Raw genomic sequence first — 59,753 nt, 5'->3', positions numbered from 1 at the left:
AAATAAATAAATAAATAAATAAATAAATAAATAAATAAAACTGCCACAGGAGATAATACCCAGGGAGTTGCTACAGTTGAACAACTACACCAGCTTAAAATAAATTCATTCATTCACCCAATAAACATTTGGTGTGTGTTAAAAGCCAGGGGCTGAGCTACTTTGCAGGCAACCGAAGATTAAAGAGAGTGTCAAGGGTGCCAAGACCGTGCAGTCATAGCAAAGTGAGATAAAACCCAGTAAAGGTGTGCAGGAGATGATTGAGTCAGAAGCTCCAGACTCAGAGTGTGCGGGTTCTAGACCCTCACCACTGATTAGTGTCCACGTGGCCTGGCGGGGTACGTGCTCGACCAAGCCTCGGGAGCCTTACCTGTAGAATGGAAGCATAATAACTCCTGCCTCATACTGGGGTTCTGAGTATCAACTAATCCTTCTAAAGTACTTACAACGATGCTCGGGGCGTTGTTTTTATTGTAAATTGTAAATATTGTAAATAGTCAATGTCAGTGCTTCTGCTACTGCCATGACTTCAGTAGTATAAAATATGGAAGGACATCCTACTTAACCAGAGAGAGGGACAGTGAGAGGTGATTTTTTAAAAATGTTTATTTATTTAATATATATAAAAAAACCTCATCACTTCACCACATTAGAACACAAAGTTTAAACTAAAATCAAATGAACATTTTGGTGCATATCATTCTACAATGTTTTATTTCCACATATAGAGATCGTACTATACATACTATTTTCCCACTGGTACTGTCCATAAATATGTATTTACATCATAACCACTAACAGTTCCATGTGTTCAATGTATAATTGCATACTAATGTATTCAGATACTCGTCTGAGTTATTTTCCTTTGTTCTATTAGAAACAACACTGAAATGAACATTTCCCTCTCTCTCTCCAGCATCCTTCTTCCTGAGTTGTCTGATAGTCAATTGTCTGATCATTTCTTTCTGATTTATTTCTAGAGGGTAGCAAATATACAACAACAACTAAACTTATTTTATTTTTCAATAGATAAAATATTTTCATTTTTGAATGTCAGAACAATATAAATAAACCATAATTAAGATATCTTCCTAACACTCTGAATCCATTCATCTTGTTTCCCATTTCCTTCCATTATAGGAAACCATTTTAATTAGGTTATTATGTAAATTTTTAGTGTTGTTATGCGAACATTAGCAAATTCTCCATATATATTCATATTTTTCCCATTTCTAAAACAAAAGCTAGCATAGTATACTCAATGTTCTGCATTTTTTTCCTTTGGAGATGATATCATTTTCATACATAAAAAACTTTTTCTTTCTTTTTCCTTCCTTCTCTCCAGCTTTCTTTTTAAAATAGTAGCACAGATTACATTTTGGGGAGATATCATTTAAACAAGTTTCTTATACATTGGCTCCCTGTTCTGATCCCCAGGATAGGTTTGGATAAATTTGACCCTGTCCTCTCCACCCCCACTATCCTCTCCTTACTGAGAAATGGAAGGATGGGAAGAGCAAGTCAGTGAGCAAACTGCCTGGACTGTTCCAAATCCATGCTGGACAGTGAGTGTCTACCATTTCCCCGTCTAGGTTCTTGGTTCCTGGGATTTCCTTCCAAACAGAAATATGCGATTAGACTATGAGAGACATTTACATCGACATGCTTTATGAGTTTACACTGACTCCGACCGAAAATAGTAGGGAAAACACAGGTGTATGATACCAGAAAGCTCTCCCAAGCACAGGATCAAGTTAATCCTGTATATACATAAACCATTTTCTTCTCCTCCGTGACTTCATTCTTTGTTTACAGCACAGAACCCTCCCAAAATCATCTCCTGACTTGCTTCCAAGAAATGGTAACTAGTTCAAGATCCCTAATTACTGTTTATTTCATTTGCATGTAGATTTTCTCATTATGGTACAATTACCATTAGATGATGAGCCCATTGTTAGGTCAACAAGAATTGGATAATAGACAATGAAACTTGAACTAATAGCTCTATTTCCTCTCCTTGGCTCCCACCTTCTAGCTGTTATCTCTCTCTCTCTCTCTCTCTCTCTCTCTCATTTCTGGATGACCTTCCGTTTTCTTGAAATTACTGAATGTATTGCTTCCATTTCTACCAGCTAAACCTGAGGCCTTTCTCCTCTTCTCAGCCATTCCGTTGGCTGAGCCTTCTCACTCAACAAAGTGTCAACAAAGCAGGTAGACATTGCAGATAGAGAGAATGCAATACGTTGTGTTTTGAAGAATCGCAATTTCTTTGAACCTCCAGGACCACAGAGTAGAGCATGGGGGATATCAGGAGATGTGATAGACCAGCTAGACCGGGACTATATTGTGACGAAAGTGGAGTAGTGGGCTCATTGGCTGAGGCTTTATTATCTCTGTGACGGAGAGCTCCTGAATGATCTTAAGGCAAGTCATCACATGGCTGTGGAGGTTGACAAGAGACTGGAGGGGGACGACCAGCTAGGCATTTACTGAAATGGTAGACTTCACAACTGATGAGCACCCAAACTAAAAGTAGGACCAACAATGGAAATGAAGGAAAAGTAAAATGGACATGTTGAATTAGGTGTGGCTGGGGAGGAAAATGTCAGGATCAACATTGAAACTTCCGGAGTGGGTGGAAATGGAGAAACTGTACTTGGTCTGAAGGTAGCTGAGATTAAGATGCCAGTTAGGAGGACCAGGTGGAGACATCCAGAAGCTATAAGCCTGAGCTCAGAGGACAGGTGAGGATTAGAAATATGCACCATTAGATAGGGGGGAGCTGTGACCTTGGGGTTCAACGAGACCACACAAGGAAAGAAAATAGAGTGAGAAGAGAGTGCCTAGGATAAAGTCCTGGGAACCATGAGGGAGAGAATGAAATCAGCCAATGAAAGACATGCGGAAGCAGAAACCACTGGGTAAGAGGAAAACCACTCACCACAAGGAGGCTGGTGTTGGGAAGGATGCATCTTTTAAGACAGTTTCAAAAGAAAGTTTTGCCAACAGCATCGAATGCCTCATAGAGGTCACATAAAATTATGTATATGTTTAGTAAATAAGTACTTTTTGTCTGACTTTTCTGTGTGTATGAATAACAAACCAAATAATTTGTTTCTGTAAAATAACCTAATGAACCTAATATTTTTTTTCAAATTCCTTGTAGACTTACTTCCTATCTTCACTCTTTGTTAGATAGCCAATATGTATTTGTAATCAATATGTAAATACCCTCCTTGCTCCACTCTGATCCAATTTATCACTATTTCCCTACAAAATTATTTATTGGCCACTTACCATGTGTTAACCCCGTCCTATGCCTGTGGATTCAGAGATAAACAGTCTCTGTCCAGGCTTACATAGTCTGTATTCTCGTCATCCATTCTTGCCACCTTACACTAAACAAGTAGAAGTCACGACGACACTGTGGGGGGATGCTGGACACAAGAGCTCTGCAGGTGGAGAGCAGAGCAAACAGTGGGAACCAACCTTTCTGGAGCGGTCGCTTCCCCGCTACTCCCCCTTGACACTCCCCAGACTCAATTACCCAGGCTAAGGAGTACTTCCCTTGAAAGCAGATTCACTCTGCCTTTCATGGAGAGAGAAATAATTCATTGTGACGTTCTGGTGCCTGGGCTCTCTACCCTGGGGCTGATCCCACCTCCCAGTCCATCCAGCCAGGGATGGACTTTGGCATTTCCCAGCACGTGAAGCAGGAAGTACTTCCAGGAGAGTAGGAGCTCAAAGGCTAAAATAACCAGATACCTATTTAGAAAGAAAAATAACAAGTGATTACAGATTTCCTTAGAAGCCTGTGTTAGAACAACAAAGAATTTAAAATAAGTCTCTAAAACATACACAAAAAAAGAGGGAAAAAATAACAGTGTAAAAAAAAACTATTTTAAAAAGAAAAACAAGTGCAAAAAAATTGTGAAGAGAAATACAATAGATGGGATAAATAACATACTAGATGGGATAAACATTAAGAGGATCCAGCTGAGGAAAGTAGCATATGGGAAGATCATATTGACGAATTCTCAACAAAGGAGAAGAAGAAAAAAGCAAAAGAAAATATAAAAATAAAGCCAGATGATATGAAAAAATATAATCGGATGCCTAGCTGGCTCCATTAGTGGAGGCAACTCATGATCTTACTGTTGTGAGTTCGAGCCCCACGCTGGGTGTAGAGATTACTTAAAAATTAAAAAAATAAAATAAAAGTCTGAAAAAAAAGAAAGCATATAATTACTAACATATGGGTACAAACTGTCATCAAAATAGAGAAAAATAGAAATAAGAAGGAGTAAAATTTGAAGAAATAATGGAGACAGAATCTTCAAATTAAAGAAGGTTGAAAGACCTAGAGTCAAAAAGCCCATTAAGCCCCAAAATAAGAAAAAAAAAAAACTTCACCTGGATCTATGTGAACTTTTACAATTTCACACTAAAAAGAAATTCTAAAGCCTGCAGAAAGAGTAAATATATATATTTTTAAAAAGGAAAAAAGATTAAGGATCTAGAATTTTTTAACAGCTAAATATAAGGGCTTGGTAAAAAGTTTCACAGATGTTTAAGGCCTCAGAATATTTACAACACAAAGACCCACCCTTGAAAACAGTTTTAAATAAAGTACAAATAAAAGGAAACAAGTCTAAAAAGTATGAAATATACAAAGATCTTCAAATATTTGGTAAAGTTTGTGTTTACCTTAAAATATCTGTATTAGTTTTCTCTTGTTACTGTAACAAATTAGCACAAATATAGTGGCTTAAAATAACTTAAATTTAGTATCTTACAGCTCTGTAGGTTAACAGTACACATGTTTCCCTGGGATGAAATCAAGGCGTGAGCAAGGCTGCATTTCTTTCTGGAGGCTCTAGAAGAGAATCCGTTTCCTTGCCTTTTCCAGATTCTAGAAGCTGCTACTGTATTCCTTGGCTTATAGACCATCTTCAAAGCCAGCAACCTTGTATCTCTCTAACCATCCTTCCGGATAGTCGTATTTTCCTCTCTCTGACTCCTTCTTCCACTTTTAAGGACATTTGTTAAGGATAGTTGATTAGATTGAACCAACCTGGACAATCCAGGATTATCTCCCCATCTCAAGGTCCTTAAACTTAATCACCTTTGCACAGTCCTTTGTGCCACGTAAGGGCAAAACACATTCACGGGTTTCAAGACTTAGGATGCGGACATCTTTGGGAGGCCATTATTCTGCCCACCATAATATCTATATGGTAGGGATGGCAAGAGAGAGAGCATCCGTAAATACCCCAAATTTGATATTCTAGATATTAAAGACATGTGAGAACATGCCAAAATGGCAAGATACATAATGAGAGGGTTAAAAGAAGCACAGAAAAAGGGGGTAGATATTATTTCACAATTGCAATTATAGAAACAGATCATTTTAATAATTAATAATTACAATAAATGTAAGTGAACAGAACTTGGCAGTTACAAGAAGTCATCATATTGCATAAAAACAAAACTGAAATCTAGAAACCTTGTTTAATCAACTATAACATGCCATCGAATCCATAAGGTATATTATATTTTGTAAATCTGAGTAAAAGAGAAGAAATGCTATCAATTAAATTAGGACAAAAGCTTCCCAATCACTTAGACTTTATTTTATGCTAATTTAAGGAGCTCTTTAGATTTCTTTAGACGTGTAATTTATCATACATAACTATTATGTGCATATAAAAAGTAAAATAGAAGCAAAATAAATTGATTAAAGTGCTTCTAAAATTTCATCACATTCACCAAACCCTCATGAATCACCTTTCCATTTGTCAGTATCCATACAATATTATGGTTTGTGCCATCAAGAGCGTTGGTGACTCAGTACTTCCTAAAATAATCCAAAAAAGAACTGAAAGCCATGGTTTTGGGCTCTTTGGACAGCTTCACAATTACATAGAGTAGTCTATTTTGTTCACCCTTATTTTGTGAATATTGCCAAACATGTCTGATTCACACTTTCTCCACTCCTTTCCACGACCATAGGGTTCTTAGGGGCTAAAAGAGAGTCCCACTATGCTCTCTTGGAATTTGATTCTGAGCCACTGACATCCAGTCTTCAAGTTTTGATAGGAGCACTTTTTTTTTTTTTAAAGTGAGCTCTAGGCCCAATGTGGGGCTTGAACTCACAACCCCAAGATCAAGAGTTCCACACTTCACCAGCTGAGCCAGCCAGGTGCCGAGATACAGGTACTTTTGATGCTTGTGCATGTTCAGACGGTGACAACTATGGTGCAAATACCACCTGTATGACAGAGATTGTTGATGTTCCATTGATTGTGAGGTGAATCCTGATTTCAAAGTAGTTTAAATGCCAGATTTTACATATATTTTAAACTCCATAAAACAATGCAAATGGCTTTTACAAGGACACAGGGCTCATGAATACAGAATGTTTCAAAGTGAAAGATGAAAAAAGAAGCTACAGACAAATATTAACCAAATGTAAGCTGGTACTCTGATGTAGACCTGCATTTTCCAATATGGTAGGCACTAGCCATATATAGCTCCTGAGTGCTTGAAATGTGGTTAGTCTGAATTGAGACGTTCCATCAGTGTTCTATACACACCAGATTTCAAAGACTTATCACGAAAAGTGAGAAATGTATGATATCTCACTGATAATTATTTCTATTATATGTTAAATTGATAACATTTTTAATATACTGGGTTAAATAAATGTATTATTAAAATTGATATCAACTGCCAAGCAATTTCCTGAGGGAATGGGAAAAAAATAAATTAAATAAAATTGATTTCACCTGGGTTTTTTTTTTACTTTTTTATTTATTTATTTTTATCTTTGTTTTTCTTTTTCCTTTTTTTCTTTCTGTCCTTTCAATGTGGCCAGTAGAAAATTTTACAGTACATGTATGTATTTCTCACATAAAACTTCCACCAGACAGTTTAAGAGCAAAAGCATTGTTAGGAAAAAAGTATGGTTACTATATAATGATGAAAGTTTCAATTAGCCAAGGTGTAGTATAAGTAAATATGTAAGTACATAATAAAATATCCTCAAATAAGATAAAACAAAATTTGATAGAATTACAGGTAGAAATTGATAAATCCAACTATGATATTGAAAGATTTCAACACACTTATCTCAACCACTGATAGATGTGGCTGTCAAAAATTCAACAGTGATTAAAAAGTCAGAAAAAAACACCATTAATGAGCCCAAATTTTATGAATGTATATATAAATCTATATCTAAGATTAGAGAATACCCCGCTTCCTCTAATTCACATGGTACATTTACAAAAATTTGTCCTGTACCAAGCCAATAAAGCAAACATCAACAAATTTCAAAGATCAAATATCATTTAAAAACAGGTTTTCTGTTTTGTTAAAAAATTTACCTTGAAAATGATAAAAAAAAAAAAAGTCCTCACATATATAAAATTTTAAAAAGCTACTCTTCGATAAACCTGGATTAAAGAGAAGAATCACACTGGAAATTTCAAAATAAGAACTAGAACATTGTAGGGGCCTCTTCGTGGCAGCCTGGAGTAACAGGTCCTGAATTTATCCTCTCACCTAAAACACCAAAAAATAATAAAACAAATAAAATATATGAAACAACAGTGTTTAAAACTCTGGCCATCAGGCAATTTAGGACAGTGATCCATGCGATATTGGAATCAAATGGGATGAACTCAGCGACTGCTCCAGTCTGCTGCCTTGAGAGTTTCTAGTCTGTGGTGCAGGGAGGGGAAACACAGGTGGAGACTGGGAGACTCGCTGAATCATAGAAGCAAAGCTGCAAGTTCCGGGAGTCAGAGCAACACAGCTGACATTTCCAGGACAGAAGCCTCGGCAGAGAGACATGCACAGAGAACCCTGGAAATCTGCAGACGGTCTCCCTCAAGGATTCAGGAGAGTATTGACAGCACATGCATGTGTGGAACCTATAAAAGGGCAGGACAAGAACCACTGTGATGCTTAACCTGATGTGTTAACTTGACGGGGCCACAGGGTGCCCAGTATTGGGTCAAACGTTATTCTGAGTGTGTCCATGAGGGTGTTGCTGGGTGAGAATCACATTTGAATCTGTAGACAGAATAAAGCAGATTGCCCTCTGCAGTGTGGGTGGGCCTCGCCTAATCAGTTGCTGAAGGCCTGAATAGAACAAAAGGCTGACCCTCCCCAAAGAGGAATTTCTTTCATTTGACTGCCTTCAAGCTGGGACATTGGTCTTCTCCTACCTTCAGACTCAAATTGAAATACTGGCTCTTCTTACGTCTTGAGCTTGCCAGATTTCAGACTGGAATTTACACCATTGGATCTCCTGGGTCTCCAGCTTGCTGACTACACATCTGGAGGTTCCTCAGCCTCCATAATCATGCTCCATTCCTTATATTAATAATATAATTACATAATATAAAAACATGATTAAATAATACAGTTATACTTCTTGACAATAATAATACATATCATAGAACATATATACGTCCTATTGGTTCTATTATTATTGTATTATTACTCCATATTATATAATTGTATTATTATTGTGTACAATAATACATATATACAGCCTATTAGTTCTGTCTCTCTGGAGAACCCTAACACAACCTCTCTAAAGGATCAAAGGATTAAAAAGTGCTCACCCAGGCCCTGCCAGACTAGAAAACCTCACAGTTTCTGTGACAACAGGAAGAGTACTCAGAAGGACCTTGCCACAGTAGTGGGAAATAATTAGCCCCAGACTAAACACTCTGGTCTGGCCGAACAAATCATAAAAGCAGCCCTGGAGAGGATCAAACTGTTTCCAAGGAACTTATCTGAAGCCTAGAGCAAAGCTCAGAAATATTTATAGAAATACAAAAGTATCGAGCCCCCAGCAATGTAAAATTCGTAATGTCTGACACAGTAAAAAATTACCAAGCATGCAAAGAAATAGGAAAATACAACCAATATTGAAGGAAAAAAGTGAACTGAAAACAAAGTAGGACAGACACAGATATTAGAGTTAGCAGACAGTGACATTTAAACAGTTATTTTTACTGTATTCCATATGTTCAAAAAGTTAAAACACTATACATTGAAGCTTATAGGATACAGAAATAATGATACTATCAGGGGAGACTGTTTTGTTTTGCTTTGCTTTTTAATTTTAGTATAATTAATGTACAGTATTATATTAGTTTCAGTTGTACATATGAGGGACATTTTATTTTTTACTTATTTTTTTAAAAGACTTTATTTATTTCTTTGAGAGAGAGAGCACAAGTGAGGGGAGAGGGAGAAGCAGACTCCCCGCTGAGTAGTGAGCTGAACTCCAACTCGGGGCTTGATCCCAGGACCCCAAGATCAAGACCTGAGCTGAAGTCAGATGTTTACCTGACTGAGCCAGCCAGGCGCCCCTGAGGGACATTTTAGATATTAATACTTGTATTAGAAAGACCAGGCACCAGAAGTTAATGAGTTAGGAAGAAAGAAGTAATATAAATAAGAACAGAAATCAAAGTATAAAACAAAGATTAATAAAGGGCCACCTGGCTGGCTCAGTTGGTAGAGTAGGTGACTCTTAATCTCGGTGTCATGAGTTTGGGCCACATTGGGTGTAGAGATTACAAAAAAAAAAAAAAAAAAGAAAGAGAGAAAGAAAAGAATGTTAAAGCCTAACTTCAGTTCTTCAAAAACAAGTGAAATAGATAAACATCTGACAAGATCGAACCAAAGGAAAAAAGAGAGAAATCACAAATAGTACTGTGAATTAGAACAATTTGTAGAAATATTGGAGATATAAAATATCATAACAGAACACTATTATCACCTATGCCAACAGATTGGAAAATTGGACGCAGTAAACAAAGTCCTTGAAAAATATAACTTAATAACCAAATCCTGACAGAGAATGCACCTCCAAGCTCACTTACTAGCAGGACTTCAGTGTTCCAGCCGTGGCCTGAGGGTTCCCATGCCATGGCAGCTGGGGTGGGGAATAAAGATCTATCTCATGAGTGGAAGACTATCAAAGAATCTGTGGACATACCTTTAAAATGGAAAAAGCTAAAAGTTACCACTGACGTGAAGTGAGCAACCTACATCATGTCCCTCTTGACATGATACAACGTGAAGCGCACAACTTCATTAGGAAGTATCCTTCCAAAAGTGTTTACCCTTAATTTAATCAAGCTTCTAGATCTAACTGCCAGGTACAGAAGAGACTTTATATAATACAGGGAATATTGGAACAAGGTAAATGACACCATGAAGAAACTATCAGATGTATCATGTGGACACTGTCTCAGGACAACTGGCTTACAAATAATATCATCAAAAACAAAATAAAACAATATGGAAAGTGCCCAGATGTCCATTGACAGATGAATGGATAAGAAGTTGTGGTATATACATACAATGGAATATTACTCAGCCATCAAAAGAATGAAATCTTGGGGCGCCTGGGTGGCACAGTGGTTAAGCGTCTGCCTTCGGCTCAGGGCGTGATCCCGGTGTTCCGGGATCGAGCCCCACATCAGGCTCCTCTTCTATGAGCCTGCTTCTTCCTCTCCCACTCCCCCTGCTTGTGTTCCCTCTCTCGCTGGCTGTCTCTCTCTGTCGAATAAATAAATAAAATCTTTAAAAAAAAAAAAAAAGAATGAAATCTTGCCATTTGCAATGACATGAATGGAACTAGAGGGTATTATGCTAAGTGAAATAAGTCAGACAGAGAAATACAAATACCATATGATTTCACTCGAATGTGGGAATTTGAGAAACAGATGAACATAGGAGAAGGGAAGGGAAAATAAAATCAGAGGAAAACAGAGAGGGAGGCAAACCATCAGAGACTCTTAATGATAGGGAACTGAGGGTTGCTGAGGGGTAGGGGGGTAGGGGGATGGAGGGGTGGAGTAACTGGGTGATGGGCATTAAGGAAGGTACTTGAAGTAACGAGTGCTAGATGTTGTATGCAACTGTTGAATCATTAAAGTCTACCTCCAAAACTAATAATACAATATATGTGAATTAAATTGAATTTAAATAATAAAAAAAAGTAAACCAAAGGCAGTGTTCAAACAGACTAAAGAGACATAAATACAATTCCCATGTCTTGATTGGATTTCAGGGTTTTTTTTTAAATCTTCAAAAGACATTTTGGGGGAAATTATAGATATTTAAAAGCATATAGAATATTAGAAAGTATTATGGAATTAGTGTTACTTTCTTTAGATGTCAGAGTAGTGTTTTGGTTATATAGGAAACGTCATTCTTAAGAGATGCATGGTGAAGCATTTGGGGTAAAGTCATGGTGTCTGTAATTTACTTGAGAATAAATAATTCAGTAAGAGGGGGAAGATAAGATAAAGCAGATTTGGCAAAATAATAATAATTGATGAATCTCAGAGAAGGGTATACAGGTTTTATTATTATTACTCTCAACTTCATTGTAGGTTTAAAAATTTTAAATAAAAAGTTGAGGGGAAGCACATATACACACTCTTTGACACCGTATAGATAAGACAAAACCAAATAAAAATACCAGCAAAGGGGGGCGCCTGGGTGGCACAGCGGTTGGGCGTCAGCCTTCGGCTCAGGGCGTGATCCCGGCGTTCTGGGTTCAAGCCCCACATCAGGCTCCTCTGCTGTGAGCCTGCTCCTTCCTCTCCCATTCCCCCTGCTTGTGTTCCCTCTCTCGCTGGCTGTCTCTATCTCTGTTAAATAAATAAATGAAATCTTTAAAAAAAAAAAAATACCAGCAAAGGAAATGATGATTAAGGATGGCAGTTACCTGGGGCTGGACAGAATAAGATGACCGTGCAAAGAGGATCACATGCGTGTAGAGGACTGTTAAGGTCCCGGTTTTAATGTTGGGTTATAGTCTCATGGATGCTTATTACATTATTACTATAAATTAATAATTATATGAATAAAGAGGATCATAAATGCACCAGTGATGAGACTGTGTCATGAACCAAGCATTACATTATTCCACTTCTGTGTTCATAAGTCACCACCAGCCTGCTGCCCTGGAAACACTGAAAATAACCGTGTACTTTGAGTGGAAAATTCTAGTGATGGGAGAAAAGCTGGACCTAAAGCTATTTGAGAATGAGCTCTCGATTTTTTTCATCCCTTTCATCTGAAGCTAATAATTGTGGTGTTCCAAGAATAATGAACAACTATTTTAAATACTCTACCATTAACCAATGATTCAACCTTGTTTAATCACATTCTTATTTAAAGAAAATGATACACTTCTACTGTTCTTTAAGGAGACACTAGTGAGGACGAAATTATCATGAAGATACACAGTATGAGAAGACTAAATATATAACTTCTATTAAACAAAATTAGTGTTAATAATATTTCCAATAATTTATCATCTTAGAGTGTATATTTGTTTTATTGCGTCTAAGTGGAAGATTGCACAGCGCTAGGGGAGCTGTGCTTTGGGTTCAGAAAATCCTTGGGTTCAAGTCTCCATTCTACCTCTTATTAGCTGTCTGAGACTGGGCAAACATTAATCTCTCTAGGACTCAGTTTCCTCATCTGAAGCAGAATCTGTATCAGCAGGATTGTTCCATCTTTAAAGATAGTCCATTTAAAGTTCTTAGCACAGCTCATGGATGACTGAATGTTGTAAAAGTTAGCTATTGTTACCATACTGAGACATTTAAATTAATTTACTTGATCTATTGATCTACACACACACGCATATTTTAATATATATACGTATGTGTATTTCCTACATACTGACAAAGTTACATTGTTTAGTATCAGGAACTTAAATAAATAAGTATGTGAAACTCTGAAAATTGGTCAGTGTAAACATCGTATCTTCTTAACACTCTGATCATTTCTCATTAGATGATCTCTAAGTCTCCATCAGCTCTACCCATTTACTATTTATAAATTCTATGATTGTTGCCATTACAAGTATTTAGAAGCCGTTAAAATGAAGATGAGGTTATTTTTAGTTTTGGAGCTTATGTTTTTAAAGATGGAAGAGGATGTTGAACTTAGACATTTTCATGACTCAACAAGTCTACAAAGCTTCTGCTCCTACACCAGGACTTGTCTATCTGATATTGAAATTCAGAGAAATTCCATTTTATTTATTTATTTTTATTTAATTCAAGTTAGTTAACATATAGTGTATTATTAGTTTCAGGGGTAGAATTTAGTGATTCATCAGTTGCATACAACACCCAGTGCTCATTACATCAAGTGCCCTCCTTAATGCCCATCACCCAGTTACCTCATCCCCTCACCTGCCTCTTCTCCAGCCACCCTCAGTTTGTTTCCTAGAGTTTAGAGTCTCTTATGGTTTGTCTCCCTCTCTGTTTTTATCCAGTTTTATTTTTCCTTCCCTTCACCTACGTTCATCTGTTTTGTTTCTTAAATTCCATACATGCGTGAAATCATATGGTATTGGACAAATTCCATTTTAAATTTCTGTTTGCTCTGGTAGCCTCTTTGTATTCCTTTCCTTAAGCTATTGAGGAAGGTATTCACAAATCTTTTAAAATACTATATTTTACTCCAGAGATATTTTTTTGTAGATACAATAGCAGGTATATTCTAGAAGTCTCATTTTAATTCCTACTTTCTTCCTCCTCCCTCCTTCTTTCTTTCTCTCTCTCTTTTTTTAAAGGTAATTGAAGAGAGTTATTCTGCTTAAAGGTTTAATATGTAGTGATCTTTACATTGTGAAGCTTTGAAAAGTGTTAGTTAAATGACAGTACCTTGAAATTATAAGTAAAATGATAGTGGCAGCATATTCTTCCCTTTTGGTGAGTGATCATTGTAAAAACAGCACAAAACTAGTTGAACGGCAATGTTTTTAAATGACCACACATCCCATTACCCTAAGAGAGCATTTGTGTCTATTTCCTTCTAGTGTAAGTTCATGCTCTTATAAACTTGCAATCGCAGTGTATGTGTCTGAGTGTGTGGCATCTGATCAAGGGAAATACCATACTTTATTTTTTTTAGGATTTTATTTATTTATTTGACAGAGAGACAGCAGGCAAGACAGGGAACACAAGCAGGGGGAGTGGGAGAGGAAGAAGCAGGCTCCCAGCAGAGCAGTGAGCCCAATGCGGGACCCTGGGATCATGACCCAAGTACGGGCATTATGGCTCTTCATTGCTGTATTACTTTCCAAAAGGAAGTGTGTGTGTATATATGTGTATAAAATATAGCAGCATATATTTTAGGACTTTATCTGAAAATGAATATACCAAAGATATGCTTTTTTCAACTTAAATTGCCTAACCAAGAGTACATATGAAATTAACTTTACCAATCATACTTTTGTCTTCGTCATTGTCATCTTTTTTTTTTTTTTTTTAAAGCATGATCAATTAAGAGACTTGGATGTACTGTTCAGGATTCAATTTAAAAGGAGAGTTTCCATTCAAGGCCATAATGAGATCATGGTTATTGTTAAAAGGCTAACTGCCAGCTAGTTTTCTGATCTGGCTAATTCAGCCTTATTGCCTTCTGAAAATGGATATGTTGAATTTATTAACTTGTCTAGAGCTACAACCCACTAAATGTACTTGTCATATTTTTCTCAGTCATGGGATAACTGAATTAAGCTGCAACCTATACAAAATATAGACAAGAAGAAAAATACTTGGTTTGTAGCAGGTAGGGCTGAGAGCGGCTTCATCTATTTTACCAATTTGTCTCTACTACCCTCTAGTGGAATCATACTCATCGTATCCTTACAGCATTACTAATACACCAGGTGTACAGAGATTTATAAATTTCAGCTTTATAGAGTGGTCCCAGCGTTAGATATGATAAACTCCTGGAGGGCATTACCTTTCTGCTGGCACCCCTCTTTCCCACACTCGTCCTCTTTATGTAATACTGCCAGGTTAATCTGTTTAAATACAAAATGTGATCTTACAACTCCCCTGCTCGATCAAACCAAAAAACCTTTAGTCCTTCCCTTTAGATTGTTTGAAGTGCTGTAGGTAAACTTCCCTGCAGCGACTTCTGAAACCTCTTTCTTTCTTTCCCCTCTTCTGTCTCTTTACCTTCTATCCCACTTTACCCTCCAGCCAAATCCCACTGCCGGATATTCTCCAAACCTGCCCCCTGTTTTTCCTCTTTCTGCCTAGAATGTCTCCCACCTAATCATTCCCACAAAAATCCTTCTTCCATTTCTCTTTGCCAAAGCTGGGCTTATATTTCAAGAATTAGTTCAAATGCACCCTTTGTTCAGCTTTACCCAGCTGCCTTCGTCAACCCCCTGCACACCAGGTGCCTCTTGGACGCTGCGCTGTCTGTTGCATCTGCTGTTTCCTTCCCAGATGTTCCAGGCAGGCTCCTCTCCTTCGATTCCCATTTAAACAGATAACATCCGCTTTCCTTCCCGATCCAAAGCAAGGGTCACAGCATGAATGAAGCCTTATCTGCCTCCTCCAGAGTTTCCCCCCCTCTCCACTGACCCCACAGCAGTGTATTCAAGTCTCTGTCCCACTACTCACCACCAGCGCAATTTTCGTGAGAGACAGTGATCAATACGATAAGGAAAAATCACACGTGTGAAGTGCCTACTGTGGGTTAGGCATAGATCTAAGGAAATGTTAGATGGATTACCTCATTTTATACTCAAAAAGACACAACCAGGTACTACTAACATCTTCATTTGAGTAAATGAGGCACGAAGAAATAAAGTGATTTGCTCAAAGCCACAGAAAAATTAATGGGAGAACAAGGATTTGACAGGATTTGAGGTCACGCAGTCTTGATCCTGAACTTTTTTTTTTTTTTTTAGAGAGAGAGAATGAGCAGGGGGAAGGCCAGAGGGAGAGAATCTCAAGCAGGCTCTGACTCCCCACTGAGCGGGGGAGCCTTGTGGGGTCTCAATCTCAGCACCCTGAGATCATGACCTGAGACGAAATCAGGAGTTGGCCTCTTAACCAACTGAGCCACCTGGGTGCCCCAAGGATCCTGAACTTTTAACTACTGTGATGGTACAGCCATTCTCTGCTTTTTGCTGGGATAGCACAGCTTCAATTTTTCTCCTCCTGCTCACATTTTTTTTTTTTTGGCCACAATTTTTTTTAATTTAAATTCAATTAATTAACTTATAGTGTATTATTAGTTTCAGAAGTAGAGTTCAGTGATTCATCAGTCTTATATAAACTCAGTGCTCATTACATCACGTGCCCTCCTTAATGCCCATCACACAGTTACCCCAGCCCCCCACTCCCTTTCCCTCCAGCAACCCTCAGTTTGTTTCCTATGATTACGAGTCTCTTATGGTTTGTCTCTGATTTTGTCTTGTTTTATTTTCCCTCCCTACCCCTATGCTCTTCCGTTTTGTTTCATAAATTCCACATATGAGTGAAATCATATGATAATTGTCTTCTCTATTATATATATATACCCACATCTTCTTTATCCATTCATCTGTTGATGGGGTGCAGGTGCCCCTTCAAATCACTATGTTTATATCCGTTGGGTAAGTACCTAGTAGTGCAATTGCTGAGTCGTTAGGGTAGATCTATTTTTAACTTTCTGCGGAATCTCCATACTGTTCTCCAGAGTGGCTGCACCATTTTGCATTCCCACCAACAGTGTAAGAATGTTCCCCTTTCTCTGCATCCTCACCAGCATTGTCACTTCCTGATTTGTTAATGTTAGCCATTCTGACCAGTGTGACATTCTCTCTCATTGCGGTTTTGATTTGCATTTCCCTGATGCTGAGTGATGTTGAGCATTTCTTCATATGTCTGTTGGCCATTTGTATGTCTTCCTTGGAGAAATGTCTGTTCATGTCTTCTGCCCATTTCTTGTTTGGATTATTTGTTCTTTAGGTGTTGAGTTTGATAAGTTCTTTGTAGATTTTGGATACTAGCCCTTTATCTGGTAAGACATTTGCAAATATCTTCTCCCATTCTGCCATTTGTCTTTTGGTTTGTTGACTGTTTCCTTTTCTGTGCAAAAGCTTTTTATCTTGATGAAGTCCCAATAGTTCATTTTTGCTTTTGTTTCCCTTGCCTTTGGAGATGTATCTAGCAAGAGGTTGCTGGGGCTGAGGTCGAAGAGGTTGCTGCCTGTGTTCTTCTCTAGGATTTTGATGGATTCCTGTTTCACATTCAGGTCTTTCATCCCATTTTGAGTCTATTTTTGTGTATGGTGTAAAAATATGGCCCAGTTTCATTCTTCTGCATGTGGCTGTCCAATTTTAACAACATCATTTGTTGAAGAAACTGTCTTTTTTCCATTGAATATTCTTTCCTGCTTTCTCAAAGATTAGTTGACCATGGAGTTGAGGGCCCTACCTCTCATTTTGAGTCCCTGGAGTAGGAAGAAGTTTTTGTTTTGTCTTGTTGAATAAAATGGTCTACTTCCCTCTTTGAAAATTTTTTTCTTGTATGTGTTTCCCCATCTGGATCCTGAAGCTTTGAAGGGCAGGCTTGGGTCTGATTCTTGTTTGTATACCCATTATTTAAGCCAGCACTTGGGACATAATAAGGGCTCCATATAGTTACCAAATGTTGAAACAGCAGATGTCTTTCCCTTTTTGTCTTATCTGGATATGACATCACTTTACTTTGTATTCTCTTAGTACTTGGTTCAAACTATCAGCTGAAGGAAAATATTTAACTGGTTAGCCTAAAAGAACTGTAATCATCTGATGTATTTTTCTTATCTTGGCCCCTCCTCTCAAGCTCAAGAAGGACAGACAGTCTAATTCATCTTTGTATCTTTAGTGGCCCCCAAATAATGCCGGGTGAACAGAAAATACTCAAATATTTGGCGAGCAGCACTGAAAGAGTTGAATTTCCTGTCATACCTGAAAGTGCCTGTCTCATTTTTGAAGAAAGAGTAAATTATGTTTCATTTGTATCATTTTAAAAGTAGGAGCATGTTATTGTAGTTTGCTCTTTGGAATCTGTCAATTATAGTAATAAAATGAAGCAGAATATTCCAGGTGAAACCCCAGGCCTGTATCATTCTAAATGACAGTTTATTGAGTTAAATTAGAACTTCATTCATTTAACACCATTAAAAAATAAACTTGTATATTAATTCCTTAACTTGCTGATCCATAATCCATTGCCCTGGGACAACTTTACAAAGATAAAGATTTAAAGAATTACTTCTCACTGTAAATTTTTCATTCTGGCAGAAGGGTCTATTTTAGGCATAAGCAGTATTATCGTACCATTTAAGGAGTCCATAAAAAAATTATCAAAAACACCTCAGAGATTCAACTAAAACAATAATCCTGATCATCTCAACAGCCCTGATCACTTCTGGCTCCAATTTTGTTTAAAATTGTTTGCGGTTTAACAGTTAGACTCACCATGAATCTCATGAAGCCTAAGTGTCAGGATCCTGCCTTAGCCCAGGCCCCTTCCAGGGCTCTGAGACAGGTGTTCACATAATCACAGGTTTTTGGAAAATGCATAAAATAAGGTAGGTTAGCCACAGGTCTTTAAGGCTGTTGTTTCTTTCCAGCTCAATTCCCCACTAGTTGCATTTCCCTACCTGCCCAGTGGTACTGGCGGGACCAGAACATTGTGGGGATTCAACTCAGACGAAGTTGAGTAGAGGATACATTTAGTTGAGGATTAGTGCTCTCTGGTTCTTCATCCCCAGCACTTCCAAGTCATTGCCAGCAGACCTCATATAGCAACAGCTTCTGGAAATACTCCTCTGCCCATTCAGTGAATTCTCTTGGCGTGTGGAAATGAAGGTGTAGGGTCAGAGATCTTACCTGAACTGGAAGTAGGTAGTGGGTAATAGAGGAGAAGCTAACCTGAGGGAAATCCTCCCAGGTAGCAGATGTGTAAAATTATATCGTTACCTCATCCAAACTGAATTTCTTGTGTGTCAGGAATGCACTTATTAAGACAGCATGAACAACTATAAATGCATCAGACAATTTTTGGAACCTGGAATCTTTAGAATCATGCCAATCAGAATTTAGCATAATACCTGTGTTTGAGGGCATAAGCTTAGAGCAGTCACACAAACAGTTCATATGTGAAAGAAACTTGATAAATGTTTTCTCAAATTTGATAGAAATTCTAAAAATCTACATGATGTTATCAATAGTGAGGTAAGAAGTCATAACAAATTTTTTGAAATAATTAATCATAAAAAAACAATTTGGATTAACCATGTTAAAAAGAAGACTGAATTATCTTTTTTCTCTTCATAGTAAATATTACAAAATTGTGTTTCATATAAAGAGACAAAGATAAAGAATTTGCGAGCCAAAAGGATTCATTAGCATTTAAAATATGGATTCCAAAAATTGTTGCCTCCCCTAAAACATAGGACAAAAAGCATTATAAGGATATGTCAGGCAATTAATAAAAATATAATTTTCTATGAATTCTGTGATTTTATGGTACTTTTCAACTTTGAAAATTTTGTAATTTTACAGTTTCTTATTCTTAACATATATTCCCTATCACACTGAATCTAGCATTCTTTTTCTTTAAAAGGGCCCCCAAATGGTATATACTTCAGGCCTCGTGAACCTACATCTGCCTTTGGCCATCTGTGGCCATGTGGATATTATATTGGTACCTCACAATCAACATGCCCAAGTCAGCACTCCCCCCCCGCAACTCCCCCCGACCCCCCAACCCCCCAGCCATAAGTATCCCTCAGCCTCTGTCCAGAACTGTAGTGGCATCTGCCCATAGTCAAACATATACCCTAGTCATCCCTGATGATTCTTTCTCCCTTAGTCAACACACCCAATCCACTCCTCTCTCGGGTCTTATAATTCTAGCTCCCAAAATATCTCATCATCATTTCCTCCTCTTCAAATCAACCACCACTCCTCTAGTTCAACCCCTGTTGGGATAGATGCAGAGCCCTCCACTGGTCTCCTGGCTCTGATGCTACTTTATTGTCCCTCCTCAGATCTCCTCTTCAGTGACTTTTCCCTCCTAATCCCACATCTGACTATGTTACCCCCTACTCACATTTTTTTTTCCCAATTCCATCCTCCATCCAAATCCTTTAGTAGGATGCTGAAAGTCCCTCCCAGGTATGGATATTGCCTAATTCCATAGTATCATTTCTCTCATCCTTTCTCTAGCCCCCTAACTCCATTTATGTGCCAGGAATACTAAATTCATTTCAGTCCATCAAATATGCCTTATTATTTCTTCTCAATGGACCAGAAATCTCCCTTCATGCATGTGGCTGCTTGGCAAACTCTTCATTCCTCAAGACTCAGTTTAGAACCTACTTCTGCTGTGAAGCCTTGCCTGACCCCTCTGCCCTCCACCACACTCACAGCTACTCGTAGTAACCACCATGTTCTGCACAGAGCGGGCTTTACTTCTTGCACTGTAAGCATTTGTTCCCCACCTGTCTGGGAAGACGCGTATCTATTCACTTGTTGTCTTTGATCCTCATTGGTTGATGAACGAATTTCTCCTTCCTACCCCATGCCCGGTTCCTGAATTTCCAGTGAAAGATTGAGATAAGTTGACACATGTGGATTTGAAGTATGGATGCCAAAAGCTTATCCGTGATTTCTCTTTCTGTCTCTTTAGTTGGAGGAATGAGGGTGGGAGCATGGAGGTTATATATGACAAACTTTTATTAGAGAATTGTTTGAACATTTTACAAAAAACCACATTACTTTTATAATTTAAAAAATGCCTACCTCAGGAACGGCCGTGATAGTTCCATGTTTTCAGCTGTGATGGAAAGATCTGGAAACTCATGTCTTGCTTTTTTCAACCACTTTACTTTCTGAATTTTGTAAAGGGAGATCAGTCTTCTCCTTTTGAGTAAGTTTTTCAGCAAATAACAATGTGCCTGGAGGAGGAGTGCCTGGGGCACAGAGGTAGGGAGGGAGACTGTTGTAGCTTTTGAAGTTTGAACCGTGTGACTATACTACCTAGCCTAAAAATGGGTGGATGGATGGATGGATGAAAGAAGCCAAAGCCTCTTTTTGCTACTGGATAAAATTTGTTGCATCTCCCTCCAGGCTATTTTAGGTATTTACAAGCAAATGTTTCTTAATCTTTTTATCAGAAAAAATACTCGTTTCAGTCAGCTTGCTGTCATAACAAAATATCGTAAACTGGTGGCTTATACATCAGAAATGTATTTCCTCACAGTTCTGGAGGCTGGAAGTCTGAGACCAAGGTGCCCACATGGTGGGTTCTGGTGAGACTTCAGGATTTATAGATGGCGCCTTCCTGCTGTGTCCTCACAAGGAGGAGAGAGTGACCCCATTCTCTGGTTTCTAATAAGAGAACTAATCCCATAGTGGGGGCTTCACCCTCATGATCACATTTAAACCAAATTACCTCCCAAAGGCCCCATCTCTAAATACTATCACTGTGAGGGTTGGGGCTTCCATATAGGAATTTGGGGTGGAGGGAGACCTAATCCAGTCCACAGCAATGTTTGTTTCTAAAAACAAAACAAAACAAGCTTGTATGCAGCGCTAACTGATCTTTTTTTTTCTAAATGGAGTAAACCAAAATATAAATATGACATTTTTTGTAGCACATGCCTTTCCATCCTCTGCTCTTCTGTTGTTTTTTTCATAGCACTTAGAGAATAGTTCTAAAATAGTTCTGCACCTCTCCTGTGCAAACCCTTAGGACAACAGCCGGGGACGCCCTACACCCCACAATGGCGGCACCCTGAATGCCTTGGGCAGACTTTAAGAGCTTACCTCATGGAATTTCCTGTTTGGAAGCCCCACCCCACAATTCTTTCTCCAATGTCTGTTCGAATTAGTAATTTGCCCCTTTATGTTCTCATTTCACTTTATAGCATAAGTTACAACGTAAATGCCAGAATAAAATTCTAAGTAATCATGTGTTCTCCCACCCCCAACACCTACAGCAGGAATTGTATCTGATTAATTTTGTGTCTCTAAACTACTTTAGAGACACAAAATTAAAGTTGGCCCAAAGAATTAATAAACTGTATTTGCGAAGATGATAGCACAAATTTACAATAACCCCTGAAAGTTTAAAAACAAACATAATTGAGTTAAATTGAAATAATCTAGCATCACAGCTGTGGAAGCTTGTGGTTCTTCTTTGTGTTGAATGTAAAATGGATATAATGAATTACTGGCTGTTTTTAGATGCTATAAAATGAATGCCTTGCTGAGGCCTCCCAGAGAGAAATCTATATATGCACTCATTAAAATCAGTATCCTGAACTGGCAGAGAACAGTCTTCTTCCCTAGAGCACTTCTCTGGAGTAGTCAGTTTTCATTTAAAATGTGAACTTGGGATTTTAAAAGTAAGTTTTGAAAGTTCTTAGGTTCAAGCAGAGGTTTCAGAACCCCATACCTTCAGTGTGAATCCCAAATGTTCACTGTCACCTGGGAGCATAAAATTCTTAAGGCAATTCGTTCATACCACAAATAGTGCCAGATGACATATATTGCTCACCGTGTGAAAAGTACTAAACACTTAAATGCATGTGATATACTGGCTCCATTCTTTATCCTAATCTGGGTCTCTTTTTTTTTTTTTTAATACAGAATGCTTCACCAATTTGTGTCATCCTTGCACAGGGACCAGGCTAATTTCTCTGTCTCATTCCAATTTTACCAACTGTGCTGCCCAAGCGAGCACCCTCTGGGTCTTCTAGTATGTGTTTCGTAGAGTTCATGGTAATCAGTCTTCGTCCTACATCCAGTAAGGGTAGTGCAAAGAGAAGCCCTTATTAGGGGATTCTTCTTATCACCACTTCTATTTTACTCTTATTTTCTTAAAGACTTAAAGAATGATATTCAAGCACAGACATCTCTCTTAAGGTTAGGGTGGAGGAAATGAGAAAGAGAGTTTTTGATACTGGATTATTTAAAGTATAATTCCTCTCACGGAATTGTGAAATTTTGTGATTTAAAAAACAACTAACATTCTGATGTGAACGTATTTTAAAATATAAAAGTTCAAAATTTTGTTTTTAACTTTTAAATAAATAGAATTTTAAACAAATAAAACATTAACAATTTTTAAATTAAGGTAAAAACAAAGTATATATGTATGTGTGTGAAATGTTCTTCTTTGGCCCAGCCAGAAAATCACCCACTTAGAAAAACATAAATATACAGTAGCTTTAAGTATTAGAAGTGAAAGTAATGGGATCTGAATGTAAATATAGTATCACTGTTGTGATGAGATATTTGAGTGCAGTAAATTTTAATTGTGCCTATACTGGAAGGGGAAAAGCCCGACCCAGAGGAAACAGTAGATTTCCGACGACCAGAAACAGTAGGACGACGCTCTCCTGCGATGAAAGAAAGCGCCTGCGCTCAGACTCAGTTAGCGCCCGCCCTCCTGCTTTTTCTCCAGCCGCCGTTTCCACTCTCTTTCGCGCTTTAGCCACCGGAAAGCCCAGCCCCAAGCGTCCCTGGGCTCCGATTGGCTCCTTTGAAAGTCTACGGACTATCTGATTGGTGGGTCCCGGACCCTTTAGCGCGGTGAGTTTGAAACAGCTCGCACTTAGCTTCAAAGCTGGCTCTTGGAAGTTGAGGCAAGAGCGACGCCGACGTGGTAGCCGCCGCCGCTTTCGTCGCGGGATAATAAGCCGGGTAGAATTGCTGAGGTCAGGGTCATGCCTGCGGGGCGTCTGCTCGGCGGGGGCCGGCTCGGAGGCCCCGGAGAAAGAGTATTGAGGCACCGGGTGGTATTAGGTGGCGGGGCTGGACAGCAGGGGTCTGTGCGGGCTCAGGCCGGGCCTCTGGAGGCTAGGCCGCGCCTTCACCTGGGCCCCGGGGCCTGGGCGTGTGAGCGACGCCGGGGTCCGGCTTTCCGGGAAGGCTCGCGGGAGCCCAGACCCGGCGGGCATACTGTGGGGAGGGCGGGGGCTGCCGTGGCGTCAGAGGTGCAGTCTGGGGTCGCGGTCGGCAGTTCTCGCGAAGAGGCAGTCGACCTGGCTGAGGAGATTTTTCGGGTCCTAGTTGAAGCCAACCCTTGGCATTGGTTCGACGACGCGGTTTGCCAGGTTTCGTCCTAGGCCTTGCGGCTCCGGCCTGTCCCGCGTGCGCTCTGCTCTAGCCTCCGGGGTGGAAAGCCAGACCGCACCTGGGCCAGGTACCCACGCCGGTTCCCAAAGCCAGTCCGTCCCGGAAACCGATCGGATGAACTAACTTGTGGGCCTTCTCGGGTTTCCCTCCGTGCCCAAGACCCTTGTGCTCCCAGAGCTTTTAAGAACACTTGGCCAACGATAGAACCAGAGGGAATTTGAATTTTTTCGTTTTTATTTTATGCTTCGTGGCTGTTCTATACTATGCAGTTGGCCCAAAGTGGAAAGCTAAGAATTGCCGAGAGATACGTATATTCGTGTTTTAGTATCCCTCAATTTTTGTTTAATATTAGGGTTACCAATGTGCACGTCTTGCTTCTTTTAAAGACCTGGAGGTCTCTGGATAGGAGATGAAACTATTGGTGTTTTACTTCCTGTTGCTAGTAGTACAGAGACCCAGAAGGCATTCAAAAGGCATTTTAAAGCTGCATCTTTTATTTTAAATTGTTAGAATAGGAAAATGGAGAGAAGTTAATGAGACCTAGTTTTGAAATTAAGTTATTGTTCAAAGTGAGCCCAACAATTTTATTGTTCTTTAAGCATATTAAATCTGGATATTGTAGAAAAGGTGATTGTCCTAATTATTGCCGTTTTGTAAAGTTAAAATTAAAAATATTAAAAATTGGCACTCATAGCCAGTGTAGTGCAGTTTTGTTCATTTGAAAAGATTTGTCTCTACTTCTGGAATGATATTGAAGATGAATGTGAGAAATAGAACTGAAGTGTCAATTACTCAGAGTGACCTTTATATATGATCTTATCAGTGAGGAGTGTGTTAGAAAATCAAGGTATGATGCTTTGGGCTTCTGAAGGTATGTTTCATTGGCAAACTTCTCATCTGAGGAAGTCTTGAATGTCTCCTTGTCAGCATTTCGACTGACATTTGAGCGATCTTGCTAATGGGTGAGCAGTGTGGTCACATTAGCTCTCTATTTGTGTCTTTAAAATTTTTTCCTTCTGAATTTTCTTAAAAAAAGTACAAATTCAGTCAAATAACATTATTTTTGGAAATGTTTGGGTATAACTGACACACATTGGTGCTCCTTAGAAGTGTTACATAAAGAAAAGATACTTCTGCTTTTTGTTTGGGAGGGATGGATAGCTGAATTTGAGGGTCAGTTTGGAAGATGCTAAATATTACGCTGTTAAGATATGTAAATCAAATATTTTAAGAGCTAAGAAAGGTGGAAAAATCTTATTGCAGAAGTCCTTTCCTTTGTAAATGTTGTTTTAACATAACTAATATTTATGGAAAATTACTACTGCACTAGACACTGGAAAATGCTTTACATATTCTATCTCATTAAAAACTTAAAACCACCTTTTGAGTTAGTGGCATGAGATCAAATCAGCTTTTCCTCTCATTTTAGGATCTACCAAATCTGCTGATTAACTATGGAAGATTATACCAAAATAGAGAAAATTGGAGAAGGTGAGTTGTTTTAATAATTAAAAAAGGTTTTTTAAAAAATGATTTTGAAATGCTATAAATCTAGGACATGAAAACATGTAAATATTTACTAAAACCCAATCTTAAAGGTATACTGTGCTAATGTGCATTAATTATATGTTCTTTACATGGTAGCTTAAACATAAAAATGTTCAGATTTTAAGAAAATTGAAATTATTCTGATATGATTCCCTGCCAACCCACCCATCCCCCTAAATAATCTTACATTTTTAAAATACTAAGCATTTAAAGCAATATTTGTATTTTGAGAAGACTGTTGATATCTTGTTTGTGTGTTGGTGGGGAGAGGTTAGGGCAGTAGAATTATGTTAAGTTTAATAGTGTACTTTTAGTTTCATACAATTTTTTTAAGATCAGTATTTTTACCTAAACTTTGTAAACTACTACAATAGACTATTAAACCAATTTATATAAATTTTTTATTTAGTTTCCCTGGATTTAAATGACCCATCATGTGTACATGTTTAAGCAAATCTAAAACCAGTAACTCTTGTATATAATTATTCATTTCCTTTCTGTAGTACTTAAAGTTTTTAAAGAATGTTTATATGGCATAAGAGGAAGGGTAAAAATATCCCTTTGCCTTTTTTTTTCCCCAACAGAATATCTAAGTTTCTATATAAGAGTTGGTATTAACATTCTACACTCTAGGAACAAATGGTACAACTTGTACAATGTAATTTGCTATTAGAGTCCAATTTATGTAGGTTCTGTTTGAGGGACATTTCCAACAATTATATTTTTAGCGTGTACCCACACCATACTTGTATAAAGAATACTACTAAAAATCGGAGGGCGGAGTACTAGAAAGAATTTAGTAAGATAGTAATGATAAGTTTAGGTGGTGACTGGGTTTGAGATCTATTCTTTTTATTTTTATTTTATTTTATTTATTTATTTTTGAGAGGGAGGGAGAGACAGAGAGCCAGCATGAGTAGGGGGAGCAGCAGAGGGAGAGGGAGAAACAGACTCCCTGCTCAGCAGGGAGCCCAGTGAGGGGCTTAATCCTGGGACCCTGGGATCATGACCAGAGCCGAAGGTAGATATTTAACCGACTGAGCCACCCAGGCGCCCCTATTCTTTTTCTTAACTTACAAATATTATATATATACAAATACATATATTTTTTTAAAAAAAGTCACTTAAATACTTCATTATGCCTGCTCAACTAAGCTAATTTTGTTTCTGAGTTGAAAATAAGTTTGATTAACATAACTACTGTCTTCTGCTTTGAATTTTTATTAATCCCCAGAGAATTAAATGAGTGCTGATTTTTAGTTTGGAGCAAAAAGTTTTTATTGTTTTCTTTTTTAAAGATTTTATTTATTTGTCAGAGAGAGAGAGAGAGTGCGCGCCTGCATACAGGCAGGGGGAGGAGGAGCTGCAGGCAGAGGGAGAAGCAGGTTCCCAGCTGAGCAAGGAGCGCCATGGGGGATTCAATCCCAGGACCCTGGGATCATGACCCAAGCTGAAGGCAGACGCCTAACCACTGAGCCACGCAGGCATCCCAAAAAGTTATTCTTTAAGTGTGAATGTGTTTTTCTTTAAAACTCTGGAACTCCTAACATGCAGGAGACTACAGATTCGACTCTTGAGAAAGGTACTCTAATTTGAAATAGAAGCAGTGAAGAGTATAATTTCAATTGTAGTCTTATTTCCTGGAGTTAAAAGACTCCATTCTACTACATGATATCCTCTCATATTCCGTATTTGTTGACCGCTGGGCTTTTGGCAATGGCTGTTCTTTCACCTTGGAAGCCACTCTGCTGCCTTCACTTTCATCTCGTTGTAGTCCAAGTGCATTTTGTAGTTCCCTTTTTGTTATCCTTAATACCCTTTTTCCTTACTACACTGTAAGGTTTATGAAGTTTGGGATTTTGTCTTGTTCATAACTGAACAGTGCTTGGCAGTAGTGTCTAGCACAATTGGAGATTGATAATAACATTATTTTCCTTTGTGTGCTCTCCTCTGTTTCTTTGTCTGGCTTGTATTGTCTTGACTACTCTAGTGCCTGGCTGTTTTGGATTTTGTGGTGGATATTGTGTTTGAAAAAATAAATTGTAAGGGGCGCCTGGGTGGCACAGTGGTTAAGCGTCTACCTTCGGCTCAGGGTGTGATCCCGGCGTTACGGGATCGAGCCCCACGTCAGGCTCCTCCACTATGAGCCTGCTTCTTCCTCTCCCACTCCCCCTGCTTGTGTTCCCTCTCTCGCTGGCTGTCTTTATCTCTGTCAAATAAATAAATAAAATCTTAAAATAAATAAATAAATAAATTGTATGAATAATTTAAGGCCTAGATGATACCTTTCACACAGTATTTTCTTTTGGTTTGCCAGACACCTGGTCAAATTCTAGCATTAAAGTACCGATTTGAAAAGTTAAGTATCTTTCCCTCAACTTTATTTTATTTCCAAACATAGAGAAGTTGAAAAATTCAATGAACTTTTTACCAAGATGTTAATTTTGTCACATTTACTTTATTATCTGTGTGTGTTTTTAGCATTTTGTTTTTCTTTTGACTCATGTGAAGTAAATTGTAGAGATGTGCTTTACTTGTAAATACTTCTGCATGTATCTTCTGAAGAACTAGCCAATGTCATGCGTTTCATTTGGTGACTAATGTCTCCTTAACCTTTTCTAATTGAAGGTAGTCCTGACTTTTCCACCTTGACACTTGAGTTTTTTGACAACCTGATTCATTTCTTAAATACATCTAGACTTTTCTTTTTCAGTTATTACATAGGTGTTCTCTGGTTTCTTCTGAATTACAAAGGTATGAGTGTTGTCACATTCTGTCATAAGAAAATGTCTTTTTAGATCATGGAAAGTAGCTATATCCGTGATGTGGACCTAACTTGGCCTTTATTCACTCAATAAACATTTAAAGTTTTTGTTCTTACCATTTAGGGTCTCCAGAACCTGACCATAACTAACTTTTTTTTTTTTTTTTTTAATCTTAGTAATGTGTAGTTCAGGGCGCTTGGGTGGCTCAGTTGGGTAAGCATCTACCTTTAGCTCAGGTCATGATCCCAGGATGCTGGGATCAAGTCCCGCATCTGGCTCCCTGCTCAGTGGGGAGCCTGCTTCTCCCTCTCATTCTGCTTGCTGCTCCCCCTGCTTTTGCTCTCTCTGTCAAATAAATAAATAAAATCTTTAAAAAAAAATGTGTAGTTCATTTCAGAGTATATACTGTGCATTTCATAAATAATTTTTGGGTGCTTAACCGGTAGAATCATTCTGCTTTCTTTAACTAGAGCTCAGTACTGGTAGTTACAAGAGTGGTAATGGTTCAGTCAGAAGAGAGACATAGAGCACTTGAGATGCTTAAAATTGAAAAAATACTAAGTGTTAGTTATAAGTTAGTTAATTGTTATGAGTAAATTTTAGGCCCAGACGAAATTGTACACTTGAAGGAAAGAGGAATAGTAGGGGGAAAAATTAGTTCTGAATTTACCATTAACTGCTTATTAGACCACCTTGTGCAATTGGCGAATCTTCTTGAGTTTGCTTTAACAGCGTGCCAGATAATTGTGTTGCTGACTTACCTACTTTTGTGTTTTTTGATGTAAGTATAATTTATATCCAAAAAATGGACAGACTTTAATTGAACAGAAGGTTATTTTTAAGGATGGTTGCGAAGATCAATGAAATCAGGGTTTTTTTAAATCTGGAATAACTTTGGTTAGCCAAAAGTCATACTTAACCCAAATTTAATCCAAATAATGTAAAATGGCTCTTAGGTCAATTATGTCTTTAAAATGATACTAGTATTTAGGAAGACAGACAATTGTATAGAATTTCTCTGTTTAAAACAAAATTAGAACAAAGTTTATGTAACATCAGCAAACCATCCTTAATATTCTAATAAGCCAGGAGATAATTTGATAGTAGTTCTTAGCCTTTTTTTGAAATATTGCTACCTTTGGAGAAACTGATAAAAGCTATAGAATAGATCTCCTTAGAAAAATACACTCTAATCACTTTTGAAGTTATACCATTGTTACAGAAAAATAGGTTATTCAAAATTTTATGTAGAGTCAAGAAGTTTAAGATCTCCCTATATTTTCCAACCTGAGTTTAAAAATTTTATATATTCGTTCATGATTTTATTTATTTTTTAAGTAAGCTCCACACCCAACATGGGGTTTAACCTCATGACCCTGAGATCAAGGTCATGCTCTGCCTACTGAGCCTGCTAGGCACCCCTCCAACCACAGTTTAAAAAGCACTAATGGGGGTGCCTGGGTGGCTCGGTGGTTAAGCATCTGCCTTGGGCTCAGGTTGTGATCCCAGAGTCCTGGGATTGAGCCCCGCATCAGGCTCCGTGCTCCACTGGGAGCCTGCTGCTTCCTCTCCCACTCCCCCTACTTGTGTTCCCTCTCACTGGCTGTCTCTCTGTCAAATAAATAAATAAAATCTTTTAATAAATAAATAAAATCTTTGGAAAAAATAAAAAAATAAAAAGCACTTATGTGGGGACTAAATGTATTCTGTATATGAATTATTTTTTTTAATTTAAGATTTATTTATTTATTTGTCAGAGAGGGTGGGGCACAAGCGAGCATACAAGCAGAGGGAGTCGCAGGCAGAAGGAAAAGCAGGCTCCCCGCTGAGCAAGGAGCCTGATGCTGGACTTGATCCCAGGGTCCTTGGATCATGACCTCAGCTGAAGGCAAATCTTAATCGACTGAGCCACCCAGGCATCCCATTGTATATGAACTTTTTAAACTAACTAGTTCATCTCCCTTCATATTGCTGCTTCTGTTCTCTGTATCCACCCTCCTCCTGCCCAACATCTCTTATATTGACATTGTTGCTCATTATCTGAGGCTTATATATCAGAATCCGTGTTCTTGTTAACTTCCGAATGGGTGTGAAGCTTTCATACTATATAATAGATATTTTGAACTCTAATAGATTTCATAAATATTTAGTATAATATTTTAGCCCCATTTTTTTCTAAATGAGGATTATTGACTATTTGAAATGCGTAAAGCACTTTGTACAGTTTTCTGAAAGTGTCACAGTGACTCCTGTTGATAATTCCTCAGCCCAAATCTTCTTCACCCTGTATTTTATACCTGCTTTATCTTTGGGTGGGATATTTGAAAGGAGATAAATTCCAGTCGGCAAAGGATCCATTTTCTTCTCTAAAATGTGCTGGGAAATTACTGGTAATTTAAATGTATGGGAAAATTGTGACAACTACATGAATTTTATTTCTAAACTATACACATGATAGGTTGTAGTTAACTCAATTTCTTTTTGGAAGTGATGAGGATATAATTATGAGTAAGACACTTTCTATCTGGTCACAGTAGACATTTCTATCATGTGACACTTTATGGGATTCAGTCATTTTTTAAAATCTTAGTTTGTGGAGGGTGTCAAATAGTAGACATTTACTTTGTCTATTTCAGGTACCTATGGAGTTGTGTATAAGGGTAGACACAAAACTACAGGTCAAGTGGTAGCCATGAAGAAAATCAGACTAGAAAGTGAAGAGGAAGGGGTTCCTAGTACTGCAATTCGGGAAATTTCTCTATTAAAAGAACTTCGTCATCCAAATATAGTCAGGTATGGTATATCCGAATTTAAACCATTTTCCGCATACTATTTCAAATGTGAATTTCAATGTGGAAATTTTTACATTTGCTTAATATCTGGTCTAACTTTGCTGATCGGAATAGAACGCTACTATTTTTGTTAAATGGGAATGCCAGGCATAGGAAGAATAGGCTTAAAGCAGGAGCAGAGTTAGAGGAGCTTGGTAATAAGAGATTAGTGTTGGGGGCTGGAAAATCAAGGTGAACTGGCCAAGGGAGAAAAGGAAATCCTGTTTTACAGACCTTTATCACCTATACCGATCTGAGCTCTGGTCCTTGAAGACCCCTTAATCAGAGTCTTAAGGCAGGTAACTAGGTCAGATGAAAAAGAAAAAAACTTTTTCTTACTTTCTCTAAGTATTTGGACTGGTGTTTGGGGGGTTTGTTTCCTAATAGTCCAAGTTAGGATTTAATTGCATTTTTCTGGGGCTGGAAATAGTGAGCAACTGTTAAGGTTCTTAGTAAATTTTAAAAATTTATTTCTATAATTTACTTCACTGAAAAGACAAGCTCTGAGCAACAAGTAGCCAACCTAGAAATGTTCTAAAGTTGTTGGGTTTGTTTTTTTGTTTTGTTTTTTTTTTCTTAAGAAATGTTCTTTTAAAGTGTAAGTGGTTTGATAGTACCTTCAGCATAATATGACTTAATTTTCATTTGCTGCCCTGAGTGTTCTTTCTCAAGTTCTAGTACTCAGGTTTTTCACAACGAGGGAAACTACCATCTTTTCTTTCCCAAAGCAGTATGTATTTTTTGTTATAGAAAATTTCTTATAGTCCCACTTCTTGTGATAGGCATTGTTAAATTTACGGAAGTTTTATTTTGTGATAAGTCAAAAGTGTTTGGTAGATTTTTTTTTCACATAATTATTTTATTCTCTAGTCTTCAAGATGTGCTTATGCAAGATTCCAGGTTATATCTCATCTTTGAATTCCTTTCCATGGATCTCAAGAAATACTTAGATTCCATCCCTCCTGGTCAGTTCATGGATTCTTCACTTGTTAAGGTAAGAAGCTTATTTAATTTTATTAGTATTTATCCACTTACTAAATTTATTAGTATTTACCTTACTTAACTTTATTACTATTTATCCACTGAGTGTAAAAGGTCTACTCTATAGAAGTTCTGTATTTTAGGAGAATAGCCTTAGAAAAAATGTCAGTAGAACGAGGAAGAAAAGAATATTTTTCTTCCACAGTCTATAGATTAAAGTTACCCCTTTTATATAGTGCTTCTAGTTAAAAAGTGAAAAGTAGTGCCTGGGATAACATAAAACCATTAAGTACGTATTCCATTGTTGGAAACTAGGATATTTTGGTCTTTATTTGGTAGTCATATATGTGTAAAACAACGTAACAAAAGCTTGGTAGGTTAATGATGGCAAGTGGTTTTATTTTATTCTGGTTTTGAATGTTTTGGTTAATTTATTGTTGACATATTTCAGTTAAATTACAAATGTATAATTTTTTTAAAAGCATTGAAGCCTATAAAGTAGATGTGTCTTTCCTTTAACTCTACCAATAGCAAACCATTCCTCAGGGGTAGGTAATCATTGTTATTTAGTAGTCTTACAGATGCTTGTATGTCAACTTTGTGTATACACATACGCTGTTTTACAGAACTGTAAAACCCTTCTTCTGAGACATTCAACATATAAGTTTGCCCATCTATCTAAATGTTCGATCTAATTATTTATTTATTTATTTATTTATTTTTAAAGATTTTATTTGAAAGTGAGCATGAGAAAGGGCAGAGGGAGAGGGAGAAGCAGACTCCCTGCCAAGCAGGGACCCCAAGGCAGGGCTTGATCCCAGGACCTGAGATCATGACTGACCCCTGAGCCGAAGGTAGATGCTTAACCAACTGAGTCACCAGGCACCCCTGATCTAATTATTTAAACAAATTCCATACTGATAGACATTGAAGTTGTTTTCCAGCTCGGTGATTTGTGCTCTCATGAACCATGCCCCAGTGAATCCTTATGTTTATTTGTCATCGTTTGCAACTTTATAGAATAAGTTTTTTTTTTTTTTTTTAGATTTTATTTATTTGAGAGAGAGAGAGTACCAGCAAGTGCTCGAGAGTGGTGGGGAGGAGCAGAGGGAAAGGGACAAGGAGAGCCGGACTTGGGGGCTCAGTCTCACGACCCTGAGATCTTGACCTGAGCTGCAACCGAGAGCTGGATGCTTAACTGACTGAGCCACCCAGGTGCCACTAGAATAAATTCTTATAACTTGAATCAATGGGTTGAAGATGTTTATTTACATTTAAAATCTTGATAATGCCAGTTGCCCTCCAAACAGCAGTTTATTCATTGTGGTGTGTGAGTTATTTTTTTTAGTACTTACTTCTATCAATCTTGTAAATATTTTATCAGTCCATTGCGTGAAAAAAGCATATTATCATTTTGTATCTCATTTAACAATTTTTCATTTTTAGCCATTTATAAACAGCCTATACATAATTCTTTTTAAAAAATATTATTTAAGTAATCTCTACACCCAATGGGGGCTCAAACTCACAAACCTAAATCAAGAGTCATACCCTCTTCTGACTGGGCCAGCCAGATGCCCCAGTCAATACATAGTCTTTTTTGTTGTTGTTGTTCTAACAGTTATTTTATGTATTTTATACTTTTGAACCTTATAAGTCAATGTTGTTACTGTGTATACTTTATATTTCTTTCATACCCATGTAGCTTCAAATAACAATTACATTGTCTTGGCAATACCTGTCTTATATAATATTTTTCTCTGAACTAATAAATAGCATGTTATGATAATTATCTTTATTTGAATATATAATCATAATATCCTGTTTGTCATTTCTTTTGGAATCTGTGGCCAATGTTTCCAAAGAAGAAATTAATATGTAATGATAAGAAATAGAAATGGTCCAACCTTACTCAAAATAAAAAAAGTTGCTGTAAGTATATAGACAAAAGTTTTAAAAAAACTGTCTGCGGGACACCTGGGTGGCTCAGTCAGTTAATCGTCTGCCTTTGGCTCAGGTCATGATCTCAGGGTCCTGGGATTGAGCCCCATGTCCAGTTCCCTGCTCGGTGGGGAGTCTGCTTCTCCCTCTCCATCTGTCCCTCCCCCTCTACTTGTGCTCTGTCTCTCGCTTTCTCTCTCAAATAAATGAATAAAATCTTTAAAATAAACTGAGCAGTGCTTATGACTTAAGAATTGGGGACAAAAAATAGTAAAAGACTAAATGAGTTCATATGGATATGGATGGGTCCATAAGGAAATATCTCAGGTATACAAACGTGATACTGTATATCAATGGACTTCCCACCCCCAAATGCTGCTTGTTGGTCTCAAATGCCTGAAAGCTTTTGTGGTGGTTAAATTATTTCCTTGCATTATAACTTCTTATATCTTTGAAACAAACCCACCAAGACTATTTAGAAAATCATTATGTGGGACAGTTAAGTTTCTAACTTATTTCCTTCTTCCAGAGTTATTTGTACCAAATCCTACAAGGGATTGTGTTTTGCCACTCCAGAAGAGTTCTGCACAGAGACTTAAAACCTCAAAATCTATTGATTGATGACAAAGGAACAATTAAATTGGCTGATTTTGGCCTTGCTAGAGCTTTTGGAATACCTATTAGAGTATACACACATGAGGTATGCAGAATAGTGTTTTTTGGTGCTTTTGAATATATGTGATTGCTGGTTTGTTTTCTGTATTTGTTCGTTAAGTCAAGAAACAATAAGAAGGATTTCCATCCTGTCAGCTTGAATTTATTGCCTCTCAACTCCAAAGTCACTCTTCATTGCATGCTATGTGAAAATCTAACTGGGACCTTTAAATATTTTTTCTTTACCAGTAGGTGTGATGGCAGTAGAAGGTAAGGGAGAGAGGCACTGCAGGAGAAAAGGGTTTTCTTTGCTACAGTTCTAAGAGTTATTATCCTTATTAATTAGTCTGTTTTTCTAACCCTCTGTTATTTAATAGTCCTTCTTAGTAAACTTTCCCCAAGCAAATCACCATGTGGTTTCTGTCTCCTGATTGGATCCTCTCTGGTACACAGATTGGTAAAAGACAGGTTTTGTTGCTTATGAGTTACTGTTTCAGATATATTTAGAAACTACTAAATATGATCAAGTTGTGTCCATGATCTACAGATGACTTGGCATTTCATTTGTTACTTCCAGAAGAAAGGGAGTGTTGACTTCTGTAGTAAAGGACTTCTGGAAGATAGTTTTCTATGGCATTGTCTATCCCTGAGCCCAAAGACTATCTCCAGATCAGAACCTGTAATATTGTTCATTTAGTTAGATGTATTGGCTTCTTTTCATCATTTGTCCCATGGCTCTAGAAAAAAGTAAAAGATTATTTGGTTCCCATTGGCTTAAACAGATGCCACTGACCTCATTAAGTTAGAAATGATATCTTTACCATCATGATAAATTCTAGATATAAAATAGTAGATCAGCTCTAGACCACTAATAAACTGTTAGCCTGAATGCTGTCTTGACTGTTTCAATTCTTGCACTTTAATGATTTGAAAAGCAAGAAAAGAGCTGGTGTGCTTTTATCTGATGTTTGGGTTTTTTTTCTAACCCCCTCGTAAATAGAACTTACAAATGAATATTTATCTTCCATTTATTATTTTGTGTATAGTTAATTGACTTTCAAACAATATTATCAGAGGCAACCATGGAACCTTCTGAAGGTCAGTCCTACTGAAATATATAACTGTTTATATTTAGTCATTTAATGCACTGCATTTATTCAGTGTAAAAATTTGCTTTGTAATAGGTGGTAACACTCTGGTATAGATCTCCAGAAGTATTGCTGGGGTCAGCTCGCTACTCAACTCCAGTTGACATTTGGAGTATAGGCACCATATTTGCAGAATTAGCAACCAAGAAACCACTTTTCCATGGGGATTCAGAAATCGATCAACTCTTCAGAATTTTCAGGTATTTTTGTTGTTTTAAGAGCTTAAAAAATTTTAAGTAAAATAGTAACGAAGGCAAACTAATAATTTTTTGTTTTGCTATACCCTTTTAGAGCTTTGGGCACTCCCAATAATGAAGTGTGGCCAGAAGTGGAATCTTTACAGGACTATAAGAATACATTTCCCAAGTGGAAACCAGGAAGCCTGGCATCCCATGTTAAAAACTTGGATGAAAATGGCTTGGATCTGCTCTCGGTAAGGATACCCTTTATACTGACTTCAACAGTATTGATTCTGAATGTATTCGATTCATTTCCTTTACCTGGGAAATAGAAAACCAGCATATATTGAGCTAGGCACATAACTGTTATGCCTGCTATGTATATTGTATTACTACCTCCATTTTAGATACCAAAAACAAGTGGTTTTGAGAGGACGTTTTAGCATTAGTTATTGTTTGATTTTTCTAATGTTAGGTAGCTACAGATGCTCTGTGAAGGAGAGGCCAGGGATAATACGCCTTTATTGTTTTTATGTAGCTGGTCCGTAGTAGCCTTCCTTTCTAACTTTTTGTTTGTCTCGGTGTTTACTATTTAGTTTATCTGAGACAGGTGTTTTCCTTATTGCTTGATATTTTTAGTTATTAAAGCATTTTACTGCATGAACTCTCATTTCTCACTTTGTGCCTCATTTGTACATCAGAAAGGTTAGGAGAAAGACTAACGTAGTTCCTAAAAATCTTTCCCCTTTACTACATTGCCATTCCCAAATAATAGTTGTTTTCTTTAAAAGCAAGACAAAAAAATCTATTAAGATGGAAAATGAATTGTCCTAGGTAGGCCTGCTTTAAGAAAATTGTTTTAGAACAGTATTTAAATACTAAGCTTTTAGACAGAACTAATTTTTATGAGTCTCAGCTAATGTGATTACGGAAGAAAATAAGGTTTGGGTAGGTTACTGAACAAAAAAATATATATTGCTCTATTATCCTGTAAACCTTCTAATTGGTCTTTGGGCTCCTTTCAGAATTTATAAATCATTATGCCACCAAATTCAGCTCACATTTCCAAATTGCTTGCAGTGAAATCCAAAGTCCTTTATCTGTCATTCAGATATTTTATATATCAGTATTGTTGATTTGACAATCTGTCTTTTTAATGTCTGTAATTCTTGAACACAAAGAATTTCACTTCAGTCAATGAAACAAAAATCAATACTGTAAATCATGGTTCCTTAGTCTAGCTGGTATTGACCTCTTGGACTGGATCATGTTTGTTTTGATACTAGGGTCTGTCCTGTACATTGCAGGATATTTAACAGCCTCCCAGTCCTCTGCCCCACAGATACCAGAATCATACTCCTCTCTGTTGTGACAACCCAAAGTCTCCAGACACTGTCAAATGTTCCCTGACAGGCAAAGTCTCACCCAGATGAGAACCACTGCTGTAAATCCTCAGACTTAGTTTCAGATTTAAACTCCTTAGTTCTAAGAACTTGGGCAAGTTATTTAACCTCTGAGCCTCAGTGTCCTCATTGTAAAATGGGACCAGTAATTAGCTTTTGCTGTGAGGATTAAGTAACGTCGTATGGGCCAAGCAGTTAATATACTGCTTGATATATGATAATAGCTTAAAGGGTTACTAGATAGTAAAAGTATATCTAGTCTGCTCATTGATTTGGTTTTCTTTAAGATTAATGTTAATGATAAGATTTAAGATCAATATTAAACTTTATACAGTCTTTTCTGGTGATGTGTAAATTAAAACTTGAATACTAGATTGTCTGACCATAATTCATTTACTGACTCATTTAACTATGTTTATGACACATGTGCTCTGGTTTTGTTTTTATTTGGAACTTGCTGGAAGCTACATTAGAAACCACTATAGTTAATTGCCGCCATTTCAAGAATGTTGTAAATAACTCAGATAGCCATTTAATTCTCAAAGTAAATATAATTAACTAGATATCTTTCTTAAATTTATGTCCTAGTTTTAAAGCTATCACTTGAATGCTTGTTTCTTAAAGCATAATTTGTAGCAAAAAGAGGTTATTGAGATATCTATAATTTAAGGAATAAAATATTTTAGAGCTAGAGGGTGAAGTATGGAAGATGAGGCATTTATGTGGTTTGGTATTGAACTTAGTTTTTTATTAAAATTATTAGCTTATGGCATATTCATTGAAAAATTAATGCTTTATGGAAATTTTTTTATGGTTCATTTCTTAAATAAAAACCTTTTTTTCTTTTTATCCCTCCCCCCCACCCCAGAAAATGTTAGTCTATGATCCTGCCAAACGAATTTCTGGCAAAATGGCACTGAATCATCCATATTTTAATGATTTGGACAATCAGATTAAGAAGATGTAGCTTTCTGACAAAGAGTTTCCACATATCAAGAACAGATAGTTATATTTTTACTGTTAACTTTGTCTGTTTTTGTTTTGTGTATTTTTCTTTTCTTTGTTGTAAACTTAAGCTGTATTTCATCTTCTGATTTCAAAAGTGTAACTTAAAAATGTAAATATTGTTCTATATGAATTTAAATATAATTCTGTATATGTTTATAGATCTCACTGTAACAACTATTTGTGTTAACCATAATAAAACTATAAATCTAGTACTGATGTCAGGAATTGCAAAAATTTTGAGTTAGTTTAAATCATCTCAAACCTTAGAGTCTGGTTTTCCTGTAGTTGGAACCACTAAAATTTAGGAGTGTGCTAAGTTCAAAGTTCATAAAGCTTTGAAGTGTTTTGATGCTCTGAATGTTAGAATTTTGTCAGTTTCTTGCCAATTGGTAACTGTTCAACCTGCCTAAAGATGAGGGTTTTTTCTGCTGGTATTTCAATTTGTGATCTAAATGTTTAAGCATTCAGAATGAGAAAACTATCCAGATTTGAGAAATGATGCTAAATTTATAGAGGTAGGTTTTCAGTAACTTATAAAACTAACATTAGAGCATGCCAAAGTTTGCTAAGTTTTACAGTCAGAGATCAAGGGCTGCTCACAGCAGGGAAGAACAGTTTAGAAAATTTATGAACTAGCCTATTTTTAGGTAGGTTATGAAAGCTATTTGTCTAAGTGAATTCTTATGCCTTGGTCAGAGGTAATAACCAGAAAAAGGAGTTGCTCATCTTGGCTTTCAAGTCTGACTTAAAATCTGTTTGCAAATTTTGACATAATCTTGGCTTTTAGCAGCCTTAGAAGGTTCTAATATACAAGTATTTAGCTAAAATCACTAGCTTTAGGAATTGTTAAATTAATAATGCTGCTTGTTGTGATTCCTGTCTATAAGGAGCCCAATTTAAATTATTTGTTATAGTGAGGAGAAATGTCTGTGCGGAGTTCTGTCCTTTCTAGTGTATATCTATCTGTCATCTAACTATAACCGTCTATTTTTCTTCCTGGTTACCTATGGCTGAAATGGGCATTACTGTGTAATTGGTTGCATATTGTAATGTGTGATCTACCTAATGTATATTGTCTTGGAATTTTTGCATTCTGTAGGAGAAAGTGTGGATTATTTTCTTTGGCAACGGGATTTGTAAGATGAGAGTTTTGGTGGCCTTGTCCTAGGTTCTTTGGTAGAAGCGAGCCTGCAATAAGAGAATGCAGAACCTAGAGATGGAAGTTGTTTGGAGTCACATTATAAAGGGCTAAGATTTCATGGTGGAAATTTGGTAAATGAAAGGTCACACAAAAGATTTAATTGAGATGGTGAAGCGACATACCTACAGATTTGAGTTTTCTTACCTATAAGTGAAGTGTTGAACGGCTCTGTTTTTCAAATTGTGGATGGCAATCCCATAGTGGTTCAGGACCAGTCTTAATCACAACCCTTCCCAATGTAGACTAGAGACTCAGTGTATCTTCTATAATTAAGTATTTCTTGGTACTTCGGTTTCAGCAATGTATAGATATGTGAGGGTTACAAATATTTGGGGCTTCGTGGATTTGGTAGAAGCAGCATGCAACCTCACTGTGATTGCTCCATGGAGTCTTAATTGTTTGAAAAGTCAGTAAGTCATCAATTTAGAACGTACTTTGTGGACCAGGGAAGTGAGATGGTAGAACAGTGTGATCAACTGCTATAATGAGCGTCCTACTTATTGGTGGAGTCCAAGGAACGTGTTTGTGTCAGCTTCAGTGGCTGGGTGAAAAGCTACTGAATTGGGTCCTCCCTCATCTCATGCATATTTTTTAAATTGGCTTGTGCTATGGTGCTTCTGATTAATTTTAAGGGAATGTGTCTCTGGGCCAGTAGTTCTTCAATGTGTTGTACACTAGAAACACCTGAGACTAATTCTAGTCCTACCCTGAACAATTCTGAAGTTGGAAACTGGGAAATGTATCCCAGGAAACTATTTTTTTCAGAAGTTCCAGGAGCTGATTCTGATACCAGTTACAAGTCGTTGGTGGGACTTTGGACCTACATCTAGTTTTAGTTGTCTTAAAACTTCATAACATCATGCAGTATCTTTAACTTGTTCTATTTCTGTTTCAGTCTGCACTCTTTAGTGAGGGCAATGGCTATATATTTTGTCACCAGTGTAAGATTTTCATACACTTGAGCATAGCGCTGTGACAATTGCCATATGTTAGCATTGTCCCTAGTCTTTACAGGACTTTTTTTTTTTTTTTTTTAAGTTTAAATATATAAGCAGTTAATACAGAGGTTAATACATAATGTACAATAAAATCTTGGGGACATGGCATATATAAATTTAATGTTTTGGAAAAAAATGATAGTATTTTAAAGTGAGTTAATAAAATGGCCCAATAAGAGGTCTTTTGGGGACCTGGATTCATAGGCTTAAATTTTTAATGAGCAAAATAATTTTTAACTGGAAAGTTCTGTTGGATGAAACAACTTTTTTACATTAGTGCCTTTTAGCAAACTGTACTTTATAATAGGGTCACTTTCAGGTACATCTCTTAAGTAATTGCCACATTCAAACGAGTCAGTAGGGCTCCATAGGACCATAGAAACATTTTACACGTGGATGGAACAGAGACAATTAGGAATGTGTGTGAAGTGGAGAGAGTAGTGGGCATTGTTTGACTAGGTTTGGGCCAAAATGGATAGAGTCTTGAATGACTAAAGGGAAAGGGAGGGATGGAGGGATTAAAAGTAAAAGACCTTGAAGAGGGAGAGGTGTTTTAGACTTAAAAGCATGTAAGAGAAGGCAAAGGTGGGGTAGTAATGGTATTGGCAAGCATTGTAATTTTAGTTCATTTGGTGAAGTTTAATGAGGTGTTTGAAAGCAAAAGTAGATATTTTAATCCCATGCCTTAGTGTAAATTTCAAATTTTTAAGATAACTTAAAACCTTCAGAAGAGGGATGCCTACATGGCTCAGTCGATTAAGCATCTGCCTTCGGCTCAGGTCATGATCTCAGGGTTCTGGGATCGAACTCTGCATCAGGCTCCCTGCTCAGTGGGGAGTCTGCTCCCCCCCTCCATCTCTTCCTTTCCTGACTTGTGTTCTCTCTCTCAAATAAATAAAATCATTAAAAAAAAAAAAAAAACTTCAGGTACGCCTGGGTGGCTCAGTCAGTTAAGCGTCTGCCTTCAGTTCAGGTCATGATCCTGCTCTCTCTGACAAATAAAATATCTTTTTAAAAAAACCCACAAAACTTCAGGAGAAATGTATTGCGAGTCATACACTTGGTTGTTGGAAGAGGAGAAAGACAAGGTATCACAATAGTAGCATTCCTTTAGAATGCTGAAGGTCTGCTTTAGCAATTTGCATGAGGATCTCCTGGAGAGCTTGTTAAAACAGATCTCTGGTCTATGCCCAGGTTTCAGTAGGTTTTGTGTAGCAATGAATATGCTTTCTTAACAAGTTCCCAGGTGATGATGCTGATGGTCCAGGGACCACAGTTTGAGAATCACTAATGAGTAGTTCTCAGAATTCCAGAGAACTGAAGAGAAGCTCAGCTTTGGCCAACGTGTTGGTTTCGTAGAAGGAAATACAGGAGGTGCAGAAGGAGAAATAGACCTAAAGTCAGGCATACATTTAAAGGTCGAACTGAAGTTTGAACCTAAACTTTCCATCCTCATTGTTGAGGAAAGTGAATGGTGTGATGTAAAGATTCCAGGCTTTAGAACCCAGAGATAGGGGTTCGGCTCCCAGTTCGGCCATTTCTGTGACCTTGCATAAGTTACTCAGTGTCTCTGAGTCGGGTTTCCTCACTTGTACAGTGGACATCACTGTACAATATATGTAATATACTTATAGAAATATAGAAACAGGATTGTAGCATTGTCAGGGATAGAGATAGGTTGCCAGGCATCCTGCATATATAGGACGTGTCCATTTTTGCAAGGATGCCCTAAATGTCCTTTTTTTCAATATATTACCCAAAATTGGGCAGTTAGTGCTATTTTTCTGCTACAGCAATTCGTGTTTACGTCCATTAAACAGCAATGCTAGGTGGGGGAGAAGGTATAGGTAAGGTTCCTAGCACGTGGTAATTTCTTTGCACACCTAGCAATTTTTCTCGTCACCTCTTAAAGCACTTCTTTTACTTTCTCCTTCACTGAAGTGTAAGTCCAGTGAGGGCAGGGGCCATGTCTTGTTCTCTCATCCTCTCAGCCCTTGGTCTAGTAACTCAAGCATTAGACACGATTCCAGTCCTTAAAGTTTGTCCAGAGGTAGTGGCACCTCACCTTCAGTAATAGTTGGCCATGTGCTGTGTGCAGACACTATGCTTTACATACATTTCCTCTGTTTTTCCACAGCAGCCTTGTAAGGGAACAGGCATTCATTTTATAGCTGATGAAGCAGACTCGTAGAACCTGCCCAAGTAACCTCCCAAAGACCACAAGGCTAGTAAATGCCAGAGCAAGGAAGGATCTTGGGCTTTGGACTTCTCTTCCCATGACATCATATTGGTTCCCAAGATAAATCTGTAAAGAAAACATGTATCTAGTTTCAAAAGCCTGAGAAAAAATCAGTGAAGAAGTAGGCAAATAACTGAAGCCAAGGCAGCCCAGATGCCAAGAAGCACCAAACTCTGGGTGGTCAGAACCAACACAACAGGCCTGCAGGTCTCTTCATTAGCACTGACGCTCCTGGCAGATTATCAGAAACCTCCGTCTCAAGAGTGAAAGACCAAGGTCACCAGAGTAAGATAACAGCTTTCATTCTAGTCCATTTTCCTATCCCATTTTAGGTAGCAATATCCCCTTCTATTGGGAGAACCCCACTATTGTAGCATGTGGTCCTATTGGGGTTCTTAATTCTGGCTGTCCACGCCTTGTTCGTAGGAATGACCCAGATTGGATCAGCTACAGTATACCACACTCCAGCTGCAGTAGTTGATTCAAGGAGTGGACAAGTGACGTAAACAAGACCCATGAGGGTCCTTTTTGCTACAGACACCTTGAGAGAATGAAGTCCTCTTTCTGCTGGTACTGTTAACCTGGGAGAACATGACTGAAAGCCTGAGCCAGCTTCACCCCAGCTCTGGAGCTACCTGAGCTGACAAAGTGATAAATAGATTCCTGGGACCGTGATGTCCTGGTTCTGGTCCTGAAGCCCTGGTTCCTGCAGGGCTGCTTTAAAATTGTATGAGCTACTCCGTATTCCTTGTAGGTGTAGGGATTGTGGGCTTTGTTTTATTCTTGCTTATTCTAGTTTGAGTTGGGCTTCTGTTGTTTAAAACCTCAGAGTCCTGATTAATTCAGCTGTCAATATCAAGACAATTGGATGAATAATTTTAAAGGATCCCTCAATTTAAGCACCTTTGTAGTTACACATTCTTACGTAATTAAATATCTTCCTTCTTTGAAAGCTCTTTACTGCTCATAATCATAGTTTTCACTGCAGCTAGTACTGGTTGTGTAGGATGGTACTGATATAAACGTACGCCTATTGACCTTTCAAAGAACCTCTAAACTTTGGGGAAGTGTTTATATTATGGATACCTACTCTATCAGGAGTAGAAATCTATAAAATCCACTTTTCTACAGGCAATCATTCTTTTCCTTGAGATAGGATTTCACAACCGTGTTGTACTTCTCTGTTAAGGAAATAATAGAATAACAAGAGTAGATGTATTTGGAAAATTTATTTGCTAATGAGTATTAGTAGTTCTTTATATTTGCAAAGAGCTTTATAGTAATTAAGTAGCATATGCTATTTCACTAGACAGAAGCTTCCTATACTATGAAAGTGCCCTGAACTATAAAACCATAAGAATAATTACACCATAACACATTCTTTATAATACAGAGAGAAAAGATACATTTCCCAGCTGAACATAGCCATTTGTCTCAATGGTTCTGGTATTATGACAAACATATTTATGTGTAAGAAAATATAAATGTGTTCTTCATGAAGTGTGTTCACTGCTTCAAGGATCCAAATGGGAAGCAGAGCATTTGCTCCATCTTAAATCTTGCAAGAATTTGAACGTAGTTTTAGAAGTGCTTTTTGGCTTCTTGTTTGAAATACTTCTCATGCACAAGCACTAATGGAAAACGGCTCAGAACATAAAAAGATTGCAAATTCCCAGGTGAGCACAGAATGTTTTTTTGACCCGTCAACATCAGTCTGAAGCCCCGTGAACTGCATGACAACTGCGATGTGAATTATATGTTGGGAGCTCTTAATTAGCCATGCTAACTAGAAGGTCATAGCAGGTTGGGTAACTCTAAAGAACAAACAAATCTCACCTTCCTTGCCCCCAATTTTGGCATTCACTGTGTGACCCACCCACTTTTAGTAATACATTTTATTAATTCGTTAGTGAAATAAACTTGTAGAATTGAATGGGCTCTCTCGGACATCAATTTAATCCTTATTTTCCCCAGGAGGAATCTGTGGATTTTAGCAATAGAGTGAGATTTAGAACCTAGGCTTTCTGATGTCCAGTTTAAAGAGATTTCTACTGTTCTAGATGGGCTCTGACAGTGAATTTGGGTCGATAATGGAGTCAAGAAAGAAATGTATTTTAAGGGTGAAATATTCAGGCAGGAGAAAACCCAAGTAATCAGGAGAAAATAGTAGTTGGATCAGAGAAAGTTACATACATTTTCAGTTCCTAGAAATTACAAAGGAAATAGCCAACAACGCAAGTCGCACAAGCAAGCCAAGCACATGGTGATGATAGGAACCGAATGTTTTGCAAAAGCGATAGCAATTCTCGCTTTCTCCTCCCCGTCAGAGGAGGAGATGCTTAACGCCGATGCTACGGATATTTTTAAATAGACACTTTCTAAAAACAAAAAACTTGATCCCACTACAATTTAAGTATATATTAGATAATAAACATTGTGCTAGTTAATATTACATATTCATAAAGGTCTCTGGCACTGGAATAGCTAACGTATTAGCTGACATGTATAATAAAAGAAAAAGGCAAAAAGTTCAACTTCATCTCTTTTATTATTTTTCATGAGAAATACATATTACCATGTTTGGAGTATTTCCTAACATGGCCCACAAGCGAGGAATAAACAATTCAATGTGCCTAATGGCAAAAAATAAAAGAATTATTCACAAACAGAAAACTGGACTTTTGAGCAGATGTTTATTTAAATCCAAACAGCAACTCCTACTTTTCCTGTTATCTCCAATTATGTGATGCAACATATTTACCAGAAGAAGCACTTTTTAAAAACAGCCTTCCGGGGAGTGAATAAACAATACTATATTTGGCTAACAGCTGCTTTTGGAAAATGAGATGTCAGCAAAGCTGAATGTTGTTTAAAGAAAACTAATTATCCAACTACCTTTGACTTGGATCAGAGTAAATAAAGCACTTCCCTATTTGCACTGAAATGTTTTGTCTAGGATTTAAATATTAGGTATTAGCCAGATATTTTACTTCCTCCTTTTGCCATGTGGAGCAAATGAATTTAAGAAAGTATTCCTGTGTTTGATTTTGCTGCCAAAACCACTTTAGGTCATCCGGTGCTGTACAAAGCGATTGCTTCTTTTTCACCATCTACAATTTATGGCGTTCGGTTTAAAGCAGTGTTTATGGACACATTAAAACCCAGATAACCTAGTGACATATACTGTGGTTGCATTTGTGTGAATTTCATTATGCAAATGTCAAATACTATCAAGTTATGTTTAAACCCGTGTGGAATTTGAAATAATGCAAATACCCCCAATTTTTAAAAATGTATCTTAAGGTTGGCAAGCCAAGTAAAAGGTAAGACTCGCTTATGCTATTGCCACACTGCAGTCTGGCTGGCAGCACAGAAATATGCAGCCCTTTGTCAGTGTCGCATGAGCCAGGCTGGGGTCTCCCTGAATTAGAACTCCTGCAGGTGGGGGGGGGGGATGTGTTATGATGCTATACTTATTTTAAAATTTGTTGTTTATAATTTTATAATATTTTTACATCCTGAAGCAATCTCATCTGCACACTAATTAAATGGGGGTCCATAGCTGGTGCTGAAAAATAGGCCTAAAAATTAGGCATTTGGGAATGAACTTGAGACATGCTTTAATGTCACCAAGAAAGCCAAACAACTCCCATGGTACATTTTTGAGCAAGTATTCCATAAATTGTTAGTGGTACTCTTGAAAAAATACAAATAGTTAAAGCAAAAATATTAGTTGTAGCTTTTGATGAAGCATCTCCCTACTTTACACTTATTTCAGTATCGTATTATGCAAGTTCTTCAAGAATGTATCCTCTGTATAAAATCAGGCATATGATTTTCACAGAAAGTTATTGGGTGTAATATTTTACAAATGTTCATTCAACAAGTACTTATTGAACATATATTATGAGCCAGATACTGAGCTAGGACATGAGGACACAGTGTTCAGCTTGGTGAACTTCACATTTCCTTGTTGGGAAGACCGATTATAAGCAAGTAAGTAGTGGAATGGGATATAAGAATGGGATTCTTCCTGCCTGGTTTGACTTAGGCCAGTGAGACAGCTATCAGCTACTGGAGTAGTCGTCAAAACTTCATAGCTGATATGCACATCTGTAAGGAAATGGCTCTCAGAAACTGCCCACAGCTCTTAGGCCCAGGATAAGCTACACAATTTCTGGGGCCCGGTGCAAAATGAAAATGTGGGGTTTCTTGCTCAAAAATTAGGAAATTCCACACAGCCCCAGCAGAGCATTAAACCAAGCACAGGTTTGAAGGGCTGGGTCCTGTGTGACTGCCCAGGGCACATGCCGGTGAAGCTGGCCCTGCTTAGATCTAGCCAAAGAAAAAAAAGTAACAAGGCTTAGAGTGGAGAAGAGAGATTTAGGGATGGTGATTTTTGAGAGCTGTGCCATGCTTTGGGAATGCTACCATCTCACCCAGGCCTAATGGAGGAGAGATGCAAAGGGACCCTTTGAAGAGCTCTGGAATGTGTTTCTTGCCATCATGAGACAGAATCAGTGCCTGGGTGAGGTCTGAGAAAACTGAAGTCAACTGACGGGGGAGCTTAACTTCTACCCAGAATATCTGCAGGGTAGTCAGGAGAATACCACTGCTGGTTCCCACCTGCATGTGTAGAGCTTACAGGGGCAAGGGCTGATTGTTTGCTGGACTGGATTGGGTTCAAGCAGGAGAGACAGCTGGAAGGGGGTTTCTTGGGCCGGTCTTGCCAATGACATCCGGCCCTGCGTCCGTAACAAACATAACGTGTCCTCCTGCCATTTCGAAGAGCCATATTGCTAATACTCCTCCAAGCTCCTTTGTAAGACTAAAATTTAATGTAATAAGAAATGGATTTATATAAACTATATACATTGCCCTATGTATCCATCACTCAGTGTCATTATTATTACATTTGAAACCTTCAGAGTATCTCTTTCTGTTCACATCTCCCTTTCTCCCCACAAAAGATATATTTCTTTATACTTTTTCAACTTTTCTTTATACTTGTACAACATGTCTTTGTCTATCATCATCATATTGCATGCTTTTATGCTTTACATAAATATTAAACTTTCTGAAATTTATTTTGTTTGGCTTCGTGAGATTCATTCATGTTGATAAATGTAACTATAGTTCATTTGCTTTAACTTCTGTGGAGTATCCATTGTATGACTCTACTACAATTTATTCCTCTCTTCTCTTAATAGACAATTACGTCTCATGTTTTGCTTTTATGAACACTGTCACCGTAAGTTTTATTCTATATGTCTCCATTTGCTTGTGTGCAAGGGTTTTGGTTTGAGGTTTTTTGGTTTTTGTTTTGTTTTTGGCAGATCCATTCCTTGTCCTTTCCCTGCTCCGCTCTGTTATCTCAGGACCTGATCCACATAGGTTGTCTGGCTCAGCCTCCTGGGTCACCTGCCTGCTTTCTGGGTGTAGCCAGTGGGAGGCACTAGTGAGAGAGTGGAAAGGGAGGTCAGAGAGAAGTGAGAATGCTAATCGCCCTCTTGCTCAGCCTGGGTCACTTCTGCTCTTACAACTCCCATTGGTCACGTCGCTCGGGTTCTCGCTTCTGCCCAGAGCCTCACTACCTCCTGGTCTTCAGTTGCCCCTGCTGTTTGCCTCTGTAGCCTGGGGTGGTAGTGGGTTCCTGAACGGGCCTGTCCCTGGCTGCCTCACTGCTTTTTGACTTCTGGCTTTCTATCCCCAGGTAACCAATTCCTTAGATTAAATTCCTTCTGTTCCAGTGCTTGGAATGGTTTTTGTTTCCTGGTACATCCTAATATGTGGGTTGTGCATATCTTACCTTCAAATTGCTCTCCAAAGTGGGGGCACCAATTTCTACTTCTAACAACAGTGTATGTGTTCCTATTGTTATGATCTTAACCAATAATAAGTCTTGTCAAGCTTTTTAAATTTTGCTAATCTAAATGGTTTAAAAGAATATTTCACTGAAGTTTTAGTTTCCATTTCTTGAGACGAGGGTCTTTCTCTATAGACCTTTCTGAGATTTTCCTTTTGGTGAATTGCTTGCTTACCTGCTTTTAGATTGTTTGGTTCTTATTGATTTATAGGAGTTGCTTATGTTGACATACTAACTCTTTGTTGGTTATATGTGTGCCAAATGTCTTCTCCCATTCTTTGTCCCATCTTGCCATTTTTCAGTGGATGTTTTTTTTTTCATGGACAGAAGTTTCTAATTTTTTTCTTAAAGATTTTACTTATTTGTTTGAGAGAGAGAGAGAGAGTCACAGATAGCGACAGCACAAGCGGGGAGGAGAGGGAGAAGCAGGCTCCCCTTAGGGAGGCCTCAATCCCAGAACCCTGGGTTCATGACCTGAGCCGAAGGCAGACATTTAACTGACTGAGCCAGCCACCCAGGTGCCCCAGAAGTTTCAGATTTTAATGTAGTTTTCCCAAAGTTGCAATGTTTCTCTGAGCTGCATGAAACATCACTGATAAGACAAAATCCACCTTGAGGAAGGAAGGAAGGAAGGAAGGAAGGAAGGAAGGAAGGAAGGAAGGAGAAAGAAAAGAAAAGAAAAAGAAAAGAAAAAAAAGAAAAAGAAAAGAAAAGAAAAAAAGAAAAGAGAAAAGAAAAAGACAAGATCTACCAATCAGGAGCTATGTTGTACTACCAGATGACCCCGACAGGGAGTGTGCAGAGAAGTGGCTTGCAGCTGGCTAGTCAAAAACCACACTCAGTGTTTCCCTTTAGACTAGATGGATGGACTCGAGAGAGGAGGTATGGGGGTGTGTTTGCTGCAGACCCCAGCTGGAGCCTAGAGAATGCTGGCTTCACTGGGGGCACCTCCCAGGCTTTTCTAGCTCAACTGCACCTCAGGCTAAGTTGAACACAAGCACAGTTTCTTTCGGCTTAGACTGAGCCTGGCTTGGAAAGTTTATTGGACAGGGCAAGTCCCTGAAATGTAACCGGCTCGGTTCAATGTCGCCAACTGGCAACCAAGAGCCATGCTGGGTTGGAACAGTCAACACACAGGCAGTGTGGAGCTGGAGCCTTGCGCTGCCACAGGAAGCAGATAAATCCAAGCACGACTCCTCAGCAGGCTGAGGAAAATGAGCTCAGGACCAGCTTGGCACTTCCCTGCCCCACAGGCCTGCACATTTCTCTCTCCACTGGCAATGGCATCCTCTAGCACAAACCCACTGTGAGGACTGACTCCCCACAACAAAGGTCAGGAGCTCTCATGATACTTGTATTTTAGAACGGTTATTACTTGCATAGGCATTTTAAAAATTCAAACAGTATAACAGAAAGTACACAAAGTCTTGCTTCTTATCCTCATATGGAGGTTCCTAACATTTCACACCCCTCACCACCCCTTTCCCTAAACATTTCAAGCAAAAATGAATGTATGTTGTTACACCTGCCTGTTTTTACACAAAGATAGAATATTATGGAGTTTTTTTAAACAACAGATCAAAGAGGTTTTGATCAAGAATTTTTATTTATATATTTTTTTAAAGATTTTTTTTTCCCATTTATTTGAGAGAGAGACAGAGAGGGAGCATAAGCAAGGGTAAGGGGAGAGAGAGAGGGAGAAGCAGACTCCCTGCTGAGTGTGGAGCCTGATGTGGGACTTGATCCCAGGACTCTGGGATCATGACCTGAGCAGAAGTCAGATGCTTAACCTACTGAGCTACCCAGGCGCCCCTTGATCAAGAATTTTTAAATCAGGTTTTAATTTAATTAGATATTTCCTACAAATTGACTATGTCGTTTTGATAAGTTTTTCCTTACCTTACCTCCTACCACAGTTTTAAAAATCTGTGATCAGCCACCACTCCACAGGCAATGTTTTTTCTTATTTAACATTTCAGAATCAGGAAAAAAGGTCGCATGCTGTGTTTATTGAAGAAAATTTGAAGAATAGAGAAATACACAAAGAAGAAAATAAAATTTAAGAGTAATTCTATCCAGTTGTATTTCAGTGACAACTATTATAGTGTTTAGGAGCTAATATTTTATAATAGATACATTACCTGTCCAATAAAACAAATAGGATTAACATATACTTTAAACTGTAAAGTGGAAAAGCATTCAATACTTGTTTATCTACCTTGAAATCATAAAGTTCAAAATTTTCAAGTTCATTGGTGATGACAATGTATTCTGTTGATGTCTGTGTTAACTTGATCTCTACTTTTAAATTTTTTCTCTGTATATTCTCTCTATAGATGGTATTTTTTTAAAGAAGTCTTAAATAGAGGCATATACTGATTCTGTAAAAAATTATATCCCTCTCTATTCAAAGCATTCTAACAGGTATTTATTCACTACTTGAATTATCATTGTAATTCCTTACCTTTCTATACAGTATCACAGTTTGCAAGTCTTGTCTGTTCTTCTGAACATCCCTTTGAGGCAAGTAGAGCTATTCTCATTGGCTGGCTGAAGAAACTCTGCATCATGGATGTCCGAGGCCATTTGGCCGGTGAGGTGGGAGAGTTGGAGGTTTAGAGCCTAAGTCTAGTTTATATTCCATCAGACCGCTGTGGGGACAGAAGAAGAAACACCCTACATTCCCAGACCTCTTTAGATTTATAATGTAGTTGATGAGACATGTTGCAAAACCATTAGACACCTGAAGAAGAAAACACAGCCTAAGAGAGGTAAACACGCCCCCTCCCCCCTTTAGACCTTATGCATGCTCCACTTAGCCAGTTTCCACCGCTTCTTCCTGTTGCTTTGGCAGGTCTTCAGGCATCTGTGGTACCTGCCTAGACCCTGAACGCCTTTGAAGAGAGCTCTCGAGAAGTTAGAAAGAACTTGAGCCGAGTTAAAGGCAAGGCAAAAGATGTACATTTCTCCCGTCATGGAGATAGGTCACTGACAAGTGAGAATTAAACCTTAATTGTATTTTTCCCATGGCTTAAAAATGTTTCTCACATATCCATTCAATGTGTTCAGTCATTGACTCATTCATGGTTGAATTCAACAGGCATCACTGAGTACCCAGCATGTCCTCAGTGTAAGACACCCTGTTAGCCCTAGAGGAAGACAGATAAATAAAACATGACTTATCTCCTGAAAGAGCTCTGTTTCCACATGATTCTTCTGGTTACTCGGGCAACAGACTTCGATAGATAGCATGCAATCCACACTTTCAACCTAGATGCAGCGGGGGGACAGCTCTGTAAAGGTATGTTTTACTAAAGCACAGGCCAGGAGTTTTTCATCTTTTTGTTACCACGATCACTCTTGTGAAGACAGGTCTCTTTTCTGGGAACAGGATTGAAGGGAATGGTATCCAACATGGGCGTCTAAAAGACAACCCATTTGGGGCATAGAAAATAAATATGTCGATGTATACTTGTAACATTTCTTTTACTGGGAATATGTTTTATATGATCTAAACTGTCTTAGTATTATACGCAGTAGCTCAAATACATACTTTGTGAATCAATAAATACACATTTGTGCTCAGTAGTATTTTATTGATGGGGCGGGCAATCAAGAATTTGGGGTTCAGTGCTCTAAAGCCATAGCTACACTGCTTCTCCTTCCTACTGAAAGGCTCATTTGGGAAGCTTTCCAAAGTCATTGAGTTGGGATTTGGCCTGATGGCTGAGAAGAGAATTATACAAGGTTTCTAGAGTGTAAAGTTCAAGTCAGTTCCTACAGACTGTGCCAGACTATGTCTCTAACACAAACAGAGAGATCGATTTCTTCTTCCCTCACTAAGCCCTTCCTTCCTGTCAGGATCCTGAGCTTTAAGAGCTTGCTTTTTCCCCTCACACTTGGAGTATCCACTTCAGTTCTTGTTGGGGCTCTTCTGTCGTTACTTTTCACCTATTTTCCCAAAGAAGTGCCCTTCAGTCCTTGTTCCTCACCTAGCTGCAGTTAGAGGAAAACCAGTTGGAGTCCTGAGTTCCCGTCTCTTCTATTGCCAGGCACTTATATTTGGTAACAGATGTCCAGCAGGGTCCCCATGTGTCAATTCCAGAGCATTCTACCAGCTTCCCTGACAAGTGTAAATTCTCATTCACGCAGTGTCTGCACATGGAACACTCTGCCTGCTTTCTGGCCTAGGCATCCTTTCTGCTGTGCCACGGGGGATTTCTGGACTATAGGTCATTTTTTGCTTTTATCTAAGGGTTCTATTTTCTTCTTTCTCCATCCCACCTTTGCTTGCATCTAGTTTATCATTGAAATCATTGATAGCTTTGCAGAATATAGGTTGTGTTTCACTAAAAGGATTACTAGTCTATGATAATTCAAAAAGTACTTAGGGAATGTGGATTGTGATTGTTAGAATTGCAGAACTTTTTTTTTTTTTTTTTTTTTTTTTTTTTTGAGAGAGGGACAGAGTGAGAGAGAGAGCGTGAATGGGGTGAGGGACAGAGGGAGAAGGAGACGCCCTGCCGAGCAGAGAGCCCCATGCAGGGCTCGATCCCTGGACTCCGGGATCACGACCCCAGCTGAAGGTAGTTGCTCAACTGACTGAGCCACCCAGGCGCCCCCAGAAAGATCTTTAGAGACAGATTCTTTTTTATCTTCTTGACATATGATCAGTTTGATAAAAATTTCAATCTTGTGTGTTCCAGAAACCCATCTGTAGCATAATATGAATTTTACTCCGAGGTGTCCTTTTCCTCTGGTTCTGGTGCTTACTAAAACCCTTGCATAGAATGTCTGTGTTTTGAGATGGAGTTTGGGGGGATTGCTCATCTGCATCGGAGATAAACCAGCTGATCCCTGCAAACCTCCACACTGGCTTCAGATAACAATTTGGAGCTTGTCAATTTCTAGGGCCTCCTGAGGGCAAAGACAGGCTGGCAAAATAGTTTTTGGGCGGGTAGGCCATTCTGGGGAATCTTTTCTTCCAAAGCAAATGAGGGATTCCTGTCCTTGCGGCCAGTGTCATGACATGTGGATGACGTCGTGACGAGGTAGGGAAGGCTAGCCGCTGTAAGAGACAGACCTTATAGTGTGTAATGGCTCGAGCACAATAGGAGTTTATTTCTTGCTCTGATGGCAGCCTGGGTAATGAGAAGGGTGACAGAACAGCTTTCCTGCAGGTCATTATTCAGGGATCCAGACTCACAGTGCTATCTTCAACTCATGGTTTCCAGAATTGCCCGAGGAGGCGTCTCCATTCCAGCCATCCAGAAGGCAGATACAAACATGGAGAAATGTGTATGGCCAGGTCTGGACGTGGCACACCCCACTTCTCAAGTCCTGATGGCTAGAACATAGTCACGTGGCCATGCCTAACTCAAGAACAGGGAAGTGAGGGCTAGCTGTGCATCAGCGAGGGAAAGGCGAATATGGGATCAGTCTCTGCCGCCACATACTTACCCTTTGCCTCCTGGAAAAGTTTATTATTTCCAAGGCCCCCTTTACCAAGCAGTGAGAATCAATTGTGTATTCGGGGGTAGCTCTGGGATCCCTTTCCCAGGCAAGGAGGGTGCCCTATCATTTTATAGAAGATGACAAATCCCTTCTATAGAGTTAAATGACACAGAGTGGATGTGTGTGTTCTGCAAAAGGTGATCAGCAAATCTCAAGTGGAGGAACAAGCAGGGGTAACCTCTCTGGAACCGTACATGCAAGTCTGCATATCTAACTCCTTTCTGGAGCTTGTGACCCAGTGTTTTCAAGTGTCTGAAAAGCTGATATGCACTGCCTTTTCACTTGATCAGAAGAAATTCAGGTCATATCTTTGCAAATAAAAATAATTTCTTCAGCTGAAATTGCCTACTTGTTATCTGCAAAGACAGCAGGGGTTCTTCAGCAAGGAAGGCCCCAGCAACCTGCCTCAAACATGGGCCAATCGATGGTCTGGGCCAAGGCTGGGAGGCTTGCATCTTTTGGAGAAATTAATACATAGGGCATCAGCTGAGTTTCCATTTCAGTGGTAAAGGCAGCCTGGTCTGTGAACCTTGTATTACATAACCCTCATGTGATCGAGGGCTGCTATTTATAGTTTTCCATTGTGTGGGGCTCTGGACTGGGTTACAGGATGCAGCTTCCTTCTTCTCCAGCCTCCCAGAGGAGATCAGAATGACTCTGCATTTATCTTGCACTTCCACCTAGCCCGAGTCTTCCAAAATTGCTCTTGTCTTATTGTCAAAAAATAATTTTGGTTGCTACCTTCCCCCTAAAGTTTGCTCATTTGTTCATCTTTGATCCATCCATTCATTCATTCACTCATTTAATGTTTAGTGAATGTCTTCTAGGCACCAAGGGTACATAGTTGAGGGAAACACATCTGGAGTGGAGGTAAGGGGTTGAAAATTCTGATTCCTAGACTTCATCCTAGACTGGTTAAAACACAGCATCTGGGGGGTGAATTCTGGTCATAGGTATGTTTAAAATCTTCCCAAGAGTCCATGTGCAGCTAGGCTTGGTAACCACAGAATTTGTAGACACTGCAACCAAAGGAATATGTAAGGTTTAATACGCCGAGGAAAAGGACCAGAAAGAGAACCAAATAAAGACAGAGTCCTAAGTGGGTATTGAGAGCAGGGTAGAGAGAATTGGCAGTTGTTAGATACAGAGAAAGAGAAATAATGATCAATCTGTGGTAGAATTTCAGCCTTTCTACTTTTCAGCTTGTGTAATGCTAGACAACATTTAACCACTCGGAGCCTCTTCTTCCTTATTTAAAAAATGAGGATAATAATAATCTTTACATCCTAGGATTGCTGTCAGCATTTAATCAAAGTGCCCAGTGTGCAACAATTGGGATTATTATTATTATTATTATCCCAATTATTATTGGGATTCAGGAGGAAATATCAAGCATAAAAAAAGGTGGGTAAAGATGTGAGTATGTTGGTGAATTCTACCAAATATTGAAAGAAAATTTAATATGCCTTCTCAAACTCTTCCAAAAGACTGAAGAGGAGGGAATACTTCCAAACTTGTTTTATGAGACCAGCGTTACCTTGATACCAAAACCGTACAAGGATACCACAAAAGAAAAAAAAAAAAAAGGAAAAAAGAAAATTATAGGTCAATATCCCTGGTGACTATAGATACAAAAATGCTTAACAAAAAATTGGCAAACCAAAGTCAACAATACATTAAAAGGATCATCCTCCATGATCAAGTGGGATTTATTTCAGGGATGCAAGGGTGATTCAACATTTGCAAATCAGTCATTGAGATACGCCATATTAACAGAATGAAAGATGAACACCATATGATCACCTCAATAGATGCAGAAAAAGTCATCTGACAAAATTCAACAGTCATTTATGAAAAAACTCTCAACAAACTGGGTATAGAGGAAATGTACCTAAACATAATAAAGGCTATATATGAAAAACCCCAGTTAGTATCATTCTCAGTGGTAAAAAGCTGAAATCTTTTCTTCTAAGAACAGGAATAAGACAAGGATGTCCCCTCTTGCTACTTTTATTCAAAATAACATTAGACGTACTAGCCACAGCAATTAGGCAAGTTAAAGAAATAAAAAGCATCCAAATTGGAGAGGAAGAAGTAAAACTGGTCACTATTTGCAGATATGACATGATAGATAGTAAAACCTTAAAGACTTTACCAAAAAACTGTTAGAGCTAATAAATGAATTCAGTAAAGTTTTGGGATACAAAATTAATATACAAAATCTGTTTTGTTTCTAACACAAATAACAAACTGTCAGAAAGAGAAATTTTTAAAAATCCCATATACATTTGCATCAGAAAGAATAAAATACCTAGGAATAAATTTAACTAAGGGGCAAAAGACCTATACACTGAAATCTATAAGACATTTATGAAAGAAATTGAAGGAGCTACAAATAAATGGAAAGATATTCTGTGCTTATGGGGTAATTTTTAAAAATTTTTTGTTTAAAAATTTTTTTTCAAAGATTTATTTATTTGTCAGAGGAGAAAGACAGCAAGTATGCACGCACAAGCAGGGGGTGCAGCAGGCAGAGGGAGAAACAGGCTCCCCGCTGAGCAAGGAGCCCGATGCGGGACTCGATCCCAGGACCCTGGGATCATGACCTGAGCTGAAGGCAGACGCTTAACCGACTGTGCCACCCAACAATTAGCTTTTTTAAATGTTCATACTACCCAGAGCAATCTGCAGATTCAATGCAATGCCTATCAAAATTCCAATGGTACTTTTCACAGAGCTAGAACAAATCTAAAATTTGTATAGAATCTCAAGAGACCCCAAATAGCCAAAGCAATACTGAGAAAGAAAAACAAAGCCAGAGGATTCGCATTCCCTGATTTCAAACTATACCACAATTTCTAATAATCAAAAAAGTATGGTATTGACATAAAAACAGACACATAGATCAATGGAACAGAATAGAGACCAGAAATAAACCTATGAATATATTGTCAGTTTATAACAAAGGAAGCAAGAATACACAATGAGGAAAGAACAATCTCTTCAATAAATGGTGATGGGAAAACTGGACAGATACATGCAAAAGAGTGAAACTGACCATCACCTCATATTATACACAAAAACTTACTCAAAATAGATTAAAGATCTGAACCTAACACCTGAAACCGTAAAACAACTAGAAGAAAATATAGATGGTAAGCTCCTTGACATTGGTCTTAGTGATTTTTTTTTGGATATTACTCCAAAGGCAAGAGCAACAAAAGCAAAAATAAACAAATGGGACTACATTAGATTAAAAAGCTTCTGTCCAGGGAAGGAAACCATCAACAAAACAAAAAGGCAACCTAATGAATGGGACACGATATTTGCAAATCATATATCCAATAAGGGGCTAATGTCTAAAATATATAAAAAGCTCATCAACTCAATAACAAAAAAAAAGGTCAGTACTATACATTTTTAAATCACTATAGCTATAATAGCTTTTATATAGCTTTTTAATTTGGGAAAAATCTGGTAACGATTCTTTTTCAGAATTTTCCTGACCACTTCTATTTGCTTATTTTTCCATCTAAACTTCAGAATGAGCTTATTTAGTTTAAAAAGATAATATTGGCTTTGTATAACACATTGATTAACATAGAGGGGACTGATGGCTTTATGTGTGTTACCCTTACAGTGCAGTGGTCCTGCCCCTTGGTTAGCATGATCCAGTGGATGTCAGACTCTCACAAATATCGACACTACTCTGCCTGTGGGGTTGACTGAGTGACGGGGAAGAGAGGCAACCAGAAGTATTTACCGTTCTTTCCTGGGGAGTAGAGCAGAAAACCTCTCCTTCCATGGAAAAATGAGAAGCAGGTGGATAGAGGTGTTCACCATTAACAGTGGGATTTGAGGGGCACCTGCTAGGGATTCCTCTTGGGATATTTCACTGGCTCTTAAAGGAATTTGGTCTTGTGATTCTGGAGATCTGAGACACTAAAGGTGTATGTGGAGTTATTTCATCTGCTGAAAAGGATGGTGAGAGGCAGGTGTAGGATAAAGCCCAAAGAGACTGAGTTTAAACGCCAGCCTGGCTGCCATTGTATGATTTAGGGCACTTAATTTCTCCGGCTCGCAATTGTCTCACCTTTATAAATACCTTGCCAAATTGTCAGTATTAGAATAATATATGTCAAGATTCTAGCACAGCACCTGGCCTACAGTATGTAGTGAATAAAAAGTCCGATGCACATTTTGGAACCAAAGACAAACTTCACAGTTTCTCTGAAGGTCTCGGCAAACTTCTCCTGCAGTGAGTGGCCTTATACACCAGAGAGACCCCGTTCCCCCAGCTCCACGAAGAAGGCACCTAAAAGACGGGAGAGGCCTTTATGTTTCTGGAATTCTAAGCATTTCAACTCTTGCTCTTGGTCTGCGACCCACTCACGCAGGTCCTCTCGTCTCAGCACATCACTGTGCATCTCGCTTCGCAGGAATTTTTTTTTCATGCTTCCGGGTCATCCTCAAATGGAGATATTTTACATATAAACAAATACAAATTTGATCCTTACAAAAAAGTGCTGGATATTTTTCCTGATTATGGTTTTAATATATGCTCATTTAAGAAAAAATAGAAAATGGAGAAAAACGTAGGAAAACAAATATTTATAATGTCATGAAACAGAAAATGTTTATTAATATATATATTTCCTTCTGGGCTTATTTCTGTCTACACCCTCCTCCATGGACCTTGACATTGACATTTACGTCCACACTCATGTAGACATGTACACCCATGTTCACACTGATATGTGATTGGATCATACTTTACATATAATTTGGTGTCTTTTTTTTAACATTACATCACATCTTTCTTCTGTGTTTTATGAAGTTTCTGGTAAGAATAATTTTTTACTGCTGCATAATGTTTGGTACATTTTTCTTTTAAAAGTCAAGAATTAGGCAAGCAGATTTTATCTCCATTGACACTAGTTAGGGAAAGGACGTAAAGATTGGAGAGTTATTGTTTATACGTTTTCATTTAAATAGTAAACAACTGAAGTGAACCAACCATCAGCTAGTTTTTGAAAGCTGAGAATAATAAATGAAAGCCCATTTAAAATCATTATTTCTACATTGTTTTTTGTCCCTTTTTTAGGGAAAAGTTTTGAATATTTTTCAGACTCATTACTGAGTAGCTTGCGCAACACTGTTTTTACAAGGGGCCCGACAAAAAGCCAGGGTTACGGCCTTCCTTTCCTTTCCAGAACATAGAGTGTTTATCCTTTCTATGGGGGTAAAGTTGATATTTTCCATAAAGCAAAACAACCTGGAAATATTGGGTGATTTACTTGAGCCAAATGGTAAATAAAAAGCAAATAAAGTAAATTAAGAAATACTTGCGGGAGAATGAACTAGACCACATCTGTCATCCTACCATGACCCCTTTTTGCTGTGTCTCTGGTGGTTGACCACAAGATGTCACTATGGCTTTTTTAATCCTAGGAACCATGTAGCCGGCTGGGGGGTGGGGAAAGAGCAGGGA

The 59,753-nt window shown here is 38.2% G+C and overlaps 1 protein-coding gene and 1 non-coding gene across 6 annotated transcripts; one reads left to right on the top strand and one right to left on the bottom strand.

Annotated features, from left to right (window-relative positions):
* Window positions 1-22,485: 22,485 nt before the first annotated feature.
* Window positions 22,486-22,589, bottom strand: LOC121101374. Its single transcript, XR_005833367.1, has one exon. It is a non-coding gene; the product is annotated as a U6 spliceosomal RNA (small nuclear RNA).
* A 734-nt stretch (window positions 22,590-23,323) lies between these two features.
* Window positions 23,324-38,653, top strand: CDK1 (cyclin dependent kinase 1). 5 transcript variants are annotated; one of them, XM_008695920.2, is made up of 8 exons: window positions 23,324-23,440; window positions 25,416-25,477; window positions 30,936-31,092; window positions 32,001-32,124; window positions 34,582-34,752; window positions 35,891-36,054; window positions 36,146-36,287; window positions 38,305-38,653. In XM_008695920.2, exons 2-8 carry the CDS (start codon window positions 25,441-25,443, stop codon window positions 38,401-38,403), a joined length of 894 nt encoding a protein of 297 aa, XP_008694142.1. In that variant the 5' UTR covers window positions 23,324-23,440; window positions 25,416-25,440; the 3' UTR covers window positions 38,404-38,653. The 5 variants fall into 5 exon arrangements, with proteins under 5 accessions (XP_008694142.1, XP_040480667.1, XP_040480668.1 ...); XM_040624733.1 differs by lacking the exon at window positions 23,324-23,440 and adding an exon at window positions 23,445-23,565; XM_040624734.1 differs by lacking the exon at window positions 23,324-23,440 and adding an exon at window positions 23,487-23,551.
* Window positions 38,654-59,753: the final 21,100 nt, after the last annotated feature.

The sequence above is a fragment of the Ursus maritimus genome, unplaced genomic scaffold (genome assembly GCF_017311325.1).
Source record: "Ursus maritimus isolate PB19 unplaced genomic scaffold, ASM1731132v1 scaffold_7, whole genome shotgun sequence".
In the NCBI taxonomy this organism is placed as follows: Eukaryota; Metazoa; Chordata; class Mammalia; order Carnivora; family Ursidae; genus Ursus; species Ursus maritimus.
Note: the sequence above shows the minus strand (reverse complement) of the source record. Positions and strands in the feature narration are given on the sequence as shown.

What these genes read in the sequence shown, in the direction of transcription:
- CDK1 (XM_008695920.2), top strand. Translation starts at nt 25,441, where the DNA reads ATGGAAGATTATACCAAAATAGAGAAAATTGGAGAAG. An exon ending in CAACTCTTCAGAATTTTCAG is followed by an intron (nt 36,055 to 36,145) that starts GTATTTTTGTTG and finishes ATACCCTTTTAG; the next exon opens with AGCTTTGGGCACTCCCAATA. An exon ending in ATGGCTTGGATCTGCTCTCG is followed by an intron (nt 36,288 to 38,304) that starts GTAAGGATACCC and finishes CCCCCACCCCAG; the next exon opens with AAAATGTTAGTCTATGATCC.